Source organism: Lathyrus oleraceus, chromosome 6 (genome assembly GCF_024323335.1).
Source record: "Lathyrus oleraceus cultivar Zhongwan6 chromosome 6, CAAS_Psat_ZW6_1.0, whole genome shotgun sequence".
Taxonomy (NCBI): Eukaryota; Viridiplantae; Streptophyta; class Magnoliopsida; order Fabales; family Fabaceae; genus Lathyrus; species Lathyrus oleraceus.
In genome coordinates, this window is record NC_066584.1 from 46,313,747 (window position 1) to 46,385,835 (window position 72,089).

General features: G+C 34.6%; 3 protein-coding genes across 5 annotated transcripts; 1 reads left to right on the top strand and 2 right to left on the bottom strand.

Moving 5' to 3' along the window:
* The first annotated feature begins 18,577 nt into the window (after positions 1 to 18,577).
* Positions 18,578 to 25,163, top strand: LOC127091882 (UDP-galactose transporter 1). Of its 2 annotated transcripts, XR_007792025.1 has the most exons (6): positions 18,578 to 18,931; positions 21,125 to 21,374; positions 21,465 to 21,672; positions 24,171 to 24,402; positions 24,605 to 24,878; positions 24,989 to 25,163. XR_007792025.1 is itself a non-coding variant. In XM_051030606.1 (5 exons), the coding sequence occupies exons 1-5, from the start codon at positions 18,821 to 18,823 to the stop codon at positions 24,821 to 24,823; spliced, it is 1,020 nt and encodes a 339-aa protein (XP_050886563.1). In that variant the 5' UTR covers positions 18,578 to 18,820; the 3' UTR covers positions 24,824 to 24,962. The 2 variants fall into 2 exon arrangements, 1 of the variants encoding a protein (XP_050886563.1); XM_051030606.1 differs by lacking the exon at positions 24,989 to 25,163 and having other exon boundaries at positions 24,605 to 24,962.
* A 14,032-nt stretch (positions 25,164 to 39,195) lies between these two features.
* LOC127093924 (uncharacterized) lies at positions 39,196 to 39,921 on the bottom strand. Its single transcript, XM_051032815.1, has 2 exons — positions 39,551 to 39,921; positions 39,196 to 39,471 (listed from the first exon to the last, which is right to left on the bottom strand). The coding sequence occupies exons 1-2, from the start codon at positions 39,689 to 39,691 to the stop codon at positions 39,196 to 39,198; spliced, it is 417 nt and encodes a 138-aa protein (XP_050888772.1). The 5' UTR covers positions 39,692 to 39,921.
* Positions 39,922 to 51,934: 12,013 nt separating this feature from the next.
* Positions 51,935 to 59,902, bottom strand: LOC127092501 (uncharacterized). 2 transcript variants are annotated; one of them, XM_051031390.1, is made up of 16 exons: positions 59,542 to 59,902; positions 59,261 to 59,359; positions 58,906 to 59,073; positions 58,264 to 58,563; positions 58,017 to 58,111; positions 57,301 to 57,385; positions 56,969 to 57,178; positions 56,382 to 56,441; positions 55,957 to 56,036; positions 54,719 to 55,038; positions 54,537 to 54,628; positions 54,318 to 54,447; positions 52,855 to 54,029; positions 52,485 to 52,780; positions 52,228 to 52,410; positions 51,935 to 52,125 (listed from the first exon to the last, which is right to left on the bottom strand). In XM_051031390.1, exons 1-16 carry the CDS (start codon positions 59,686 to 59,688, stop codon positions 51,990 to 51,992), a joined length of 3,576 nt encoding a protein of 1,191 aa, XP_050887347.1. In that variant the 5' UTR covers positions 59,689 to 59,902; the 3' UTR covers positions 51,935 to 51,989. The 2 variants fall into 2 exon arrangements, with proteins under 2 accessions (XP_050887347.1, XP_050887348.1); XM_051031391.1 differs by having other exon boundaries at positions 52,228 to 52,407; positions 59,542 to 59,899.
* Positions 59,903 to 72,089: the final 12,187 nt, after the last annotated feature.

A 72,089-nucleotide genomic window follows, 5' to 3' on the forward strand; every position in this document is an offset into this window, starting at 1 on the left:
GTCTAGTGTACGACCCAGTCTGGCTCTTCTCATCAGATACTACCTAGCATACGGTACATTCTGAAATGTAGTCTAGCGTACGACTACTTTTTATCGCCAGATACAGCCTAACGGACGACTCATTCTACTACTCATATACGATCTAGCGTACGATCCATTCTGATCTTTATTTCTTCAGATACAGCCTAACGGACGGCTCACTCTGCTACTCAGATACGGTCTAGCGTATGACCCATTCTGATCCTTATCTCATCAGGTTCAACTCACCCTAATATCACCTAATGGATTACTCATTATACGGTCTAGCGTATGACCCAGTGTGACAGCCATGTCTTCAGATATGGTCTAATGTACGACGCACTCTGAAGCTCTCATCACCAAACTTTCTGGATGGCATCTTTAAGCCCATTTCCATCAAGAGTATCTTTTAATTAACAAGTGCAAATTTTTGGGGCATTCTAAGTGTTCAATAATCTTCCACCTCCAGATAACGAATGGCGTACATACCATTCTAATTCTCTCGGTTTAAGAATATTGAACAGGGACAGCTGTCATACCCCAAAATTTGCCTGTTAATTTTTATGATAAATTGATTCATGCATGGCATTCATTTCACATTTGTATTCATTCATTAGCATACATTCTCATATAAATTATAAATTTTAATTTATTTATTATGTGATACAGATATAAAAAATAATAATGATTTTGGTTATCTGTATGATATAAATAAATTATATATATAAAAATAAAATAGTTTTCATTTAATGATAAATAAAAATAGATTTGAATTTTAATTGTATAATTAAAATTTTAAATTAATTTTATTTGTTAAAGCTCATTAAGTTATAATAACTATTTTTTATAATTTAGTGACTCATGTTACATTTATTCATTATTTATAAATAATATTTATTTAGTAATTCATGTTTTTTACTTAATAAAATTTATTTATAAGAGTAACATTTTTTTTAAAAACCCATAAATTATAAAATAATTTTGGTTGATATAAGTAGGAATAATCTTGTTTTGTTTTGATGAAAGTAAAAATAGAAATAGGTTTAAATTTTAATTCAATTATGTAACTAAAATTTAAATTAATTTTTATTTAAATTATTCATTATTTATAATAATATTTGTATTTAATCAATATTTAGCAAGGTTAAACCCTAACTCTCCTAAAGTGTAGGAAGGGATCCAAATATTTAGCAAGGTTAAACCCTAACTCTCCTAAAGTATATAAAGGGATCCAAATATTTAGCAAGGTTAAAGCCTAAAGTATAGGAAGGGATCCAAATATTTAGCAAGGTTAAACCCTAATCCACACCATTATAAATACTTCATATGGCTGCAGCGATGAAAGAAAGAAAAAGACGAAAAAGAGGAGAGATACAACCAAAGAAGATACACAAGGCAAGACAGAAGCAAGAAGATTCACGGGCAGGGAAAAGAGAAGCAACTATAAAGCACTCACAACCTGAATAAGAATAACACACATACAGTGAGCAAGCTAGAAGAATCAAATCCCCAGTAAGTGTTCATTATGGAATTTGCATCCAACATGATTACCTTGCAATACTCCTTAATTCATGCATGAATAATATTGGTTTAATATATATTTTGAGATGCTGTATTCATGGTTTGGTGGATGTTGATATTGCTTTATTCAAGTATGCATCTGTTTGCATGATTAAAGAATTATATCTGCCATTTAATTATTATTATATGAGTGTTGTTTCTAGCATGATTATGTTTATTTCACATGCTGTTATTACATAATAATGATGATGATGATATAATGGTGATAATATAAATCCTTGGTTGTCTTTAACATGTATAAGGTTTGTTTTATCATTATCACTTGCAGTAAAGAGAACTAATACATGAGTAAAATAATATAAACTTCTTGATTTGTGCATGGCTATTTTTATTATTGCATGATGATTACATATGATCTTATTTTATGTGTGTGGTTTGATATAAGATGAAGTTACAGGTTTGTTGTATTCACATGAAAGAAACAGCATGAGAAAAAAATAAAGTAGCTTGCCGTAAGAGAGAAAGATGTAACATGCATGGTGGTGTTGTGTCAAAATGGAAAAATCCATGTAGAATTAATATATATTTTAATGAAGGCGAATAAATAACGAATGGACCAACATGGCTCGTTGGTAGCTCCCTCCTTACTGCAACGTAGAGGTCCTGGGTTGGGGCCCCCAGGACCTATTTTTTATTTCTTTCTTTTTAGTTTAATTAGGTTTTATTATTTTGCATGCCCTTTTAATTTGGTACTCGTTAATTAAGATTTAGATATTTTATATCCCCTTTTAAATTATGTACCCCCATCCCGAAGCCATGTAATAGCGTAGTCTTATTTTTCGCACTTTAATTTTTCCATACTGTGAATATAACTATCTACATGTATGCTAATAGGATTGCATGAAAAGATAAATAATCGAACTTAGATAAATTAATTCAAGATAATATATCTGAACCCAATCATTTCCGCATTTGCACCTCTAGGGTAACCCTCTCTTTGTTGCCTTACGATATTACGGTTATGTCCCGCGAATGTGGGGATACCCTTAGCAAAGACCCTTTCGATTAAATCATCATCATCCCTAAACAGATAAGTCATAGTCCCTTCGATCAAAAGGTCAATGTCCCTACAAGATAAATCATAGTCCCTCGAACGTTGCCTTCGAATATATTACCTTGTCCCTCGAACGTTGTCTTCGAATATATGACTTTGTCCCTCGATGACCCTTCGTTGTAGCCTACGATTAAATGATGATCGTCCCTTCGAATGCTAAGGTATCCTTACAAATGTTGCCTTCAATGACCAATCGACGACCCCACGATGTCCCTTTACATCCAAAGGATAAAACTACTTACTTCTCAATAGTAAGGACAGTTTTACCCTCCTAAGGATAGGAAATACCTATAAATATCTTGGTTAGGTATAACTCTTAAATGCTTGCTCACAACTTAAAATACTTTTCACACCTCACACTTTTCAAAACATCTTTTAGAAAATCACCACTTGGTATACATTCACACCAGAATCATCGCCGAGTTATATTTTTCTAAACATCTTTCAAAATCAAACGAGATGAACACTTTGTATACATTCGTACAAGAATCATTACAAAGTTAAACTTTCCTTTCAAAATATTTTCTAAACACACCATATTTCTCAAACACTTTCTCAAACAAGGAAAACATAAGTGAGTTAAGCAATTAAGAGCCCATGGATAACCATGGATACAAAGGGTGCTAACACCTTCCCTTTGTATAATGTACCTCCCGAACTCAAAATCTAATCAAGGTCTTTCCTGTTCTTTTCCGCCTTTCCTTATTGGATAAAATAAAAGTCGGTGGCGACTCTTGCTATCCGCAACATTGCTTTTCAAAGCAAAAACACAAAGTCAGTTCACCGTATCACAGAACTGGCGACTCTGCTGGGGACTCTTAAAAAGAGAGGTTACCTTAAAGATAAGATCACTTATGTTTTCGAATTGTTTCTTTGTCTGATTTACTTTTAAGGGATTGTTTGGGTATTTTATGCTTGAGTGAAAGATCCTACACCCGGATCTAGTGTACCTTAGGTAAGTAGCAAGAGATCATCGCGACTGTCCGGCGTATACTGGAATGGTTAAAATGATGGCTACGGTTAATGTGACACTTTGGATGTCCTTATGTTCCTCATGTTTACTTGAGGAAAATTTTGGCATCTGCGTGGTGTCATCAAAGCATTAACCAGACCTTTAGAACCCTAATTGACTCATCCTAGCCATTAGAAAGTAGTGAGATAACTGACTTCGGTTCCGACTGGGGTTGGTTGATACTCGATACTACACTCTTTGAGATTGGACTTTAGGGAAATTTTGGTCAACCGCTTGGTGTTGCACTGAAGTGGACTTAAGGAAAGGTCAATGATTTGAGATCCTTCTAGAACCCGATTACTATTCTAGGACAGGTTGAACCAACCAAACTTCAGTGGGGAGGGTACTTACCTATGGAATTCATGCAAGCCTTAAAACCTAGGAATGATTATGGTGTGACTTGTTTGTGCTTGTTACTTACTTGACATCATAACATCATAACATCATGACATCATGGCATTGTACTAACCATTTCGAGGACTTAGGGATTTAACTTTGCTCTGTTTTGTAGGGCCATGGCTTCCAGGAAGACCATCCGGATCAATTTTGTAGCGACCTCTCCTCAACTCAAGGATTTAGTGTTGGAACTTCTCGATCATGCTTAGTTCATCAAGAAACATGGTTATCTCCTCAATTTAGTTACCACCGGTTTCAAGGAAGATATGATGAGAGTTCTATTCCAGTTCTTCGATCCTAAACATCAATGCTTCACTTTCCCAGATTATCAGTTGGTACCCACATTAGAAGAATTTTCCAGGTTGCTTGGAATACCTATCCTTAATCAAACACCTTTCAGTGGTTTAGAAAAGATTTCGAGGTCTGAAGAGGTTGTCGCGGCTTTACACATGACAAAGTCTGACATTGAAACTAATTGGGTAACAAGAAGTGAAGTTAAGGGTTTACTTGCCAAATTTCTGATAAATAAGGCCCGAGAATTCCTAAAATCTATGAGTGTCCACGCTTTAGAAGATGTTCTAGCATTACTAATCTATGGTTTGGTGCTATTTCCTAATCCGGATCAATTCATAGACATGAATGTTGTTAAGATATTTCTCACTCATAACCCTGTGCCCACCTTGCTTGGAGACATTTTGCATTCCCTTCACACTCGTACTATGAAAAGGCAAGGGACTCTCATGTGCTGCGTACCTTTATTATCTAGGTGGTTTATTTCGCACCTTCCTCAATCAGTCTTGAAGAATGAGCAAAATTTGAAATGGTCTCTGTAGATGTTTAATTGGCTGCATTGTATGGTAAAACACTAGCTGGATTCTAATGTCTTGACTGATGTCATGACATACTGTGGAGATGTTTGTTTGACTGCACTGTATGTTAGAATATCTAGTTGTACTCTGATGTCTTGGCTGATGTCATGACATACTTGAGTAGTATACTGCAGGTTTAGCTAATACAGGATTTATTGAATGTCAAACTGGATGTTATGACATTCATCCCTGTCAGCAGATACTGAGGAATATAACAGTTGGTGTTTTGCTGTAACTCAGTATTTAGTTTCAGTCTGTTTATCAAGGAAATAACAGACCTGGCATAAGGCCTAATGTCTGAATGTCAAACTGGATGTTATGACATTCATCATTGACAGCATACACTGAAATAGGCAGATTGGATTTCTGCTACATTTCAGTATGCAACTCAGTCTGCTTATCAAGAGGATAACAAACCTGATGTAAGGCTCTATGTGTAAATGTCAAATTGGATGTTCTGACATTTATTAATGTAAGCTGATACTGAAGTATGGACTGAGTGGTTCTGTACAGTACAACAAATTTGTACAGTCTGTTTTCAGGAAAAACAGACTTAGCATATGGTCTATGGTTTGGACGTCAAACTGAATGTTGTGACATTCATTCCTGACAGCGTATGCTAGATTGTAGGTTGTTTAGTTTTTCTGTTTCAGCATTTTTCTCAGGTTATTCTTCAGGAAGTCAACAGCTGAGCTAAAATCCAGGAAACCAACAACTAAGCTACAATTAATGAACCTAACAAATAGCCTATTTGTTAGCAACCTAGTTGTGGAATTTAGGTTAACTCGCTTGACCTTAAATTCAGGAAATACAAGTACAAGGCCCAAGTGCTGCAATATAAAAGGATGGCAATCCTTCTTTCAGTTTTTAGGGGTTTTAGGTGTGAATATTTTATTTGTCCAATACACTTCACTGCTGTATTTTTGTGTGTCTTGTATTAGATGTATCTTGTAAGCCAAGCTATTATCACTGAGATGATTGCATTGGTATAGGGTGTTCATTGAGTTGTAAGTGTTGTGTCACTCTAAGCTTTTAAGCGTGAGTGTTGTGTATCTTGATTAAAGCTGTTAAGCACAATCAAGAATTGTTTGAAGTGTGACTTCAAAATTGTCTTTAATCTTAATTAAAGGTTGTAATCACTGAGGTGATTGAGGGGGAGTGAGTAGGAACTCTGATCTTAGTGTAGGATTGAAATTGCATTGGGTAGGTATTAAGTGATAGGGTTAAACAGTTGGTTTAAGGTCTGAATTAATACTACTGATAATGGATTTCCTCCCTGGCTTGGTAGCCCTCAGACGTAGGTCATGTTGGACCGAACTGGGTAAACAATTCCTTGTGTTATTTACTGCACTTACTTTTTAAGTTCTGCATAATTCTTGTCTGCGCAGAATTGGATGTCATAACAACCCGTGTGACATCGAAAGTCTGTTAACTAGAATTTCAGTCTCAAAGGATAATGTCGCTCTCCCATTCAGACATCCATTGGTGTCCCCAACCCAAAGAAAATGTTATCATCATTGACCGTTGTGGAGAATTCTCTAACATACCACTCCTGGGGATAAGAGGAGGTATTACTTATAATCCTGCTTTAGCCCTACGTCAGTTTGGTTATGCTCGAAGAGATGGTCCACATGAAATAATTATCCAAGGCACTGTGTTTGACTATGACAACGATTCTCAAGGTCTTCGTCAAAGGTTTGTACGAGCTTGGGGCATGGTGAAAAGAAGTACTTTAGGACAGAAAAACTCTATCCCTATGGAACCTTATCTCATATGGGTACGCGCCAGAGCTCGTGAGCTTATCATGCCATATCTTGCAATCGGACCTCTGATTGTTGAACCAAAAGTTGAAGGAGGTACCCTTCAGATCATTCCTTATCCAGATATGCCTACCAATGTTGAAGAATTGAAGAAATCTTGGATCCAGTTGAGAGAGGAAAGGGATACTTTTGAAGCTCGGTTCTATGCTGAAAGGAAGAAAGTATTAGAGCTCACAAGCCAGCTTAATGAGGAACGAAGTCTCAATGCATATCTCCTCCCAAAAAGAAGTCGTCCCTGGGAGACTTGAGCTTTCATTTTTTCTTGTAATGAACATTGATTAAAGAAATTATTAATAAAAGTTCCCCTTTTTGGTGGTTTACGCAAAGTTAAATTCCAAAAGTCCTTGAAAACATTTCATACATTGCATAGCATAACATAACATTGCATAACAGGTACTCTAAAGGATCAATGTTCTCACGGTCTTTCTCTCAAACAGAAAAATGGCCCTCGAACAAACTTTCAAGGATCTCCATTGCATAACATTGCATATAACATTAGCATACATTCTCATATAAATTATAAATTTTAATTTATTTATTATGTGATACAAATATAAAAAATAATAATGATTTTGGTTATCTGTATGATATAAATAAAATTTATATATATAAATAAAATTTATATATATAAATAAAATAGTTTTAATTTAATGATAAATAAAAATAGATTTGAATTTTAATTGTATAATTAAAATTTTAAATTAATTTTATTTGTTAAAGCTCATTAAGTTATAATAACTATTTTTTATAATTTAGTGACTCATGTTACATTTATTCATTATTTATAAATAATATTTATTTAGTAATTCATGTTTTTTACTTAATAAAATTTATTTATAAGAGTAACATTTTTTTTAAAAACCCATAAATTATAAAATAATTTTGGTTGATATAAGTAGGAATAATCTTGTTTTGTTTTGATGAAAGTAAAAATAGAAATAGGTTTAAATTTTAATTCAATTATGTAACTAAAATTTAAATTAATTTTTATTTAAATTATTCATTATTTATAATAATATTTGTATTTAATCAATATTTAGCAAGGTTAAACCCTAACTCTCCTAAAGTGTAGGAAGGGATCCAAATATTTAGCAAGGTTAAACCCTAACTCTCCTAAAGTATAGAAAGGGATCCAAATATTTAGCAAGGTTAAACCCTAAAGTATAGGAAGGGATCCAAATATTTAGCAAGGTTAAACCATAATCCACACCATTATAAATACTTCATATGGCTGCAGCGAGGAAAGAAAAAAAAGACGAAAAAGAGGAGAGATACAGCCAAAGAAGATACACAAGGCAAGGCAGAAGCAAGAAGATTCACGGGCAGGGAAAAGAGAAGCAACTATAAAGCACTCACAACCTGAATAAGAATAACACATATACAGTGAGCAAGCTAGAAGAATCAAATCCCCAGTAAGTGTTCATTATGGAATTTGCATCCAACATGATTACCTTGCAATACTCCTTAATTCATGCATGAATAATATTGGTTTAATATATATTTTGAGATGCTGTATTCATGGTTTGGTGGATGTTGATATTGCTTTATTCAAGTATGCATCTGTTTGCATGATTAAAGAATTATATCTGCCATTTAATTATTATTATATGAGTGTTGTTTCTAGCATGATTATGTTTATTTCACATGCTGTTATTACATAATAATGATGATGATGATATAATGGTGATAATATAAATCCTTGGTTGTCTTTAACATGTATAAGGTTTGTTTTATCATTATCACTTGCAGTAAAGAGAACTAATACATGAGTAAAATAATATAAATTTCTTGATTTGTGCATGGCTATTTTTATTATTGCATGATGATTACATATGATCTTATTTTATGTGTGTGGTTTGATATAAGATGAAGTTACAGGTCTGTTGTATTCACATGAAAGAAACAGCATGAGAAAAAAATAAAGTAGCTTGTCGTAAGAGAGAAAGCTGTAACATGCATGGTGGTGTTGTGTCAAAATGGAAAAATCCATGTAGAATTAATATATATTTTAATGAAGGCGAATAAATAACGAATGGACCAACATGGCTCGTTGGTAGCTCCCTCCTTACTACAATGTAGAGGTCCTAGGTTCGGTCCCCCAGGACCTATTTTTTAGCTTTTCAGTTGTTTTTACTATGTTTACTCCCTTTTCACGATATTACGGTCATGTCCAGCGAATGTGGGGATACCCTTAGCAAATACCCTTTCGATTAAATCATCATCATCCCTAAACAGATAAGTCATAGTCCCTTCGATCAAAAGGTCAATGTCCCTACAAGATAAATCATAGTCTCTCGAACGTTGCCTTCGAATATATTACCTTGTCCCTCGAACGTTGCCTTCGAATATATGACTTTGTCCCTCGATGACCCTTCGTTGTAGCCTACGATTAAATGATGATCGTCCTTTCGAATGCTAAGGTATCCTTACAAATGTTGCCTTCAATGACCAATCGACGACCCCACGATGTCCCTTTACATCCAAAGGATAAGACTACTTACTTCTCAATAGTAAGGACAGTTTTACCCTCCTAAGGATAGGAAATACCTATAAATACCTTGGTTAGGTATAACTCTTAAATGCTTGCTCACAGCTTAAAATACTTTTCACACCTCACACTTTTCAAAACATCTTTTAGAAAATCACCACTTGGTATACATTCACACCAGAATCATCGCCGAGTTATATTTTTCTAAACATCTTTCAAAATCAAACGAGATGAACACTTTGTATACATTCGTACAAGAATCATTACAAAGTTAAACTCTCATTTCAAAATATTTTCTAAACACACCATATTTCTCAAACACTTTCTCAAACAAGGAAAACATAAGTGAGTTAAGCAATTAAGAGCCCATGGATAATCATGGATACAAAGGGTGCTAACACCTTCCCTTTGTATAATGTACCTCCCGAACTCAAAATCTAATCAAGGTCTTTCATGTTCTTTTCCGCCTTTCCTTATTGGATAAAAGAAAAGTCGGTGGCGACTCTTGCTATCCGCAACATTGCTTTTCAAAGCAAAAACACAAAGTCAGTTCACCGTATCACAATGGCACTTGGTTATACGGCAAATACAAGGGTACTTTGCTTATGGCGGTTGCACAAGATGGCAACAACAATGTCTTTCCCATTGTCTTTGCTCTGGTTGAAGGTGAAACGGCTGGTGGATGAGGTTTCTTTCTTCGACATCTCAGAACGCATGTGACTCCACAAGTCAATCTCTGTTTGATTTTTGATAGACATGCTACCATTGAGAGCGCCTACAACAACCATGACAACGGATGACATGATCCTCCTTCTACCCATGTCTATTGCATTAGACATATTGCACAAAACTTCACGTGTGCAATAAAAGATAAGAATCTTCGCACGAAGGTGGTGAATGTTAGGTATGCTCTAACTCGACCGTCATTTCAATATTATCGTGATGAAATTAGACTGTCTAATGAAGACGCATGGAGATGGCTAAATAACATACCAGTAGAGCAGTGGACAAGGGCATTTGACAGAGATTGTCGATGGGGCCATATGACAACAAACCTTGTGGAATGCATGAACGGGGTATTCAAAGGAATTCGAAATCTATCAATAAACGCCTTGGTAAGATCGACCTATTATAGGTTGGCTTCTACGTTCACAACCAGAGGTGAAAGATGGAGTGCGGTGTTAATGTTTGGGCAGATATTCAGTGAGTGTTGCATGAACGTCATGAAAGAGGAAAGCATCAAAGCTAGCACACACGCTGTAACAGTCTTTGATCGTCATAGGAAAATTTTCAGCATCCAGGAAACAATGGACCACAACGAGGGGAGACCAAATTTAGCCTATGTTGTTAGACTAAACAGAAGTTGACTATGGAAAAGTCCAGGTCTTCCGCATTCCTTGCTCCCATGTCATTGCAGCATGCACATATACTCATCAAGACGCTTACAGCCATTTATCTGATGTGTACAAGGCCGTCACCTTCATGAATGTATATAATCAAAGCTTCTCGGTACTACCAATGGAGGAATACTAGCCTCCATATGAAGGTGATATAGTTTGGCACAACGACGAGATGCGTAGAAAGAAAAAAGGAAGGTCAAACAGCACACTTATCAGGACAAAAATGGATTCCACAGATAAAATGATAAGATTATGTAGTATCTGTCGTCAACCAGGACACAACAAGAACATTTGTCCCAATCGAGGAGCATCATTTGGGTCTTAAGCTTTTTGTAACATTGTATTTCTGTAACCTTCAATCATTATATATCATTAGGTTTTTGTTACAACGAGGTTCACAACAAACATCAATACAAAATAAGCTAACTGAAAACATAAATATTTCTAACTGATTACAACAATCAAATTGATGTCATCTCGACCGAACATCATTTCCCTAGCATACTTATGAGTTTTCATTCACATCCAACCAAAGATACTATCGAGTCTCTCAATACTTCTAATTTTTCTCCTTCTGGTATTTTCCCATTTAACCAACGAATCAGTTCGCTCTTCAATTGCTCGAGCGTAGTGATGTTCCAGAAGAGCATCAACATTTGAGGTTTGTCTCTCGCATAAATTACCTTCCCGTATTGGCGACGAACACCAAACATGATTGCCAAATGATTAAATAAGATGTGAAACAATGACTCACACAACACATCTATTTATAACAAAAAAATTGCACTTTACACTAAGGTGTCAATCCAATTGGCATCTCCTTTGTAAAATTATACATGGGCGCCAATTGGATTGGTCAGGGCATGTGCCCTAACCAATCCAATTGGCGCCTCCATTCAATTTTTAAGAGGAGTCGCCAATTGAATTGACGCTTCCTCCTAAAAGTGGGATAGTTTGAGATTTTTTTTGAAACCAGAGGTATTTTTGGAATTTCCTTGAAAAATGGGTTATTTTTGTAAAAAATTCTAAAATTGTACAACACCATATTTGTATGGGATTTGCATGTGAATTAAAAAGATTTACACTCTTGATTCATCACTATCACCCGTTTGTATTATTTTATGAATTTAATTGAAATACAAGTCAAACTTATTTTAAAATATTCAACTTATTTTAAAATCAATGTATTTCAATTAAATCTTATTTGTATTAGTTATTTTAATTTTATTTATGTGTTTCAAATAGTGTACACATTAATAGTTAAATAGCACAATTTAAAAAATTATTATTATTAGGTTAAAGTTGGATAATAATATTTATTTGTCAAAATGATATTCATTTTAAAATAATTTAGAAATTAATTTTTAATAATAACTTAATTTATAGTTGATGAATTCTTATTGAATAATCGATAAAATCAAGTTAGTTAACGTATGGTTTATTAAAAGAAAATGATAACATGATTTAAGGCATTGTATAAACCAAATAACATATTCATTAAATACCATATGGGTCAATTATTAATCTATATGTTATATGATTTAGTTTAGTTTGGTTTTTAAAAAAATATTCAAATGTCTGTGGTGGATTCTAGACAATCTAAAATAAATTATATAAAGATGATAGAGGATCAAATTCATCTTATTTGCAATCCTTTATAAATAAATTTATAAATAACAATGCATAAAAAATAGGTCAAAAATATTTGTCGGTTTAAGTTTTGTAATTGGAATAAGTGATAAGTTTGAAATTTATTTAATTTTTTATGATTTTTATTCATATAAAAATTAAAAATATAATTTTAAATTAATATTTTCAAAGTTAGCCTATAGATTGAATTGATGAAATATTTGATTTAAGATTCAATTGATTCAATCGGTTAAATCTACGGTCGAACCATTTATTAAATAATTTTATAGCATGAAACTAAATTTATAGATATGTTACACACAATTATACGTTCATAATTTACAACTTAATAAAATAAATATTTTAAAAATCTATTACAAATTTAATACAACAATATCAATAATAATATAATAAACAACTATTTGTACACTTAATTTCAACTTTCTATTAAGAATAATTTAAACAAATTAAAAAATTACAATAAAATATATTAAATCAATTCAAATCAAAATTACAACTCTGATTCTCAGTCCAACCGGTTAGACCCTGTTTTTAAAATATTACTTTAAATTAATCCCTATGAGTCGATAATTCATCAATTCATATATCTTAAACTCATACCAAAATTTAATCAGAGAATGAAATTGAAAATTTGCTTGTGTTTATCATTGGGATTCCCTCAGATTCGTGGGTATGTGATCTTCTGATTTGTAGAGTTCTTTAGGGTTACTTGAATCTCTTCTTATAGGGATGAAAAGAGAATCCTTACTAGTACAATACGCACCTAACATAACATGTTACTACCTCGACTATTAAGGCAATCAAAGTAAGAGCTCTTATTTAGGATTTGCGGTTTTTTCTTATATTAAAAGACATTTTACTACGATGCATATTAATAATTGTAGTGATAGATAAAGTCATATTGGCTTCAAATAAAGCAGCATAATTTTTTCTTCTTTTGATTAAAAAATGAGTGTCACTTATAATCTTAATTTTTATATTACATTTAATCATGATTGTTTTTAACAACTTTGGTGAAAAGTATAACTTATATTTAAGCGAAATTTCATTCTTTTAGGACAAAACAATCATATATCTCTTAATAAAACCATAATGCTCTTTCACGCCTTATCCTTACCACTTCAACACAAAACTCTAACGTATATTCTTCAACTCTTATGGATTAAGGAAATATGTTGCGCAAAACTCATTTCTTTCATTTCCTCTTCATATTTCAGTTATGTTGACATTTTCACCTTCTATGTTATGAGATGTGATATTTTCGATGTTTTTTTTGGATATGTTAATGTTTCTCGAACTATGTTATTGATGATAAAATTGTATGTTCTTGATGATTTTGTTTTTGTTAAGTTATGTTCTATGTTGTTTAAGTTATGTTGTGAATGATAAAAGCTCAATGTTGTTTACTGATTTTTCTTCTTCTCTATCTTCTTTCTTTTCTTTCTCTTTTCCTCTTTATCTCTTTATTGATTTTCTTCTTCTCTCTCTTCTTATTCTTATCTCTTCTTCTTCTTATCCACTCAATTATATATAAATATATAATATTAAATAGTGATAGAAAATATCTCAATTGATATTTTGTCTTATAGTATCAATTGACAAATTATCAATATTATCAAAATATTTACTCTTGTACTTATTAATAAATGTCAGTCTCTTTTAACAATGATTAATCTCTTCAGATTCCACTAATTACTCTATTATACTTATTATATAACTGTAGTGGTATGTTACATGCTATTATGTTTTTACCACAGCCAGTAGACAGTGGTTTTAAGTAGCCCACTTACAATCACACACTACTTTACCATGAGCCATCAACCATAGTTATATCTCTTTCTCAACTATTGTGAAATGTGTTATCTTGCAGTAGTGTATGATGAATAGTGTTTTTCTATCTTCTCTATAAATGAAGATCATAACTCATATAAATAACCATATTGTTATTTCTTAATTTTCAATATTCTAATTTGGACTCTCATCAAATTAGATATTAACTTATGGTATATATATAATAACCTTACCTTTCATGATATTTATGCTTTTAGCCACGAACTTACTTAATTTAATTAGACTCATTTAAGTCTTGACTAATTAAACAATGAGCCTAACATCTTAATTATTACAGCTGTGACCTAAAATTCTAACAATCTCCCACTGACCACTTATGTAACTTTACACACATGTTAGACTTTATAAGCTCAAAAAAACTTGTCATTGTATATACTTAAAGCATATCCAAATAATTTTGTTCATTACTCATGCCAATATATATAACCAAATTGATTTTTGTTATAGCAATCATAACTAAACTCATCAATGATCATTAATACTAGCATAATTAAATGACATAGATTCGTCATGAAATGTGTAGAATGAAAATCACATGAATTTGATTTGTTCATGTCAATTTTTAACTGGTCTTACTTTACTTTAGTGAGATCATTTAATAACCTTATTGTACAAAGTGCAACTAGTTAAACTTTATTAAATAGATAGAATATCCAAAACTATAGTATGTATACATAATACCAAACATAGAGCACGAAATTTATATATCGCTAAGTCTCACTAAAACAACAACACATCATCGGATAAACATAACGATTCACTAACCAATCATACAAGTCATCACAAACATTTGTATAGTAGATAATTGACTACTGTGAGTGCAACTTAGCATTAAGAAGTATAAAAACATTTTGAAATGAGTTAGAAAAGATTTCATGCATGAAAAACAAGTTTTTATGGGAAAAACAGTATATGCGCCGACATATACGTTATATAGGTCGACATATAGAAGAAAAATTTTCCTATGTATCGACACATACGAGTTACAGGTCGGCCCATGTACCTCATTTTTAAAGCCTGTACCTTCCGTTTGATGTGCCGACTGCATGTGTCGACTCATGACCTATACAGGTCGACACATGCATCGAAATGTCAACACATGACTTACATAGATCGATGCATACTTTAATTTTTATCTAAAAATCAGTTTTTAATCATCTAAACACTATCTTATATAACAACAACTTATTTTACGAAAATTTATCATATTAATCCCAATTCGTACTCCTATCACACCCTAAACTTATCAATTATTTCATGGGTTTGTGGATCAACAACACACTACAACAATATCATCATATTCATCATCTATAAATCATCAAATTCAACATGATTCATTAGCACATCAAAACAACAACATATCAATATCCATGGTTATAATTCATATCATTGCATATAGAAACAATATTATCATCACCAATCAAAAGAATAACAAACCTTATGGAAGACTTGGAGTCCCTCCACTATACCCTTCCATCATACCCCTTATTATTGAAATAATTTCTCACCCTTACTTTAATCCTTAGCAGAAAATTTTGGTTTTGATGTGTTCTTCCTTCCTAAAGCTTTAAGTCTCAACCTCTTGCCCTTGCCTCTTTTCTCTCTTTTCCCAAGTTTGTACGATCTGACAAAAAAACTCTAACTTAGATTGTTTTTAATTTAAATAGTCAGGTTCCTATCTTTCTAAAATTATAACTTAACCCCACCACTAGCTCCCTTTTACTCTTTGCTCACTCTTATTCCTTTAAAATTTCACTTTTGACCTGAAATCCCTATTTTTCTCATTTAATTAAATAATCAATTAAATAATTATTATTTTAATTATCTAAAATAACTCTAAATTATTCTAGATTAATCATATGGTCACAACCCCTTAATTATTCTCCCATCTCAAGGACACATACCCTATATTCCTATTTCTATAATTCAATAAAATAATCAACAATTGCACCAACACACAAAGAATTATAATAATTTAATTAATTCAAACAAAAATAAAAACTGGGGTGTTACAACATTGATTCATGAATAGTGAAATAAAAAAAGATGGAATGATTATTTGGGCTTGATAGACGGGTGGATAATAGAAATGAATCAAACATGGCCTAACTTTCCAAACAAAAAAAAAACATCTATAAAAAAAGAAACATTAAAACTTGGTTCATAAAGGACCGAACCTTTATACCTCCACCAAAGTGGACACAAATAACAATTCAACAAACCTTTAATGATGCATGATGTGCAAAAGATGGTCAAAGTGATCAAAGACTGTTCAAACTATCTTTAATCCTTAATTATTGGACTTTGACCTATGCATAACAATGGGGCTCTATGACTAGATGAAGTTGTCATAAGAAAGATTGTAGATGAAAAGTATGCAAATGAAGATATTTTGGGAAGAGCGAAATTTAGGGTATGACATCAGTCTCCATTTAAACCCACTAAAGCAACTACTTTAACATCTTGTAGTTTTGCAAGAATATTAACATTCATTTTGGAAATAATGCAATCAAGTTCTATCTAAGTTGTATTTCATGTATCCACACTTTTACCATCGCCCAATGACCATTAGCAGAGCTTGTTCATTCTATTCTAGTCCTTAACTATTGCTTTCTAAAGGCTAGAATCTACCAGTCTAACATAACTTGATTACGCCCATCTCAGCGATAATATTTGCCACATATCACTTCACAAAAAAATATGCAACACCCATCTAAAGTTTCCATCACAACTTGAGAATGCAAACTATATTCACCGCCTCTAATCTTCTGAGACCAAGCCCTTCCATCCTCTTGGACTGACACATTTTGTTCCAACTTACTACATGATATTTCTTATCGTTATCGGTGTCGTCTCAAATAAATTTCATCTGCATTCGTTGAATCTCACCAATAAAAGTTTTTGGAAGAACCGAAGCCATCATATGATATATATGAATAGCTTCCTAGGCACTTTTAGCCAACACCACTCTCCTTGCAAAATATAGTTACTTTGCCTTCCATGCCATAAGCTTCCCATAAACTCGCCCAATAGTATAATCATAATCTGCTTTCTATGGTACCTTACATGTCTAATGAACACCAGGTATCTCCCAAGTATATTAGTTTCCCAAAAATCTAATAGCCTGATCAGACTATCTCTTTTAGTTCTCTCCATATTTTTTTAGAAGAAAAATACTGTCTTTTCCTAGCTGACTTGATGTCCCGACGTACCGCAAAACACCTCAAGGATTCTAATGACACAATTAACTTGCCTTTACGTGGCTTCCCCAAATAAAAGTAAATCATCAACAAACATCAAATAAGACATTACCATACCTTTTTACCAGCACACATCATATTTCACTCTCCCTCCAATTATGCATGTGATATTAGATGCGATAGTTTGTCCATGCACAACATCAACAAATAAGGCGATATCGGGTCACCTTATCTTAAACCTCTATGAGGTCTGAAAACCGTGTTATATATTTTTAATGGTTTTAATTTAGAAAAAAAAGCGTGTTATATATCTGGAAGCCTAGTTAAAAATTGATATTTTTTTGAAGAAAAATTTTAAAGAAAAATGAACTAACATTTTAGGTTTTGTTGACTTTATAAGTTTCTCTCTATCTTACTATAAATGAATCACTCTTTTAATAAACAATATATTTTAAGTATTTTTTCAACTCTAAAATACATTAAAAATCACTCCATCCTCTTAAAAAAAGAAAATAAAAAAGTATCTATTAAAAGAGAAAAGATCTAAAATCGTTAAAAACTATATAATTACAAATAAAAAAGTGACATTTAAAACCGTATAATAAAAATATTCAAAATCAAAAATAAAATAAAATAAAATAAAATAAAATTAAATTTAAAATAAGTTAAAATTTGCCGCTCTAAAATATTATGCACCTCACGCAATACGTATTTTAATGAAAAATGCTATAATAGAAAGTTGTAAAAGAAAAATTGTCATCTTTATTTTTTTTTGGATAGACACCATGTCATCCATTGTTCTATTTACTTGTCAAAAAGAAAAGACAATAGTATCATATCAAAATTAAAATTTTCTTTTGAATTTTGTTGATAATATTTTTTAAAAAGTTATTAATTTATAATTCCCAACAACTTACTTACCACATTACATTATTTTTACAATATTATATTAATAACAAATATAAAGAATTGTTATCTTCAAAATTAAACTTTAAACTAATTATTTACACCCATTTAACACATATTTTTATAATTTTGATAAGTTTTATTTAAAAGAAAATTTAATAATTTGAAAAATAAGTAATAATAATAATTTAAAACAATCTCACTTTCTATAATATATTTTCCTTTTGTTTTTCAATAACAATATATAAATATAATAAAATTTGGAATATCTAGGTAATAAAATACAAACATCTACATTTATATTGGAATATTTAGATTATAAAATACAAGCATATAATTTTTATAAATAACATAAAGATCATTGGTAAGAAAAAAGGTGAGTGAAAGGTAAATGAAAGACATTGAGATTGAGAAGTGTAAGAAGAAAGAAAAGACCTGATATCTTCAAAATTGATTGAAATTCCTTCACCGTTACGATTTAGAAATAACAACAAAATAGAAAGAAAACTCTCGCATCTCTCGATTGCAATTCTGAATCGCGTTTTAGAGTGAGAAACAAGTAATAAGAAGGTGATATGGAAGAAGGCCTAGTTTGCCAGTGGACCGTTATTAGATCTCTTTTGGCAATTCTTCAATGGTGGGCTTTCAATGTCACTGTCATTATTATCAACAAGTGGATCTTTCAGGTTTCTCTACAATTTCTGTTTTCATCTCATATATATCTAACCGATTTTTTTTTTTTGAAATTCATATCTGAATTATGTTTATGATAAGGTTCGTCGCTTAATTTTAGCTTCTGAATTTGTGAAGCGTGGAGATGTTGTTAATTTAGCCGATTTTTAGCGTTATGTAGTTTTTTGATCTATCATTCTATATATGTAATGTTTGTTTCTCAAAATTAATTTGGATGTTTTGTAATTTTGTGATTTTTTTTGTTGATAAGAGTGTGAATTTTTTGAATTTGATTTACTTATCCGGTGAGCGTTTATTTATGAAGCATAAACACCAGAAACACGACACCGCCACTGCGAAGTATTCATTTGAAAAATGAATAAGTTAAATTTAATCACAAGTTCGGTATCGGTTTTGGACACCGACACTCACACATACACACCTTTTTTTCCGAGGTGTAGGGCTTGTTATATATCTTCATTAATAAACACTATTGTTCCTTTTGAGCTACAATGATGATAGAAAATAGATTTAGGTGGTTTGAGCATGTAGAGAGAAGATCAGTAGATTATGTGTTAATGAGAGGAGATCAGATAGAGAGAAGCTCTGAAGTATTAGTATTTCTAAAATGGTGAAGTACCGCTACTGGGTACTCGTGGTAATTCATTTTTTCTCATTATTCGGTTTTGAATGAAATTTGTGGTTTTCTCAAATATCAATATAGTATATTTATGTGTTTTAATTTTTTTTTATTGTATTTTAACATTATTTTTGGTTTTTTCAATTTTTAATAGTGGTGTTTTGTTATGAACCTAACAATTTAGTTCTCTACTCATACATTTTATAAAAAAATCTTATTTTTTATTGATGTACCCGTACCTTGATTTTTTTTTAAATGTCGTATCCCGTACAGGTACCAGTACCCGCACCGGGTACCCTACCTGTACCTATGCATCATAGGAGAGAAGTCAAACAACTAGAGAAGAGAAAGACCTAGAAACACTATAAGAGAAGTTATTAAGATCTCGTGATTAACGATTTGGATAAAAGCATGGTCCTAGATATAACATTATGTCAAAAGTTGATTCATGTAGCCGACCCCACTTAGTAGGATAAGGCTTAGATGTTGATGTTGTATTGTGTAATAATAATTTTAAGAGTTAATCAGAATATTCAAATTTGCATAATGTAGATGTTGTGGACCAGGATATATTTAGTGTGTCCTTAAAATGTAATGAAGATATGAAACAAATTAAAATGTTAAAACTATTAGCTTGTAGTTTAGGTAAGTGTCTGTCTTTCATCCCATGGAGTTTGGTCATTTGGCAGTCAGGAAAGATCCAAGATCCTTTGATATTATAGTTTTGTGATATTCCAGGCTAGCTCTCATATAGGATTTGTTTCATAATGACTTTGATTTGTGGAATAAAGCTTTTAATCATGGCCTCAAATGATTTTGAACACGGAGATTATTTAGATTTTTATGTTCTTGTTCCATTTGTAAGAAAATATGTTTATCAATCTTCATCACTTTTTCCACATGTGTATTTGGTTTCTTTCTTCCTCACCATGTCCCCTCAATTGTCATGTTAAGAATTTTAGTAGTACATCATGTACATCTCCATTGATGTTCCACAAACTTGTCTTGTTTTTAGATTCCCTTCATCTTTCCTAGGATACATATCTGCGTGTACCCGTGAAGTATTTCATTTGTTTCCAGTAAACTAAAAAAAAAAGGAAACTCTACGATACGCATCCCCACGTATCTATGGGGTATCGATATCCAAAACGGATACTTCCCCAATTTTGGAGTATTGGGGTCTTCATAGGTTATAATGAATGACACCCACAAAAGTTTTTTTTTCCCCGAGTTGGATTCAGATTCAGCTACATGGATCAAAAGATGCCGTAATACTCTATAGTAAACAGTAAATCTTGTCTATAACAAACCATTTGAATTTAAACAACTCTTAATGATTTGACTTGTAACTTTTCTTAGTTATTATTGTCCTCCATTTGATTTACCCTCCTTAGTGCGGCTTCTACAGGCTTTTTTTACACCTGCCTCAACTACTTAATCCTACCTTGTCGTATATATCAATCTATCCATTGTAACATTCTCATCATTGCAATACTTTACGTTGGTTACCATCCAATATGTATGGATGATAACAAAGGCTATAATTTAAAATTTTCTTCTTTCACAGAAACTAGATTTCAAGTTTCCCCTATCAGTATCCTGTATCCACTTTATCTGCTCAGCCATTGGAGCATATGTGGTAATTAAAGTGCTGAAGCTTAAACCACTCATATCTGTTGACCCTCAAGATCGCTGGAAAAGAATCTTTCCTATGTCATTTGTGTTCTGCATTAACATAGTTTTGGGAAATGTGAGCCTACGCTACATTCCCGTTTCTTTCATGCAGACAATAAAGTCATTTACTCCTGCAACAACAGGTAATATCCATTAGTTAGTTACATAGCAGCCACCTGCTTTATGTTGTAATCTTAAGAACAATTTCATCTGATCTTGGTGAACTTGCACAGTTGTCTTGCAGTGGCTAGTATGGAGGAAATATTTTGATTGGCGTATTTGGGCTTCTCTCATACCCATTGTTGGAGGGATTCTTCTGACATCTATTACAGAGCTTAGCTTTAATATGTTAGGATTTTGTGCTGCCTTATTTGGCTGTTTGGCTACTTCTACAAAGACTATCCTTGCAGAAGCGCTGTTGCATGGTTACAAATTTGACAGGTACATAATTTATGCTTTTCCTTTTCTTTGTTGTTTGTAATTTTTATTTGTTATTTTTTTTCTCTCTCTTTTGATAGGTTTCAACACGATTTAAGATCAATTCAATAGAAACTCAATGAAAAAGATGTTTAATTATGAACACCCCCCCTGGATCATGATGATCAGAGGACAATTACTGTGATACACTCTTGGGCTAGTTCGAGAGTGACCCAAAACTCTCCCCAATTCTTACTCACATTTGCGACAACCCCTTTATTCCCTCCCCTCCTATTTATTATACCCTGTTAGTTAGTTAGTTTGAGTTTTTAGCTTACAAATATGTTAGCTAACAGATGTGTCAGTAACATTTCCTTCCTACTCTTTCTCAGATAGACCTTAATGCATGGCCTCCAATTAATCCTCCCAAAGCTTATTTTGTCCTCAAGTTGAAAATGTCAGTTATCACATTAAAAGCTGATTCCTGGGTTTTCTCAAAGTCGGGCAACTTCTTCTGTCACTGAATGAGGACTTCCAAGTTCCCTGCATTGTCATAACAACAGGCCAAGAACTCCAGTGGTTGCTACAGTAAGTCCTCATTCAGAAAGTGCCACAGGAAGTGTCTGAGCTTCATTATCAGTAGGAACAGCTTCTACCTGCTAACATGGAGTGCCTAGTGAACTGGATGGAAGCTAAAACTTATAAGCTATCCCACCTTGTCTAGGATTTGGAAGTGGCCATAGAATCTAGGGTCTAACTACTCATTCCTTCTTCTCGCAAATGATCTCTGCTTGTATGGTTGGGCCTCAAGTAGACCCAGTATCCCACTTGAAATTGCAGCTCTCTATGCCCCTCTTATCCGACCGCCTGTTTGTTTAAACGGTTGACCAAAATGACTTAGAAATAATCAGTCCCTATTAGTTACAATTGATTCCGAAAATCGATGTAATATGACCACTTCAGAGATGAAAACCTTAGTCTCATTCTTAGCAGAAATAGGATCTGAAAATGGAAGAGAACACGCCTACTTTGTAACGCCCTGCCCCAGCTTTTTTTTACTGGTCATGGGCATGTTACAACTTATGTGACAAATCCTTTGTTCGCTTCCCTCTTCTATTTCTTACATTCTGTTTGTTAGTAACGGCTATTAAGAGCTGTGTCAGTTACATTTTCCTCATTACTTAGCTCCTATTCTTTCTCACATACCTTCTTATTGAATGGTCTCCTATCACTTTCTTTCCTTTCTCCGTTTATCCTTTTTCTCAAATTTTCCTTGTAGATTTCCCAGTTGTTGAGTCTGTAATGCCGTTTCCTTCTGGTGGATAATGGATTTTTGGATCCCTTTCTAGTCATTTTTAAAAATATTATTTTTATGCGGGTGGAAATGAGGTTGCAGAACTAGGGCTAGAAAGCATTCTGTATTGAAAATAAGAAAATTTGTCTGCTGTTAAATTTGATTGCAGCACCTGCTACTGGCATGCAGCAACAATGAAACGTGATTTCCTTCTGGATTTTACACAAAAAAATGGGCGTGGCTGATTTTGTATTATGGCTCTATAACGTTGAACTAAAAGTTCCTTACTGTCACTCCTGACCTGTACCTGCGTGCATACGTTAATTTAAGATTGCAGTTATTCATAACAACCACTTACTCTAGTGCTTAGTGTTTTTGTCATATGATAAGGTTAGAGTTTGAGGAATATTTATGCAGTCTGGATAATGACACAGTTCAATTAGCACATTCTATTAATCGGAGCAAGAAGCACTAAATTAGCCGATATTTTTTGTACATTAAGTCATAAATCAGGTAGGTTGAAGCTTAGCAATGTTGGTATAATCGATTCCAGTCTATCTTGATGTTACCATTGGATGTAACTAAAAAACTTTAAACTAATCAAATTATATTTTCATGTATTACTTTTTATTAACGTTCCCAACCATGTTTATGCTGAGGTAGCTTTTTGTGTCACACTCTTTTTATTGGGTTACATTTTGAAGGAGGGGGGAAGTCGCGGAGGAAGAAATGTCCTATATCAACTTCACACTCAAGTCTCTAAAGCTTAGGCTGGTACTAATTGAGCTCAAGCTCATTGGCAGTGCTTGTGTTTATTTTCTCTTTCTCCAAATACTGTATATGGACCGATGTCTGGATTAGTCTCTTAATTCCTCAATTAAACGGTCCTTTTTATGTCAATTATCTTCCAAAAGTTTCAATGATTGCCAGAACTCAAGACTAGAGTATGAATGTCTTAACTACTGTAGGCTGTCTGTACTGTAACATGCATAAAAATATTGTGATCAAAATCCACTTAGGTGCTGTGTTTTTCACATTTATTGTCATTTCTACTTGTATGCATTAATTTTAAAAGAAAAGAAATGTTGCACTGTGCAAGTGGTGATATTTATTACCCACTTTGTCTTAGATATGCTATACCTTGTTCTGTTCTGTGCTTGTATAGGTTTTGCTTTGGCATGATTTTTCTGCAGTACATAAACTAATTGTTCTTGTTTGGTATCTGTAGCATAAACACAGTTTATTACATGGCACCTTTTGCAACCCTGATCATGGTGTTACCTGCTATGTTACTTGAAGGCAGCGGAATTCTTGAGTGGCTAAGTATTCACCCATATCCTTGGGCAGCCCTGATAATTATTTTCAGCTCCGGTGTTTTGGCATTCTGCCTTAACTTCTCTATTTTTTATGTGATTCACTCCACTACGGCTGTAACATTTAATGTTGCTGGAAACCTTAAGGTGACATCAATCAGGCAGATTCAAATCTACTATACTATTTGCTATTTGGTCTTACATTATGATTCTTTCATCATATTTGTCGTCAATTTGTTCATTTCATGTATATCACACACTGATGGTGTGTGTGAGCGGTGCAACCAAACTGTGATGTCTTAACTCATTCTGCACATACCAATTAACAGGTATCATGCTTTTTGTGCAGGTTGCAGTTGCTGTCCTTGTTTCTTGGCTGATATTTAGAAATCCAATTTCTTATATGAATGCGGTTGGATGTGCCATAACTCTTGTTGGATGTACATTCTATGGTTATGTCAGGCACATGCTTTCCCAACAATCATCCGTTCCAGGAACTCCTCGGACGCCTAGGAGTAAGATGGAGTTGCTTCCTCTTGTAAATGATAAATTAGATGACAAGGTCTAATTGGTTTAGTTACTAGTGAGGTTTCTGTTGTTCGAAATTACAGTAATAGCTAAAGGTAAAAAAAATAAGAGACTTCGATTCGATTATTTATCTGTTAGATTTTCTACACTTTCTAATACATATAGTTCTTTTTTGAGCCCTTCATATCTCCCGACCTTCGTGCAGGTTGGCTTGATTTCACCATGATTGTTACCCCATATTTATATTTTGTTTCGAGATATGCCTGCAACCTACAGCATACATGTGATGATAGTTAATGGTTATTATGTATTTATGTAAGTGATAATGAATGAAAAACTTGCATTTAATGCACAAAGCTAACAGTGAACTTGACAACTTACTACAATTCTTTTTTCTTTTGCGCATAATTACAAGTTAACTTGATTGCAGTTCCACATGAAAATTGTGTAGATCAGTGCATTGCATGTTGTTCACCAGAATGTTATAATAAATTTTAGAAGTAGCATTTTTTTAATTGAGGAAACTATAAATTTCCGTAAATAAATAAAAACCATTAGTTTGTGGTCCTCATATTGAAATTGGTGTGTTCCTCTTTCCCATTTCTATACGATTAGGTAGTACAATAGTAGGAAGAACTATAAATGATTTCTTCTAGCCTGTGCCATGTGGTCCTGAATCTATAGCATTTGGATGCTGGTATATGTGATTTCATTGAAATAAATTTAGTTGTCTACCATTTCCTATATGTAGGGTATATTCATTCAAAAGTTTTAAAGTTGAAGTAACCTTTACACTGAAAAAGGGAGAGTGGGTTGCAAAAAGGAATGGAGGGTGTTCTTATCAAATGTCTCTAAAGAAAGATTGGTTTCTTGGGTACAAAGAAATTGAAAGAGAGAGTTTCTTAATGGAAAACAACATGAGAGCATTTAACCTGCCACCTTCAGCTGAATTTGACAGTTATACCCTCATTGAATATTAGAAATTTTAAAATATGACGGGTAGTGTCGGAAATTTTCAATATTCATTGGAAATTTGTGAAAATTATATATTTTTTTTACCGAAAAAAAGGTAAAAATACCGATAATTTGGAATTTTTAGTATATACATACCAAAACTTTTGGAATTTTTGATGAAGACATGTGTTCTCTTATCGAAAATTGTGTAATTTCTGGTATTTATCACAAAATTCTAGAAAATTGTGAAATTTTTGGTATTTACCACAAAATTCTGAAAATTGTGAAATTTTTGATATATAGTGAATGAAAATTGTTCATTTTTTTCTACATTGATTTTTTTAGAATAATTGATTCGATGAAAAAATTATCTGATAAAATATATACATAAAACAAAAGTTGTGATACATATAAGAATACAAAATAATTTGATGACTTTCTAACTTCATCTTTATAGTGTCTAATGCATCCCGTATATGTTGATTCCCACGCTTTTCAATACAGTACTGTCTCCAACGGTCAGTGACGAGAGACAATGGTCAATCAAGTTTCAACTTTATCTAATGCATTCCGCATATGCTGATTCTCACATTTTTCAGTACAATACCGTCTCCAACGATCAGTGACGAGAGACAATGGTCAATCAGGTTTCAACTTTACCTATACCCAATGATTGTTGTCAACAAAAAATCAACAACAATGATTTTATGTTTGCCCGAGACTCTGATTGAACCTAGCTGCAACTTTAACATGGTGTTCACAGCATCTCAACTTTGGTATAAATCTCTTTGGCTTGTAGTCAACATGTTTTTTAGTCTCCAATGAGCAGACTCCACCTTAAAAATCATAAATAAATATCTGTTAAATAATGTTTAGTCATGTAATAACATCAAAATGACATTCGTGTACCCGTTCGTTGTTGTGTTCCCTAAATGAGTGACTTTGTTAGTCCAAGCAACAACAAACCTTTCTTTATAAGGTGTCAATCATGTTTCACTCATATATTTAACAAATAAAGGAATATCAACACAAACTGTCTCAAAGTGCTTCAAGTGTTTGACATACTCAGTTTCTCCATTAGCATACATGATGGTGTCTCATAGATCCATGACATATTCTTGTCTTTCTGATTTAACATACTATTTATATTTCATACTAACATTTTTTGAAATATGGAACAAACACAACAAATGAGTTGAATTTGGGAACACAACTTCCATGACATTCATCAACCCAAGTTCCTAGTCCGTCATCATAATATTCGGTAGCAAATTCTCGGAAGAGAACAACTCTTTGAGCTTCTCTAGTGCCCATTTGAAGTTCTCCTCCATTTCATGTTCCAAATAGGCAAAATCAACCGAAAACGTCAACTTTGTTGACGTAACACCAACAATCTCAAGCAGTGGTAGCCGACACCTGTATGATCATGATGCACATAATCAAAAATCTGATAAATCAATGTCCAAAAGATATAAAAAATTAACATCTGACTGTTAATTATTTGTCTTGTATGTACAATAAAAAATCAACACCAAATGAAACATATTCAACAACTTCACTGAATCAGGGTGCGTCCAAAATATACCAGCAATAATATTTGAGTCTTCCATATTTCAAGTCCAACACATGTATTTCTCTCTATGAATAAGACTCAATAACGTTTGCATTTCCGCCACTGAATTTTATTTATTCCAAAAAGAAAGGGACGATAAAACCCAAGGGAAGAGAAACAGATAAGGAAATCGGTTATGCAAGGGAAAGATATTAACAACCTTCACATCTATTGTATTCAACGGGAACCATTTTGATTGTTCTTTGCGTATATGGGTGTTATTATCTAAAGATTATTTGCGGTTGATTAAAGGGGAAAAATAAGTTTATTAACTAATGTGCTCGCCAAGGATTCAAACTCTCGTGTCTACGTATTCTCATTGTGCAATGAGAAAATTAGAGCTCCGTAGTTCATGGTAGAAAATACGGATTTGTTGGTTGATTTTAGGAAACTGTTATAATCGTATCCTAGAAGTGCTTTGACATTAGCTGATTCTGACCCTTGTTCGGGTGCTCTAAGATTTTAGTCTGACTGCTAAAGAACGAATTATAACCGTTCTTTTATGAAAAAAGAATTGTTTGCTTTGAAAAGAGTTTTAAAGAAAAAGAAAGGTTGGTTGAATTGAAAAAGAGAAACAAATTGCTTGAATTGAAAGAGTTTGTGAAATGAGAAAATTATTGTTTGGATGTTGTGAAAGTATTGTTTGCACAAAGATTATGTTGTTTGAACCCGTAGGTAGGTGTGTCTGAACAAAAGAGTGTGATGTTAACCAATAGATGTTGATTAGCCAATGTAGAGTCGTAAGGTTTTGCCTAGATTCGGGGATTAAAACCTATAATAAAAAGGGTTTCTTGAGCATGAAGCTCACAAGGCATGAATGATTTGCGAGAGCACGGAGCTCAATAAGGCAATGCATGAGTGTTTTCAAAGTACGGAGCTCAACAGGGCAATGCATGAGGGTTGCCATAGCACGAAGCTCAACGGGGCAATGCATGAGGTTTTTCAGAGCACAGAGCTCAACAGGGAAATGTACGAGGTTTACCAGAGAACGGATCTCAACAGGGAAATACATGAGGGTTGCTAGAGCATAGAGCTTAACAGGGCAGTGCATGAGGGTTACCAGAGCACGAAGCTCAACAGGGAAATGCATTAGTATTGCTAGAGCATGGAGCTCAACAGGGCAATGCATGAGGGTTGCCAAAACATTGAGCTCAACAGGGCAAAGCATGAGGGTTACTAGAGCATGGAACTCGACAGGGAAATGCATGATGGTTTCCAGAGCACGAAGCTCAACAAGGCAATGCATGAAGGTTTGTAGAGCACGGAGCTCAACAGGGCAATGCATGAGGGTTTCCAGAGCACAAAGCTCAACAAGGGATGAATGGGTTGCCTAAGCACGAAGCTCACATGGAAATGCATGAAAAAGGTTTTAACCATGAGAAGGTGATCAACCCAAAAGTAAGGGTATGTTTTAGAGATGAATGCTTAACCTAGTGAAGGTGATTAACCCAAAGAGTGTATGGATGTCCAAAAAGAATTGAGTTTGGTCCAAAGAGAAAAAAATATTGTTGATGTTTGATTGTTGAAGTGTTGTTTGTGGCTAAGAAAGCTTGAAAGTTATTTGATTTGAGTTGCACTAAAGTCTATGAATGAAGGTGAATACTTTGAACAATTGGGCCAGACGTCCCGTATCCAAAGATATTTAGAATAAGGATAGGAATACTCCCTCTCATTCCTTCTGCATTACTTAAGGCTCGTGGCGTGCAATTCACATTATAAATAACAAGTGTTTGCAAGAGAATAGTCTTTTTGTTTGCAAAGGCAAGGTGCTTGAATGATGAAGCTTAACAGTGATCAAGGTCTTGATGTCCACAGTCTTGCATATAGAGTCTTGAACATGAGTATGACATGAAGGCAGATGCAAGAACAAAATCTAATCCAATCAAGTGATCAAGAGACTTATGATCACTTGACTGGATAGAGGGAGCATGCCAATTGTTTAGGACAAGTCTAAGACAAGTAATTAATTGACCAAAGATGACTTTGATAACTAATTAAGGGTAATGGTAATGTTAAAAACATACTAAGCACATGGAATTTAATTAAGAAAACTAAGGTCATCATAAATTGGCATAAACCCTAATCTCTAATGAATTTTACATGAAAACCAAAGAACTAATCCTAATAACTAATTCTAATCAAAGCCTAATTAAAATTTAATGGCCAACCAAAGAGGAAATATTTGTATTTTTATGTATGTGTTTTAATAGGAATTTTTATGTATTTATTTAGTGCATTTCATATGCGGTAAAAGAGAGAAAGGATAACAATAATTAAAGGAAATAAAATAACTTACTTAGTGTGTCCATAAGGGGTGTCTAAGCAGAAACGAGGTGTGGATAGCAAGGCCTTGGGCCTAAGGCGCCTGAGGCCCTACGCGAGATGACAATGGAGAGTGGAGATCTAACAGAGTTAGTGAACTTTTAAAAGTTTATTTGAAATTGAAGTTAGTAGATGAATTTAAAGTTAGTGAATTAGTTAGAAGATGAATGTTAGTAAACTGATGAAGTTAGTTAAGTTGTTGTAGAATTATTGTTAGAGTTAGGTTTGTTGATGAAATAATAGGTTATAGTTGGTTTGATTGACTCGGTGTTAATTATGTTAATGAAATGAGCTGACATTGAATTGAGGTCAGTGGAAGAGGAAAGTGGTTAGTTAAGTTTTGTTATTGCATTGTTAGTGAACTGACTTAGGAAATTTCAATGAGTAGGCCAAACTGTTCTGGACTAATGTTAGAGCTATTAGTGAAATTAAAGATGATTAGTAAGTTAAATTGTTATGTTAGTGCATTATTGTGAAAGTTAGTTTGATGTTGAATTGTGACTGAGTTTTTGAATGAGTTAGCTAAAATCAGAATTAGTAGTCATGTTAATTGTTAAAGAACTATTAAGTTTTAATGAAATGCTTTTAGAAAAAACTTGTTGTAGAATCAAACAAATGTGTGTATGAATGGTTAGTTCGGAGGTTAGTGTGTGTGAACTACTTTGTTGTTAGCACTGTCAGTAGGATAGTTTGTTGATATTGTGTTGAATTGCTAGAATAGTTAGATTAGTTATTGATTAACTGATCTAAGATTAACTATTGGATGATCACTGATCTGTTTGTAATTGGCATTGGTCTATTAATGATATTGATCTGTTAGTGACCATTTTATGGTTAATGAACTGATTTTGAATTAGCTATGTTTGAATTGGTTAACAACTACTAAAACAATTAGAGGTAATGTTATGGGAATTAAGCAGTTGGTCATGTGGTAGTTAGATAATTAGAATTTGGAGTTTATGGACATTGTGATTGTGTTACTGCAATTCTATGCTAACTGCACTGAATGAAGCTATGTGTGTCAACTTGTTTGGATGGCATAAGTTGCAATGAGTATGACTTGTAATGGTTAGCCTTACATGATGTGTAAATGCATGAATGCTAATTATGTGTATGTCTGTTGGTGTGATTTTGCAGGATTGGTGTGCATATGGTAGGAGTGTACTTGGCTTGATATGAGACAATGTTCATGAAGGTTTTGGCAAGGGTCATCAAATGGCAAGGCATGGAATCAAGATATGGATCATGGAGAAGTTTAACAAGTCATGATATATGAAGAAGTCTTGAATACCTTGGAGACACAAAGGATCACAAAATGTGATGTCTTGTGAATGAAGAAAAAGCAGGATTAGGTAGTTTGACTTTGGTCAACTGTTTGACCAAAAGTTAATTTTAGGTCAAAAGATGTAATTTTTTGTGTAATTTTGATTTCTTGGATTTTGTAATGAAATGGGTCCTTGAATGGTGTATGTAACTTGTGTTTTAAGAAATATGTTTTTTCCTCCAAAGTTGAATTTGAAAATGAACTTGAATATGAATCTTGATCTTGAATGAATGAGTTCCTATTTTCCATGCTATGCCTTGAATTATCCAAACAAACCATGTAAGAACTCAACAAAGAATAATCAACAAAAGGTCAACCTTCCATGGTTGAATTTTGTTGATCAAAGTCAAACTTGAAGCATGCCTTCCAAATCAATTATTCATGACGTAATTATCATAATCAAGATGTCTAGATGAAGGATTAAGGTTTCACAAAGATTCAACTCAAGAACAAAGATCAACCCACAATTTGTTATGCCCACAATCCATAATGTCAAGGTGAAGCACAATGACCATAAGCTTGTAAATCATAATTTAGTGCCTTGTATCTTAAATAACAAGAAACATTAGAATCAATGATGCCATTTTGAAAAATGAAATTATAAATGAATGTCTTATGATGGATGGTTATGACATGTGAATATGCAGATGAAATGAGCGATGAGCCAGATGAAATGAAAAAAGGTAGGGACAATTTTAGGGTATGACACTCTCTTGCTCACATTGTATGTAGCTTTAGCTTTATACACCTACGTAAGACTAGTGGCATTTTTCGGATCTTTGTCTTTCAAAGCAACAACTATGTACCTTGGAGACATATTGCACTCCGCCATGTCATTCACAAACTATCATTCATGATATTTTAGACAATCCAATATGTCATGACCTTCTAAATCCTTAGATAGTTTATCATTGTGCAACCCGCACTTAACCATCACCTTCCAACTACTACCACTTAGCACAAATCTCAACCTAAAAGGACATTTAACTTTCATACTATAAATGCCTTCTGAGGAGTTATTGCTTTCAGATGCATTCTTCCTTTTTGTAGTTTCCCCCTCTCTCACAACCCATGATCAATTTATCTTTCCCCCTCACTTCCTATTTGCAGTATCAGAACGAACAATCACAACAATAATACCATGTTGTTTACCAATAGTCTGTGCACATGCTAATACTTCAGATTCAGACTCAAATATATGTCATTTACAACATATAAAAAGTAAACTATCATTATCATAGAGACGAGAAAACCTTTAAATTAAACTTGTTACATGGAAAACATACAACGTTGTTGGTAAAGAACTATGTAAAATCTATACGGGAATCTGTAGAAGACTCTGTCGGTTCTGGACCACACAAGTAAAACTTTATTCTATACTATTCAAAATTATGTGTATTGGCAAAATTTCCGGTACCGAAAATTTGAAATTTTCAGGAAGTTTTAGTAGCTATTAGGAAATTTCAATAATTGTCGGTATGTTTTTGGTTTTTTCCAGAAAAATATCGGAATTTTTAAAATTTCAAGTATTTCTTCACCGAAAATGTACAAAATACCTGTAAAAATGCGAGAAAAAGGAACTAAATATCTTTTGGAATGTTGGAAGAATGAGATTGCTTGTGCTAAGGAAAAATATGGTGTTTTGAAGGTTTGAAAGGTGTTCTGGTGTGATGAAATGCCAAAGATTAAGGACAAAATAGTAAAGAGGTGATGATACTTATGATGATGTCAATTCTGAGAAACAAGAAAATAGATGTCCACTTTGATAATAGTAAAAAAGAAAGGGATTGTAGAATGGATAATGACTTTGATGATGTACTTCATTAGGAAATGAGTAGGCTTGCCCCGCTTAAGCCTGTCGAAAAGCGAGACAAGAGGAATCAAGTCAATTTAGGTAGCTGAGTCTAAAATCTCACTCCATCTCGTTTAATGATAGACTATCGAGTTGGTGGGTTGACTCGTGATACAAAATTCTTTTCTAACATGTTTTCTAAATAAAAATAAAATATAAATATTTAAAATTTTGGTTAAAAAATTGAACACATTATCAAAAAATTATAAGATTTTTTCTCGGCAAATTCAACTCATATTTTAGACATCTTTCTTTCATATTAGAAATGATGAAGAGCATGTATAGACAAATAATCATGGTTGAAAATCAAAAGTGAATAAATCAAATAATTATATATAAAATCTTATGAAACTAAACATATTTAACAAGTTCAACATTATAATTAATGCCAACAATTTTATCATTATAAACACAAAAAGATTAAACAAATCTTAAAATTAAATAACTCGTCCATCATAAATAAACCCTAAAATAAACTCAATAACACTAAATATATCTCAAAAAAAAATTCAAAATAAATCCAACACAAAGTCTATATAAAACCAATTTTTTTTTTTTATTTTAACTCACAGATTGGCCTGCCCCTGCCTCGACCTAACTCAATGTTTTCAGCGAATCGAACGAAACAAGTTAACTAGTGGAATTGAGTTGAAAACTTGAGCTCAATCAGTCTAAAATAATGAGTTAAATGAGTCGTCCCAAATGACACGACATGCTTTGTCACTCCTACCAAAAACAAATCACGATTGAAAGAAATTGAGGATAAGACAATTCCTCTAAAAATTACCATTTACAAGGAAGAAAGAGACTATGATGACTCTTGAAAAATCTTTTCGATGAGAAATATAATGTTAATTTTTATTCTAATAGGTTTGTCACATAAAAATTGGATAAACGTGTCATAATGTTATAGATGATGAATAATTGACGAATGAGTTGGATAATGCATATGAAGTTGATATCGATGGTGAAGATATGCCACAAATTGTGAGGTTTAACTCTTAAAAAGAAATTACAAATAATTTTAAATTCAAAAGAGGTATGTAGTTATTATCCTTGAAATTATTCAAGAGTTTTGTACTTGAATATATAGTATTAAAAGAGAGGGAAGTGAAATTTGCACAAAAAAAACAGGTGTTAGATATATTGTGGTGTGCAACTTGAAGAAAAATTGTAGTTACACTACATTGTGTAGTAAGGTTGTTAGGTAACACATTGAGAGCTTGCGTTCCACGTGTTCTAGAGAGAAGTCAAACATTCTCTCTTTCTTTCTCTCTCTCTCTCTCTCTCTCTCTCTCTCTAACTTATCGTGACTCCTCCGCCTCATTTGATTATGGTTCTTTCTTGGGTTTTCTATACCCAGTTTTCTACCCCTCTTTTGGCGGTCCTTTCAAATCTAACTCTTTCAAGTCTTAGTTTTATTTCTCTGTTTTGGTTTTTTTTACGAAGAAATCTAATTCTCAAGTGACGTTGATAGGTGGAATTGTGAGCTATGGAGAGGTGGAAGAATGTTCCACTATCAGAGGAAGAAAAAGAAGGAATAATGGTAAATGGAGAGGTTGAACTAGGTGATGAAATCTTTCACAAAATGCTTATTGGAAATCTATGGACCGATAACCCTTTCAACATTAGGGCTTTAAAATCAATAATGATCCAGGCGTGGTGGCTCAAGAACAACGTCGAAGCATAATATCTGGGGAACAATCTCTTCTTATTTAATTTCTCGTCAAAACAGGATGCGGAAACGGTGATAAATGACGGACCATGGAGTTTTCATAGAAACCTCTTGATCCCAGAGAGGATTTTAGGCGAAGAATAATCCTCAGGAATGGAAATGCAATTTGGTACGTTCTAAGTTAGTATTTACGACCTACCTCTAATGCATGATTTTCAACAATATGCAATATCACCAAAATTATCACCATGCGTTTACCACAATTATGCACAACATCGTTCTCAATACACAATAATTGATTAATTCCATAATAAATAATAAACAACACTTAAATACCTACAAATATTGACCAAATAGTAGCACCATGTCAAATATATATTCACATACAATACTCGATCATGTTAAAACATTTCAACATTGATTCATCGTCAAGAATGTACAATAAATCATGCAATTATACACACACTTCACAACATGTACTCATACATTATTCAAACATGGAAATTCATCTCACAAGACACTAACATAATGTAGCTATGTGCGTTAGCTTTCCAACACATTGGACCGCGTCTCAATCCGAGTTCCGAAACTCAAGTTACGATAACTTGAGTCACGAACATAAACTTTGTGATGTCATCCTCTCCAGGCGAGCACGAGAGCTCGCTGAGCGAAGTTCACAGGGCCAAGCTCTCCAGGAGAGCTCGTTGGGCGAGGTTTTCCAGACCTGCAGCACCATAAGCACAATTTTTCCATTGGAGAATCTTCAAAACTCCCCCAATTCAATCCCAAACATCCCTAAGTATCCATAAAATCATATCATATGTTATAACATCATTATGACATGTTAATTCACAAAATCACACCATTCATCCATTCAATTTCATCAATTCATGTTTATGTTCATACTTTCAACAACTCCAACAATGGCACACAAACATACACATATAAACAGAACCATATATACACAAATTCGCTACGAAAATTAGATGAATGCATATTTAACCATCAAATTTCAGAATTACATACAACAACAATTCATAATCAATTCAGACAATTCCTAAAAAGAGTAAGAACCCATCTTCTCTATCCTTTCATACTATACGTCCATAGAGAAATCACTTTCTCCCACCTTATCTTAAATTACTTGCAAACATTTAGATTGCATAAGGTTGCTTTTCTCTCTTCAAACCCTAATTTAAATTGCTTTAGGTTTTCTTATTAACCACCGTGCATTTTACTATAGCGGTACAAGCTCCAACTTATTACAATTCTTTCCGTATATGTTCAAAATTAAAAAAAGACAAGTAAAATAGTGAATGCAAATTTTATGGATTTCTTCCCATGAAAATATATGTTGTTTAGTGTCTTATCTCAATGAAATTTGGATTCTGCATGATCTAAATAATGTAACTGTTAGTTTATTGGTTATATTTTTCTTTGTCAATAGAATAGAAAACATATTATTTGTTCTGGAGGGGAAATCCCCAAAGAAATCCAATTATAACTATCCTTTATGCTTGCCAAAGCTGATGTTATCCCCGTTTAGATTATGTTGCATATTGTCGTGATTAATGGATAATTTTTGTTTTATGGATATGTTTTTCATGTTAGTTTGAAGTTTCGCCGTGGATAATGAGTACTTTAATTTTGCTTTAGAATCCCCAAATGGTTTGATTGAAGGATGCAATGCACGCGTTGCACATTAGCAGTATGTCCCTGCCGGCATGATGTTCATGGAGTTGCTAACAAGTTTTGCTTATTCAGTAATTAAGAGAGACAAAAATGCTCTTATATGTGGGAAGAGGTAACTCTATCAGTGAGATGCGATGAACCCATTTTTGTAAATGCTGTTTGGTCTGTTTGTATTAATATGTCAGGATAAGAGACATCATCCAAGATATGAGGCAAACATATTCTGTGGGTATTACTGTTGCAAAAGCATGGAGGGCTAAGCTAATTGCCAAGAAGATAATTGAAGGTGATGCTGACAATCAGTATGCTTCCATATGGAGGTATGCAGAAGAACTAAGAAGGGTAAACCATGGCAACACTGTGAAGATAAATGTAGAAAGACCTAGTCCATCCATACAACCAAGGTTTGGGTCATTTTATTTCTGTTTTGATGGCTGTAAGAAAGGCTTTATTCATGGATGCAGACCATTTGTGGGGGTTGATGGATGTCACTTAAAGACCAAGTATGGTGGACAGTTACTTATTGCTGTAGGCAGGGATGCTAATGATCAATACTTCCCTTTGGCATTTGGTGTGGTTGAAAATGAAACAAAGGAGAGTTGGAGATGGTTTACACAACTACTAATGGAGGACATTGGTCAGGATAGAAGATATGTATTTATCTCTGATCAACAGAAGGTATGTATTTAACTCTATCTTTCTGTTGCAAATTATTCTATTCTCTAAATGTTGAAAAAATTTCTATTTTGTATCAGGGACTTGTGGCTGTATTTGAAGAATTGTCTGATACTATTGAGCATAGATTATGTCTTAGGCACTTGTATGCTAATTTCAAGAAAAGGTTTGGTGGAGGAGCCCTTATTAGAGATTTAATGATGGGAGCTGCTAAAGCCACATACTATCAGGCATGGGTCCAAAAGATGAATGAATTGAAGAATGCAGATCCCAATGCTTGGACTTGGTTGATGGCTGTTCCTACCAAAAGCTGGTGTAAGCATGCCTTTTCTTTTTACCCTAAATGTGATACATTGATGAATAATATCTCAGAGTCTTTTAATGCTACCATTCTAGCTGCTAGGGACAAACCTATACTCACAATGTGTGAGTGGATAAGAAAATATCTGATGAATAGGTTATCCACCTCTGCAAGTAAACTAGAAAATTGGCCACATAAGGTGATGCCAATACCTAGGAGAAGGTTAGATAATGAGGTGTTCAATAGTGGTCATTGGTTGCCAACATGGGCAATTGCTGAGACTTTTCAGGTTACACATAGTTACAACACACATGAATTTATTGTTGACATTGCTAAAAGGTCATGTAGTTGTAATTTTTGGGAATTAGTAAGAATTCCATGTAGGCATGCTGTAGCTGCTCTGAGTTATAGAAAGCAAAACCCTGATGAATTTGTTGATGCTTGTTACACAAGAGAAAAGTTTGCACTATGTTATGGATTTTCAGTAAGTCCAATCAATGGTCAAGATATGTGGCCAGAAGTTGAGATGGAACCACCTCTACCACCTGCATATAAAAATGGTCCTGGTAGACCTAAGAAGATTAGGATAAGAGAAAGTGGAGAGGATGGTGCAAGGAAGAGAAGATCTGGTGTTGCATATAAGTGCACCAAATGTGATAATTTTGGTCACAATGCTATGACTTGTAAGGCTACCACTCAGGATCCCAATGCACTTAAAAGAAAGGTAATTCATTGTGATATACATTTTGTCTTACATTCTACATTCTGTCTTACATTCTTCATTGTGATATGCATTGTGATGACAACCATACATTGTGTCTTACATTGTAGAGAAAACCTAAAAAAGGACATGTGCCAACTGCAACTGATATGCCAACTGCAAATGATATGCCAACTGTATCTGATATGCCTGCCCCAACTACAACTGCAACTGATATGCCAACTGCAACTGATATGCCAACTGCAAATGATATGCCAACTGCAAATGATATGCCAACTGCAACTGATATGCCAACTGCAAATGATATGCCAACTGCATCTGATATGCCTGCCCCAACTGCAACTGATATGACTGTTCCAACAAATGTGCCTGTTCCAACTGATCCACAGCCTCCAACTGATATGCCTGTTCCAACTATTATGAGTCAAACAGGATCTAGTGTGGCTGCCTCAATCACAAAACAATCCAGAAAAAGGGTTGAAAAAAAACCTATCATCAAAAGAAGGCAAAGTGAGAGGATCAAGTTGAGTTGGTTTAAAAGACCCATAACAGGTGAAGGAATATCTAGTGACAAACCAATTACCCTACCAGAAAATGAAGACATACCCACTTCAAAATGAGGGACTGATTATTATGTTTCTGCTATGTATTTTGTAATCCTTTTGGAAAACTCTTTTGTAATGCCAACTGATCTTTGAAGACATGTATTTTGTAATCCTTTTGTAACAAACATATGCACTTACTGTGATGATCAATTCTAATGTATCAGTTTAACATTATTGGTGTGTATTGTCTATAAAACACAATGGCTAGTCTGTCACATTTTTTTCTTGTTTTTCATAAACCATGAATTCTGCAGAGAGCCATGGCTAGTCTGTGCACTAATCTTACAACAAAACCATGAATTCTGCAGGACCTAAAGAAAAAGCCAAAGTATTTAATTACATTCACCTTGAATTCTGCACTGAAAAAGTTTAAGAGATAGACTACATTAATATATTTCAATTTATTTATATGTTTACTATGTCATATTTTCTTTAGAATTACTGACTATAAAATTATTCTGTAGTTTTCTGATGATTTTGCAATTTTGCTCTTTCATTATGATATAACTTTTTTCTGTCATTATTGGTAGATTGAATGCTGAAAGTTTAATCAAATAATGATGCTGCACTGACAGTTTAAGATTGATGAACAGATTACATTTCATTGATGAACACATTACAAGTTCAACATTACATTGCTGAAAAACACTAATGACATAACAATTACATGACAGACTCATTAGACTAACTTAACCATAGCTGCTATCAACATCCATGACAGACCAATTACAAACATTAACCATAAATTTTTCCTCTTTTCCATTGCAATCTTTTTCTTCAGTTTTTCTAACTTGTTAAGCTTTCCGACTCTGCAATCTATCTCCTCAACAATCTCTTTAGCAAATTCAATCAAATAAGCCTTGTTGACTTCACATTGGCGGCATCCGGACGGATTGGTTTCTTTCACTGCAAACTCACTGACCAAATCATCCCACAAAAATAAACCGCACCCATTCTGCAATTTGAGACAAACACCACCAACAATTAATTTCGAAATCAAACTCAAAATAATAAAATGCTTCAAAATTGCTCACCATATAATTCCTGCATTTCCAAAATTTGCGACCGGGGTTTTCAATTGACTTGGAGACCAACAACTTCATGGTTTCATTGCATCCACATCTTGGTAAGCCGTTTCCAACTTCACTCGTGGAAGATGCCTTGCTGCCACCCATAACCCAGATGAAGGGGACACGGACGAAGATGAAGAGAGGGATGGATTTGGGGTAGGGATGGATTTCACGAAGAGAGAGAGGGATGGATTTGGGATAGGGATGGATTTCACGAAGAGAGAGAGGGATGGATTTGGAACCCTAATTTCTAGTTTATGCCATGCTGGAGACCTAATGAAGATTCACATGTGAAAATAAAAAAATTAAAAAGCCACGTCTGAAATAAAAAACCAAGATTCCATGCCACCTGGATATTAGGGGGTTCTATGAAGGAATCTACATAACATAAGGGGGGTATTGAAAAAATAACTTTACCAGGGGGGTAACCCTAAACTCGCTAACATTACAGGGGGGTAAAGTGTATTTAACCCTTTATTATATTTTAATTATTTGAATTATGGATTTTGATAATTTATTTTATTACTGGATGTTGGCGGAGTATGTATCCTTGAGTTAGGGGTATAGAGAAATGATAGAAGTAAGTAGAATAATTTAGAATTGTTTTGATAATTAAAAATAATGTTTTATTTATTTTTATTATATTAATTAGTGAAGAAAGAATAATTAGGCCAAATATGATAAATTGAGAAAGTTAGTGGGAGGAAGGAATATGAGATAATTAAGTTTGAGGCAAGTTGATGATTTAGAAAAGTTTACCCTAAAAATAAAAAGTTAAGAGGAACCTAGGTTTAGGGGATTTTCGCAATGCGTGATATTTGAGAAAAATGAGTAAAGAGACAATATGAAAGATGATTAAGGGAAGAGAGTGAAGGTTTCAATTTAGAATTTTCGCAAGGAATTCAGGTAAGGGTGAGAACTTGTTCTAATAGTAAGGGTACGGTAGAATGGTAGAATTGAGGAACATTTAACCTCCTTAGGGTAAGGTGTTTTGATTCATAATTTTGAATTTGGATGCTATGATGATTGCTATATGATGATGATATGATGAATTTCGTCTCCCTTATGTGCGTGTATTCTTCTATTTTTAGGATTGAATGATTTAATTGTGTTAAGACTGTAAATTAACTTTAGATAATTAAAGTATTGTATGAGTTATAATTTTCTGAACGTTTGATTTTTTACGGAATTGAAATCGGAGGTCCGGAAGGCCTCCAACGATGAAAAATGCAGAAAATTCTGCATTCTGTCTGTCGCGACCGCACTTAGTGTGAGAGCCTTTTTTTATGTTTTTCAACCAAGAAAATTAATCATTATTTTTACTTTTTATGTTGGAAATTGTGCATTGATTTTAGTAAAGGTATAAAATTAATTTTATAATTGGTTTTTTCAATACAAAATTTCTATAAATGGATGTCTTATCTTGTGCCCTTAGGGCACAAGTTAGCATTATCCTTACCTATAGTGTAATGCTAACTTGTGTCGTAGGAGCACAAGATAAGAACTAAAGAAAGTAATTTTATGTTGGAAATTGTGTATTGATTTTAATAAAGGTATAAAATTAATATTATAATTGGTTTTTTCAATACAAAATTTCTATAAGTGGGTGTCTTATCTTGTGTCCTTAGGGCACAAGTTAGCATTACCCTTACCTATATGGTAATGCTAACTTGTGTCGTAGGGGAATAAGATAAGAACTAAAGAAAGTTATTTTATGTTAGAAATTGTGCATTGATTTTAATAAAGGTATAAAATTAATTTTATAATTGATTTTTTCAATACAAAATTTCTACAAGTGGGTGTCTTATCTTGTGTCCTTAGGGCACAAGTTAACATTAACCTATATGGTAATGATAACTTGTGCCATAGGGGCACAAGATAAGAACTAAAGAAAGTAATTTTATGTTGGAAATTGTGCATTGATTTTAATAAAGGTATAAAATTAATTTTATAATTGGTTTTTTCAATACAAAATTTCTATAAGTGGGTGTCTTATCTTGTGCCCTTAGGGCACAAGTTAGCATTACCCTTACCTATAATACCTTTAACTATTTATTACATTCATTTTATTTTCTCTCTCTTTATAATGATTACCTAGGGATAATTTTGACAAAATACAACTAATACTACATTGAACTTTGTAAGTGACAATTAAAAAGAAACAATTTTTTTTCAAAAAAGAAACACTTAAAAAGGAACTGAGGGAGTATTTTACAAAATGAAATTAGTTGGATTACACTAAAAAAATACTTTAAAATGTGTAATTATCAAAACAAATATTAAATCAAGTTAATTGCTCAAATAAACTCAACTGTTTAACCAAAAGTTAACTTTAAGTCAAAAGATGTAATTTTTTGTGTAATTTTGATTTCTTGGATTTTGTAATGAAATGGGTCCTTGAATGGTGTATGTAACTTGTGTTTTAAGAAATATGTTTTTTCCTCCAAAGTTGAATTTGAAAATGAACTTGAATATGAATCTTGATCTTGAATGAATGAGTTCCTATTTTCCATGTTATGCCTTGAATTATCCAAACAAACCATGTAAGAACTCAACAAAGAATAATCAACAAAAGGTCAACCTTCTATGGTTGAATTTTGTTGATCAAAGTCAAACTTGAAGCATACCTTCAAAATCAATTATTCATGACGTAATTATCATAATCAAGATGTCTAGATCAAGGATTAAGGTTTCACAAAGATTCAACTCAAGAACAAAGATCAACCCCCAATTTGTTATGCCCACAATCCATAATGTCAAGGTGAAGCACAATGACCATAAGCTTGCAAATCATAATTTAGTGCCTTGTATCTTAAATAACAAGAAACATTTGAATCAATGATGCCATTTTGAAAAGTGAAATTATAAATGAATGTCTTATGATAGATGGTTATGATATGTGAATATGCAGATGAAATGAGCGATGAGCCAGATGAAATGAAAAAAGGTAGGGACAATTTTAGGGTATGACACTCTCTTGCTCATATTGTATGTAGCTTTAGCTTTATACACCTACGTAAGACTAGTGGCATTTTTCGGATCTTTGTCTTTCAAAGCAACAACTATGTACCTTGGAGTCATATTGCACTTCGCCATGTCATTCACAAACTATCATTCATGATATTTTAGACAATCCAATATGTCATGACCTTCTAAATTCTTAGATAGTTTATCATTGTGCAACCCGCACTTAACCATCACCTTCCAACTGTTACCACTTAGCACAAATCTCAGCCTAAAAGGACATTTAACTTTCTTTCTATAAATGCCTTTTGAGGAGTTATTGCTTTCAAATGCATTCTTCCTTTTTGTAGTTTCCCCCTCTCTCACAACCCATGATTAATTTATCTTTGCCCCTCACTTCCCATTTGCAGTAAAAAGGAACTAAATATCTTTTGGAATGTTGGAAGAATGAGATTGCTTGTGCTAAGGAAAAATATGGTGTTTTGAAGGTTTGAAAGGTGTTCTGGTGTGATGAAATGCCACAGATTAAGGACAAAATAGTAAAGAGGTGATGATACTTATGATGATGTCAATTCTGAAAAACAAGAAAATAGATGTCCACTTTGATAATAGTAAAAAAGAAAGGGATTGGAGAATGGATAATGACTTTGATGATGTACTTCATTAGGAAACGAGTAGGCTTGCCCCGCTTAAGCCTGTCGAAAAGCGAGACAAGAGGAATCAAGTCAATTTAGGTAGCTGAGTCTAAAATATCACTCCATCTCGTTTAATGATAGACTATCGAGTTGGTGGGTTGACTCGTGATACAAAATTCTTTTTTAACATGTTTTCTAAGTAAAAATAAAATATAAATATTTAAAATTTTGATTAAAAAATTGAACACATTAGCAAGATAATTATAAGGTTTTTTCTTGGCAAATTCAACTCATATTTTAGACATCTTTCTTTCATATTAGAAATGATGAAGAGCATGTATAGACAATCATGGTTGAAAATCAAAGTTGAATAAATCAAATAATTATATATAAAATCTTATGAAACTAAACATATTTAACAAGTTCAACATTATAATTAATACCAACAATTTCATCATTATAAACACAAAAAGATTAAACAAATCTTAAAATTAAACAACTCGTCCATCATAAATAAACCCTAAAATAAAGTCAATAACACTAAATATATCTCAACAAAAAATTCAAAATAAATCCAACACAAAGTCTATATAAAACCAATATTTTTTTTCTTTTAACTCACAGATTGGCCTGCCCCTGCCTCGACCTAACTCAATGTTTTCAGCGAATCGAAAGAAACAAGTTAACTAGTGGAATTGAGTTGAAAACTTGAGCTCAATCAGTCTAAAATAATGAGTTAAATGAGTCGTCCCAACGGACACGACATGCTTTGCCACTCCTACCAAAAATAAATCACGATTGAAAGAAATTGAGGATAAGACAATTCCTCTAAAAATTACCATTTACAAGGAAGAAAGAGACTATGATGACTCTTGAAAAATATTTTCGATAAGAAATATAATGTTAATTTTTATTCTAATAGGTTTGTCACACAAAAATTGGATAAACAACGTGTCATAATGTTATAGATGATGAATAATTGACAAATGAGTTGGATAATGCATATGAAGTTGATATCGATGGTGAAGATATGCCACAAATTGTGAGGTTTAACTCTTAAAAAGAAATTACAAATAATTTTAAATTCAAAAGAGGTATGTAGTTATTATCCTTGAAATTATTCAAGAGTTTTGTACTTGAACATATTGTATTAAAAGAGAGGGAAGTGAAATTTGCACAAAAAAAAAGTAGGTGTTAGATATATTGTGGTGTGCAACTTGAAGAAAAATTGTAGTTACACTATATTGTGTAGTAAGGTTGTTAGGTAACACATTGAGAGCTTGCGTTCCACGTGTTCTAGAGAGAAGTCAAACATTCTCTCTCTCTCTCTCTCTAACTTATCGTGACTCCTCCGCCTCATTTGATTGTGGTTCTTTCTAGGGTTTTCTATACCCAGTTTTCTACCCCTCTTTTGGCGGTCCTTCAAATCTAACTCCTTCGAGTCTTAGTTTTATTTCTTTGTTTTGGTTTTTTTTACGACGAAATCTAATTCTCAAGTGGCGTTGATAGGTGGCATGGTGAGCTATGGAGAGGTGGAAGAATGTTCCACTATCAGAGGAAGAAAAAGAAGGAATAATGGTAAATGGAGAGGTTGAACTAGGTGATGAAATCTTTCACAGAATGCTTATTGGAAATCTATGGACCGATAACCCTTTCAACATTAGGGCTTTAAAATCAATAATGATCCAGGCGTGGTGGCTCAAGAACAACTTCGAAGCACAATATCTGGGGAATAAACCCTTCTTATTTAATTTCTCGTCAAAACGGGAGGCGGAGACGTTGATAAATGACGGACCATGGAGTTTTCATAGAAACCTCCTGATCCCAGAGAGGGTTTTAGGCGAAGAATAATCCTCAGGAATGGAAATTCAATTTGGTATGTTCTAAGTTAGTATTTACGACCTACCCCTGAAGCTTAGATCAACTACAATGGCGAAAAATTGGAAGACATTATCGGTCAGTTTGAAGAAATGGATCCAAATGACGCAAACACGATCGAAAATTCCTTTAAATCAAAGTTAATGTAAGTCTTAGGAAACCCTTGAAGAGATGAATTGTTATAAAGTATCAAGAACGGATACTAAAGGTTTTTTCAAATATGAAAGGCTCAAAACATTTTGCTTTGCTTGTGGGAGGATTGGTCACTAACTCAAAGACTGTGAAGAGCTTGGCGAGAGTGGAACGGAAGGCTATAATGAGATTGAAGAACATGATTTCTCCTTTGGGACATGGCTAATGACGTCTCCTCTTCCTAGAACCTCGTAGGAACCTAAGAAAGAGCCAAGCGTGGGGAGATGCAGTAGGAACTTATATGAGTCTCCCATCCACAATAAAAGTTGTGTCTTTGGAAAAAAAAAACTAGTACAAGGAAGGAAAACAATCAAAATAAAGTAAGAAAGGAAGAGGTCCAAAAGGCTTTAAGTAAGGGGAACATGACAGATAATGGAATAATTAAAGAAGTGGAAAGTGTTGTGGAATCCCTAGAAGCAGTGATGATCTCTAATGAGAAGAAATTGGAAGCAGTTGAGTCAAAGGGTAAAGGCAACCCCCCCCCCCCCCTAAGCAGTGGTGATCCCTAGAAGTGGTAAAGGATTTAAAATCAATAATGATCCAAGCGTGGTGGCTCAAGAACAACTTCGAAGCACAATATCTGGGAATAATCTCTTCTTATTTAATTTCTCATTAAAACGGGATGCGGAGACGGTGATAAATGACGGACCATGGAGTTTTCATAGAAACCTCCTGATCCCATAGAGGGTTTTAGGCGAAGAATAATCCTCAGTAATGGAAATGCAATTTGGTACGTTCTAAGTTAGTATTTACGACCTACCCCTGAAGCTTAGATCAACTACAATGGCGAAAAATTAGGAGACATTATCGGTCAGTTTGAAGAAATGGATCCAAATGAGGCAAACACGATGGAAAATTCCTTTAAATCAAAGTTAATGTAAGTCTTAGGAAACCCTTGAAGAGATGAATTGTCATAAAGTATCAAGAACGGATACTAAAGGTTTTTTCAAATACGAAAGGCTCAAAACATTTTGCTTTGCTTGTGGGAGGATTGGTCACTAACTCAAAGACTGTGAAGAGCTTGGCGAGAGTGGAGCGAAAGGCTATAATGAGATTGAAGAACATGATTTCTCCTTTGGTCCATGGCTAATGACGTCTCCTCTTCCTAGAACCTCGTAGGAACCTAAGAAAGAGCCAAGCCTGGGGAGATGCAGTAGGAACTTATATGAGTCCCCCATCCACAATAAAAGTTGTGTCTTTGGAAAAAAAACTGGTACAAGGAAGGAAAACAATCAAAATAAAGTAAGAAAGGAAGGGGTCCAAAAGGCTTTAAGTAAGGGGAACATGACAGATAATGGAATAATTAAAGAAGTGGAAAGTGTTATGGAATCCCTAGAAGCAGTGATGATCTCTAATGAGAAGAAATTGGAAGCAGTTGAGTCAAAGGGTAAAGGCAAAAAAGCCCCCCCTGTTACCACGAAATATTTCTTAGGCAAGCTGAAAGCACAATTAATGAAAGAGTCCCGTGAGTGTGGGGGTCATACCCTACCAAAAGATAAAGAGATGTTGGAAGCAAGCAAGAAAGAAAAACGTACCAAAGGACGAAGCCGACGGGGAAAGTTGGCCTCGTCGACATGCCATTCTGTCGACCGACGCAAGGTTTGGGACTTAAAGAATTATAGTCAAATGTGCAGAAGTCAGCTCCGTCCTAACGTCTGGGCGGGAGAAATTTGAAATTCAAAATAAATAGCAGTTCCAAAAGGAATAAGAGCGCCATAATGTGGAGCAGTTAGCAAGACATGAGTGCGGCGGTTATGCAGATCGTGTGACATAACATCTGCTAGTTTCTAAGAGTTTAGCTTATGAGTAGTTTCCTCTAGTTTAATATAAATAGGAGTATCCCACAAGGGGCTCGAGGTGTTCACTCTGTACTACGAAATCACTTGTAAGAAAATTTCCCATTCCTAGCGCGAGGAAGCAAGAGTTTTTTCTGAGAGTGCTATATACGTGAATCACCACATTTATTTCAATGCAACTTCCCTACTTTTCAATTGTTCCCGTTGAACATTTTATCTTAATTTCTTTTACTTTTGAGTTATCATTTTACGTTGTCGTTTACGCTGTCGACACTGATTCTATTACGATAATAGAGTTCACCAAAAGCGTGTTCGTCGTATACCTCTTTTGAATGTTGTAGCACTGTCAGTCACGAGTCACCTACAGGCGATAACATTGTCTAAAACCGTTCGTGTGGAAAAACCTTACGCTTGTTCGACACTTTGTTAGGAGTCGTTCCTCACAAAGTCATTCCGTCGAAGTTTAGACAAGTCTCACTTGCACTAGCACATGTCCTAGGATCAACTGGTCGATCCTGCAAGTAACCCTTCGTTTTAAAGCCTAGGGAGGACCAGCGGTTGTTTACCAATTTCCACAGTAACCCCCCCCCCCCCCCCCCCCCCTAAGCCATCACCAATGATAACCTAAAACACAATTCAACAATAATCAACATGCAGCGAAAATCATATCATAAAAACCTCAATAAAACATCATAAATAGTTAATAAACTTCTCAAGCATCAAATTCAACGTTAAGAAAAAACACAACAAACTCATGTCCCTGATGTTACACGATCAGAGCATTAAAATGCGATAAAGCGATAAATAAATAAAAACAAAGAGTATCTCCAACAAGCTACCTCCCACACACAACAACAATGCTCGCTCCTGATTATCTGCAAGATTTCCATCGTGGACAACATGAAGCAAATAGGTGAGAAATAACATTCAATATGAGCCACGTAAAGAATGTGAAGGTAGAGAAACATACAACATAACACACATTGAATACACAATAAACATCATCATAATCTCACATCCATTCAATATATATATATATATATATATATATATATATATATATATATATATATATATATATATATATATATATATATATATATAACGCGACTACCGATACAACGTGACACTTATGCATGTAGTACCATTACGGACAATACACGTCCATCTCGCTCCCGAATCCATACCATCGGATAAAAGCACACCAATTCGCTACTAACACCTTTAGTAATGCTTCACCGATTCCCATATGGAAAAGCTACTCACTCTTGAATCTACACCATCGAACCAAAGCACACCATTCGCTAATAACATATTTACTAACACTTCACCCATTCCCATCTAGAACCAACTACTCGTTCCTGAATCCATACCATCAGATCATAGCACATCAAAACTGAACTGAAGTTCGTATCCATGATGCATGATTTTCAACAATATGCAATATCACCAAAATTATCACCATGTGTTTACCACAATTATGCACAACGCCGTTCTCAACACACAATAATTGATTAATTCCATAATAAATAATAAACAACACTGAAATACCTACAAATATTGACCAAATAGTAGCACCATGTCAAATATATATTCACATACAACACTCGATCATGTTAAAACATCTCAACATTGATTCATCGTCAAGAATGTACAATAAGTCATGCAATTATACACACACTTCACAACATGTACTCATACATTATTCAAACATGGAAATTCATCTCACAAGACACTAACATAATGTAGCTATATGTGTTAGCTTTCCAACACTTTGAACCGCGCCTCAATCCGAGTTCCGAAACTCAAGTTACAACAATTTGAGTCGCGAACATAAATTTTGTGATGTCATCCTCTCCAGGCGAGCACGACAGCTCACTGAGCGAAGTTCATAGGGCCAAGCTCTCCAGGAGAGCTCGTTGGGCGAGGTTTTCCAGACCTGCAGCACCATAAACACGATTTTTCCATTGGAGAACCTCCAAAACTCCCCCAATTCAATCCCAAACATCCCTAAGTGTCCATAAAATCATATCATACGTTATAACATCATTATGACATGTTAATTCACAAAATCACACCTTTTATCCATTCAATTTCATCAATTCATGTTTATGTTCATACTTTCAACAACTCCAACAATGGCACACAAACATACATATAAACAGAACCATATATACACAAATCCAGCTACGAAAATTAGATGAATGCATATTTAACCATCAAATTTCAGAATTACATACAACAACAATTCATAATCAATTCAGACAATTCCTAAAGAGAGTAAGAACCCATCTTCTCTATCCTTTCATACTATACATCCATAGAGAAATCACTTTCTCCCACCTTACCTTAGATTACTTGCAAAAATTTAGATTGCTTAAGGGTGTTTTTCTCTCTTCAAGCCCTAAGATTTTCTTATTTTAGATTGCTTAAGGTTGCTTTTCTCTCTTCAAGCCCTAATTTAAATTGCTTTAGGTTTTCTTATTAACCACCGTGCATTTTACTGTAGCGGTACAAGCTCCAACTTATTACAATTCGTTCTGTATATGTTCAAAATTAAAAAAGACAAGTAAAATAGTGAATGCAAATTTTATGGATTTCTTCCCATGAAAATATATGTTGTTTAATGTCTTATCTCAATGAAATTTGGATTCTGCATGATCTAAATAATGTAACTGTTAGTTTATTGGTTATATTTTTCTTTGTCAATAGAATAGAAAACATATTATTTCTTCTGGAGGGGAAATCCCCAAAGAAATCCAATTATAACTATCCTCTATGCTTGCCAAAGCTGATGTTATCCCCGTTTAGATTATGTTGCATATTGTCGTGATTAATGGATAATTTTTGTTTTATGGATATGTTTTTCATGTTAGTTTGAAGTTTCGCCGTGGATAATGAGTACTTTAATTTTGCTTTAGAATCCCCAAATGGTTTGATTGAAGGATCCAATGCACGCGTTGCACATTAGTAGTATGTCCCTGTCGGCATGATGTTCATGGAGTTGCTAACAAGTTTTGCTTATTCAGTAATTAAGAGAGACAAAAATGCTCTTATATGTGGAAAGAGGTAACTCTATCAGTGAGATGCGATGAACCCATTTTTGTAAATGCTGTTTGGTCTGTTTGTATTAATATGTATTGAATTGTTGTTGTTTTTCTCAATTTCTAACATCTTTTCCTTCACACATATATCGTCGATATCTTAAAGTGAGACTAAATTGGTGCCTTTTTGTATAGCTTGAAATACATTTTTTTTATATTTACCATTTGATGCTTTTCAAAAGGCTTCCTCCAATTTATCCATAAAGAAAGTTGCATTTGATGCTTTTCAAAAGGCTTCCTCCAATTTATCCATAAAGAAAGTTGGCTATCAAAACATCCAACACAAAATATTTTTCAGAGAGTCCAACATCGGATAATATATGGTCTGAATATGACTTTATAAGTGGGGGATGTAACACCATATTTTTTATTAGATATTTTATTATATTTTAATTATTTGAATTATGGATTTTGATAATTTATTTTATTACTGGATGTTGGCGGAGTATGTATCCTTGAATTAGGGGTATAGAGAAATGATAGAAGTAAGTAGAATAATTTAGAATTGTTTTGATAATTAAAAATAATGTTTTATTTATTTTTATTATATTAATTAGTGAAGAAAGAATAATTAGGCCAAATATGATAAATTGAGAAAGTTAGTGGGAGGAAGGAATATGAGATAATTAAGTTTGAGGCAAGTTGATGATTTAGAAAAGTTTACCCTAAAAATAAAAAGTTAAGAGGAACCTAGGTTTAGGGGATTTTCGCAGTGCGTGATATTTGAGAAAAATGAGTAAAGAGGCAATATGAAAGGTAATCAAGGGAAGAGAGTGAATGTTTCAATTTAGAATTTTTGCAAGGAATTCAGGTAAGGGTGAGAATTTGTTCTAATAGTAAGGGTATGGTAGAATGGTAGAATGCAGGAACATTTAACCTTTTTAGGATAAGTGTTTTGATTCATAATTTTGAATTTGGATGCTATGATGGTTGCTATATGATGAATTTCGTGTCCCTTATGTGCGTGTATTCTTCTATTTTTATGATTGAATGATTTAATTGTATTAAGACGGTAAATTAACTTTAGATAATTAAAGTCCTTTTTTTATGTTTTTCAACCAAGAAAATTAATCATTATTTTTACTTTTTCAACTACAATTCTCCTTTTACCTATAATACCCTTAACTATTTATTACATTCATTTTTTTTTCTCTCTCTTTGTAATGATTAACTAGGGATGGTTTTGACAAAATACAACTAATAGTACATTGAATTTTGTAAGTGACAATTAAAAAGAAACAATTTTTTTTTAAAAAGACACTTAAAAAGGAACGGAAGGAGTATTTTATAAAATGATATTAGTTGGATCACTAAAAAAAATACTTTAAAATGTGTAATTATCAAAATAAATATTAGATCAAGTTAATTGCTCAAGTAAACTCAACTAGTAATTACCTTCCTTTGAAGATTATTTAAAAAATGATAGTGTACACAATTAAACGTTTTTGCATTTTCTACTTCTTATTCGAATCCAATTGTTCTATTTAATTTACAATCCCGGCCCATGACCATAATAATCATAGGGGAAAATAAACTAGGATAATGCTAATTTGTGTCCTTGGAATACAAGTTAAGAGAAAAATATACTAAAAATTTATTGGAAATTGTGTGTTAAATTTAATAGAAATTTATAATTAATGATTTTATTATTTTTTTCAATACAATTTTTCTATTAATAAATTTTTTAACATGTACCCAAGAACATAAATTAGCATTACCGGTATACTATCTATTCCTATGCCAACAACCAAAGTCAAAAAAGCTTATTGTAGATGTATGTCAAGGAATGAATGCCCATATTATTAAATTAAATATAAGCTACAACAATGTTCAATCATGTAGTGTTATTTTCCATGTTAGCAGCATACTGTGAAGATATCTTGCTGTACAAATCACCTTCACACATCAATGATATATCCTCGGGAGACAACATCATTTTACCTCTGCTCAAATAATGTTGAGCGCTTCGCCTGCATAAAAACATTAAACAAATGATTTAAGAATTTTCTGATTAACTTTTTCAATCATTGGAAAGGCTGAAAACAATTGAACTTGATTCCACAAACATGTACCTTCCTTTTCTCATATTTTTAACACCTTGTGACATTTGGAAACCCTCTGAAATTGAAATGTGGCGTAGTGAAGAAAGGAATTCATTGAATGCAATGCCTTTAATTGCAGATGATGATCTTTTAGGAACAATGGATCGGATTACGTTGAACAGAGGTGTTCTGCTTTCGTTGTATTGCATACTGCTAAATTGATATCATTATTAACAAATACTGAAAAATTATAGACAACTACCAAAGTGAAAGACAAGACTATATACCTCTTTTTTCCGTTTCTTGTGTTGTTCATCTCTAATAGCTCTTTAGTATAGCTATGTATTGTTTTGGTGTGGTCCTGTCTAGATAACTTCCCCAAAGCCATAATATTTGTAGTAGAAGCCAACATCTCTGAAGCTACGTCTACCCTGTTCTCAAAACCGAATATGGATCCAGCATCAACTATTTGCTTGGCATAAAAGCAGAAACCATGTACAGCAACCGTTGACATCATCATTTGCTCATCATACCAACTAAATGTGACATCATCAGCCAGGAAAACTGGAGGTTCCATAATACCCTGCATGTTTAGAGTATTATATCGGGAGTAAGGATACAACACAATTGAAGAAAAATATTTTTCAAGGTACTTACACACTGTTTTTGCTGGTGATTACGAAACAACAAGTCAGCTTCTGAAATTAGATCGCTCAGCCCACTAGCAAGTTTAACAACTTCGATAGCACCTATCTGTTCTGAGGTGGCATGCTGTCTTAAATCTGTTCGACAATCACGAAGTTTCCTCCACGAATTTTGCACCATATCGATCTCAATAGATGGACAGTCAACACACTTTGACTCCAACTTTGAATCAGTTTGGCTGCACTCATCCATCGTGTTATAAACAGATGCAGATGCAATTTCCATGTTCACATCAGTAAAATCTTGTGAAGTTGCTCTTGGAGAAGATTTGGGAATTTCAGTATTCACCAAAAAATCGGGATCTTGAGGCACTTCGGCCAAGCGCTGACAAACCCTGGGAGAGAATGGTTTCAGTTCATCATCCAGAGAAACATCTACTGGACAGGCGAGCTGCCCAGAAGACTCTACTCCAAATTTTGTTTCTATTCTATTTTGAATTGCAGTCTCAGAAACAAAGCATGGTTCTGGAAACTGGGCCAGATCAGGTGATTTATCTGTTTTGTTTAAGCATGCATCATAAGTTGTGTCTAAATATTTACAATGTTCCTCCTCTGAATCTTCCAAACTAGAACGCAGCAGCTCGCAAAAAGACATGTTGGCATAGCTTTGATTCAATAAAAACTTAAAGAAAGATTCAGTGTTGCCTTCATGGGCCTGTCTCGTGTAAGCGTCGTCATGAACATCTACAGTATGTCTATTATTTGGATCCTCATCCATATCATCAGAGGACATCACAAAAAGTTGACCTTGGTCCTTTTGCAAAGACGATGTTACTGGGGATCCAGAACAATTACTAAGCTCAGTGATAGCACTATATTGACTATCAAACTCACTGCAGTCTGTAATAGGTCCAATTCTCTTCATGACCTCTACCTTGGGCTCTAAATAACCAGTTCCTGTACACTGCACATCTAAGCTATTTTTCTCGTCATTTATGCAAAGCTCTTCGTTAACTAATCCTTCCCACCTTGAGTTATTTTCTGCTATGGTTATTGACTTGGAAACTTCATTCTCAATTAGTTTAGATAACTCTGAGGGAAAACTCCACGGTATCATCTTTGGTAGTATCTTATGACCAGCCTCAAGATCAAAAGGAAGTGAGCCATATACTGTCTGCACTTTCTTATCTGGACAGTGAAGAAAGAAATCACAAGTTTCAACAAGCTGTTAATAAGATAAATGGGTAAACTAGAATTGTAAGAGAACGATCACATTATACATTAGTGATCCAAATTTGAGCAGTTATGGTTTTCTTATAAGGCATTTACATGCATATCTGCAATCTAGTTCCAAACATAAAGCACATAACAATTTAAAGATAAGGAATATACTTCTATCTATTAATCAGAATATGCATTTAATATATGATTATCAATTAAACAATATCTTCATCTTAAAATGGTAAGTTCTGTCACCTGTGCTATATTTTTTATTCTGCAGCCAGAACTGAAGATGCATAATGGTTTTACGAATATCTCTGTCACAAAAATGGATAAACTTCTCTAGTAAAAGAGGATTGAAGTTGACTTCTTCTGTGCCACAAACCTGCAGATCATCCGCACAAGATATAAATTTCACTTTCAGTCTTTTCATTTTCCCTTCTTTTAAGGGGTTCGAAATTCTAAACCACATACCATGAACAAATGGCAAAGCAACTCATCCGGCAATGGCAAAGAGAAAGAAGCGCGTTGTCGACAGAGATTAATTGGCAGGCCAGCATTATAATCTAATTGACAAAAATGAACACATTTATATTAACACATAGATAAAAGCTATATGCAGAGCAATAATGCACTATTGAAGCAAGCCATCTCACTGTTGCTGGTCAGTATAATTGGCCCTTTTGCTGTCTCGGCAATATGTTGTATGGCAGCAATACATCCACGGTCTTCAGGAAAAAGGATGTCAACATCTTCAACTAGAATTAAAGTTTGGACAGTATCAAATGTAAGTGCATCATTAATGTCGTGCAACTTCTGAAATGTTCCACCAGGACTATGAGTTCCATCATCGGATATAGCTGTCATTTCAATCATATCATCAGCCATCTCTTCATCTGCTTTCACATTAGGCGAAGCTGAAGCTGGCAGCAATGTCACAGTTTTCTTCTCTAAACTCACAGAGTGTTTCACTAACCTGAGATATACAGCATGTTAAATATGTTACCACAGTATCTTGATAGTAGTGCTTTTTTAAACAAGTAACTTGATTTTATTAAAATAAAATTGAATCAAGGAAGAAGGCCTCATCTTCAGTGAAGAATGAATATTGCAACCAGCCCAGTCATTATTAAAAGCTTATTGCTGAAGAGTTAAGACATCTATGGACCCCAAAAAGACTTATGAATGCTTAGCTCATGTTTGTTTTGGTAATTACTATTTTCTTACAATTCTGAACATCTAAAATCTGTTTTTCTCTTTTCAATTGGATAGAGGCTAAAAATATCAAATTACTAACATAAGGACAACATAAAAATCTGAATGTGATTTTACAACAGCTACTACTAGCACAAAGTTTTTTGTTATCCAGCATACAGAAGTGTTCATTCTATAGAGTTTCTAAATGGGTATGTTGGGATGAAAAAGGGTAATGGACCTAGTGGGTACCGGCAAAAGTTGTTCATGATGAGTAGGATAAAATTATTTGCTTAATGGATAGGAGATGGGTGTAGGCAATTGTCTGCAAAGTTTGAAGGGAGCTCATGTGATGCAGCCGTACTGGGTAGGGGTACCTTAGTACTCTACCTGCCTCATATTCAGACATGCTTATTTATATAAATATAGTTATAATATTAACTATAATAATAAATAAAGAAACAAATAAAAAAAAATTAGCCTGAACCTAACTTTAACTAGGAATTGGAATTAATGATTTTGTTGTTCAAGAATTTTATCATAACATTTATTCAGCATTTAAAATAAGCTATAAAATGTTGAAGGAAAGCGGAAGCACGGGTATCAAACTATCAAGTACTGTCAGAAAAAAAAAACTAAGCTACAGATGATTTTATTCGCAATAGTTATTAGTAAGCATTGACAGGACAAACTAACAAACCCTTTGACACCATGCGATCCAAGAGCGTCTCCAAAATACTGCTTGACAGCAGCCCCATTTCGACAGTCTGATGCATTGAGCTGTTGACATGAGAGAAAACCTTTCATAATTTTGGCCAAAATAATAACAGAAATTACAGATACATAAAAACAAAGAAAGGAATCATTTTTAGCAACTTAAAGATATTTTTTAGATAGGATGCTCATTAGGACTGCCAAGACATGTGCCAAGACAGAGTAGCTTAACACTGTCAATATGTATCTCAGTTTGGCTAATTAATTGCTATGCATACTTGACCTTATATCTTCTTTTAAAAAATTGACTATTTAAGATTTACACGAGCATGAAATCAATGAATATTATCAATACAAAGATGGATCAGTTGAAAGCATAAATAACCAAAACAAATTTATAAATAGGGATACCTCTAAAACTTCAAACCCTTGCTCTCGGGCACAAGCATATACAGCTGCAGATTTGCCACTCTGCAATATCACAAACTCGTGCTTCAGCAACCAATATGAAGTTATGGACAAGAAATGTATATGTAGAAAACATGAATTTGGGAGCACAGATGGTGATAATTCTGAATTATCAACAACTACATTCAGCTTAACCATGACAACTAACTTACAGCACTAATCCATTGCAAGAAAACATGAATTTGGGAGCACAGATAGTGATAACTCAGAATTTTCCTCAACAGATATTATGCATAGCTGAACAGAGGTGCAGCTATGTTACACTAACCCATTGCAAGAAAACTTTATAAAGCACAAACGGAGAAGTTTGGACTTCATCACTTATTTCATTAAAATAAAAAATGCCAAGAAAAACAAAGATAACTGTTCTGTGTATTATCATTAGAAACCCAGTTAAATTAATAAACCTTCCTGAATATTTTCTGATCATATATTAGTTGAATGGATGTAACCAAATACTCAAAAGTACAACAGAAGGTATTATAATCAGTTCATTCATAGCACAACAGCAAGGTTATGTATCCGCATACCCCAACTGGTCCTGTAATTAAAAGAACATTCTTCAGGGAACCCTCATCTTTTGAAGCATAGCCACCATCAGGACAGTTATAATCACTATCCACATTTGGTATGTCACTATGATCCTTGTTAGAGGAACCCTTTTTGTTTTGGTAACGTCTTTCATGCCAAAGATGTAACCAGTCACTCAAGAATTTCAGGGATTCACTATTACCGCAAACCTAAATAAATACCATAAAACAAGAAAAGTATGGTTCAGGAAGTATGGACATTTAGAATCAAAACATGCAACTCAGATATTTACTTTTAAAAAAGAATACGCTGTGAACTAGAAATGTCAAACCTCTGAGGCTTTTGCTGGTTTGTACTTGTGTATCCATAAGCTGCTCTCAGCCTTATCTTCACAACTATGGCAGAAAGTGCTCATTCTGCAATATGATAGAAGGGAAAACTTCACTATCGGGAAATAAATTTGCTTGCAAGGCTTTGCAGAGGGATTCAATAGTAACAATGGTCTTTTAGAAAACAAGCAACGATAATACAGCCATTTTCTTTTAAATGATCAATCAATCCCATTGCTAAACTACCGAGGGGATCAGAGTAACCAGACCATACCAACTACCAAGTAGTTTAGGAGAAAGAATGTGGGATAAGGGTTGCAAAAATAAATTGCCGAAACTGGTATACCACATATATCAAGATGTACACATTCGACACCACAAATGATCTCACAAACTCATTACTTTAAGCAAAAATAACTACAAATCAACCAATTAATTAGGGCATATATCTTTTCAAGACATAAGGGTCAACTAATTGAGCCCCAGACAAAAGTTTGGTGACTGTTGTGTCAGTGGAAAAGAAAAATGAGGAGAAGGAAATTATGCACAACATATTCGCCAAAAGGTTTGCAGAAGCATCTACGATATAAGAGGAATGTGCATAACATAAATATGAAATCACCAAAAACAAAATGTGAAACTAGTCAGGTTGGTGACAACGACATAGTTGGATGTTGTAAAGTTTTCCATAAGACATCAGGTATGGTTCACATTTAACCTTTCTCGAAGAAACATACTCGGTGGCTCGGTATCTGATTTTCCAAAAATGCACGCTTGCCCAGATACAGTACTGTCATCATCCATCTCCAAGTCCTGGAAATAATTTTTGGAAACAGTAAAAAGTTATTAGCATAGAGCTGAGATATACTTCGCCCCTCTAAACTAGTTTCCACTGATATCCTATAGTAAAGGGGGGAGGTTACTGCAAACAGAAGACGTTATTAGATTATACAAAAACTACATACCACTATGGCATTTTCCGGCTTTAAAGTGCATGTTGCTGGCTCATTAGCTAGCACAGCTGAGTTTTCTGGTGACATTTCCTTCATATTTTCTGACAGTGTAGATAGCTTATCTGAATAAGACAATGCATTCTGAGAAATTGAAGTGCTCGGGGGCTTTACACCACTAAGAAAGTTATCAAAATTTAAGGATTCAACAGAACCCTCCATAACAGATAAATTTGAACTTTCTGGACCACAATCCACAACAGTGGTATTTCCCAAAAATTTCCAGTCACTCCAGTCAAGAGATGAAGTATAATCCTGCATTAGCAAATTTTATGGCTAACTCAAACAAAAATGAAATAACAGAATTTAAAACCCAGAAGAGAGCAAGGATACACACACTTAAAGTAAGTGAGCTTTCACTTTTTAGGGTAAAATAAGGATCTCAACTTTGTTTGTTATGCATATACATGTAGATAGACTATCATCAATTGATTTCCTCATCAAAGGATGAGATTCCTAACTTTACCCTCAAAAGCAAACTGTTCCCTTTACACACCACAAAACTTCATAAAAAAGTATGTACCTAAATAAACGATAAACACCTAACTTCATCTCAAATCAAGCTACCATATTAAATCATAGACAGAACTACCATACCCGAATATCTTCAAATACATGAATAGGGCCGCAGATAGTTCTTCCACTCCTCCCCTTAGCATCAGACAAACAGCCTTCTGAACCAGCTGAATCCCTAGATTTCTTCTCCACCTTCCACGATGAAAAGAACGGATGTATTTGCCGACCCGCAAACATCTTTGAATTTTCCTGATCCAGATGGAGGTAGAAAACTCATTAAAAGAACATATTACATCATACAAAAGCAACAAATAAACTCCAATGTGGTAAGAATTAAGTTCTCACAAATCTTCCTTCAAAAAGATACCTGAAAGTCTAATTGTCTAAAGATGAACACTTATTAAGCAAAACTCCAATGAACTGAATGAACACTAACCTCAGCAGACAACTTCTCCTCCAACCGCAAATCAATCTTCCTATACACATTAGGCAAAGTACTCCCCTTACCGCCACTATCCAAAGCTTTTTTCCTCGGCTGTATAAAACAATAAACATGCATTACAAACACTTAACCATCTCATCTCAAAACTCAATGCATAATTGAAAATAACAGCAGAAATTCAAACCAACTATATCAATTACTCCAACTCACCACATTGCATTATTAATCAAAAAGCATAACATGATAAAATCGATCCTAATGATAGTGATTATTACCCTGGAGGATTTCTTCAGAGGAGTGGTTAATCCTGGGGATTTCCTTTTCTTGTTGGTGATTTTGGACGCACATGATGCTTGAAGCTCTTTGGTTTGTTCAACTACTGATTGAGAATTAGGTGTGCCGAGATCGCAGGGGTTGTTCATGCTGCGAGAATCTGGATTCAATATTGGTGAATTGAGGAATTAGGGTTTTATATATCGAGAGTGTAACGGAAAACAGAAAACTGATTGAGATAAAAAAATTCTTTTTTTTTTAATTTTAATTTTAAAAAAATAAAGCAAAAAGTAATTAAATAATGAATTGGAGGGAATGAACTCTGATTATGATGGAGTTACTCGTGATTACTTAGGAGTAATCAGATCCTTAATTAAGTGGAATATGCGATAGGCCCAACACAATGATCAAACATCTTTTTCGTTTTGAAAAAACAAACATCCTTGGTAAAATAAACAACAAATAACGTAAATGTGATTTGTGATTCTTTTAATTACGTGTCACATTATTTTTTTATGAGTCACTTTTCAAATTCATGACATGTCATTTTTAAATAATTATAAATAAAGGTAAATAAAAAAAAGTTATTATAAAAAACTAAAAAAAAAAAATATAATTAAAATTGAATTAAAAAATAATTTTTTTCTTAACATATACTAAAAAAAATCTTCCTCTTCTATTATTCAAAAACACCTCTTATAATATTATTTTTCTTCTTCAATCAATTTATTTATCTTCTATTCTTCTCTGTTTTTTTTTCTCCTTAGATTCTAAATAAAAAATTCAAATTTCAACTGTCAATAAAAAGGAATAAAAAAGGAAAAGTAAAGATTTATACATCAATAAAATATATGCAGATGATTTATGGGTCAATAAAAATTCAAAATCTATATTTTTACGGTTAATATAAAATAGAATATAAAAAATCTAGATTTTTTCCCTCAATAAAAAAAATTCAATTTTCAAATCTTTGTTCTTAATCAAATATTTACCAATGTGTTGGTCGAAACCAACCTTCAATTTAACTTGGATATCTCTAAATATTCTCCTACAAATGAGTATTCATTTAGCGTGTGATATTAGTGTCAAGGACATTTTAGAACAGATTCACTCTATCTACTATTCCATACAAATTACATTCCTATAGTTTTACTTTTTAATGATATTTTAGTTCTACTTTATTGCCATTAGAATAGTGATATTTGCTTCTCTACGAAAGAGACAAATAAGTATGCTAAGCACAATATGATAAGATGTTCCTTTTACTATTTTTGTTATTGATTAAACTTATTCTTATTTATATTCTCTTGAAATGATTAATCTTGGATTCGCAACTCCTAGCTTTTGAGTTGATATAATTTTTAACTTCCTTTATTAAAAAAGAGCATTTCAAAAGTAAAATAGCAAATGTTTTTTTTATTTGTTTTGAGGTCGAATTCAGTTTTGGGTAGGGGTGGCAAACGGGCATGCCCGCCCCGCAAAAGTCCACAAAAAAACGGGGCGGGGCGGGGCGGTCATAGTTGAGGATGCGGGCCTAAAACTTAGACCCGCCCCGCAAAAAAGTGAGGGCGAGGCGGGGAAAGTCCGCGGACACTGCACTCTTTAAGCCTAAAAATGCAAAAATATATGTAAATACACATGCCCGCAAAAGCCCGCGAAAAAAATAGGGCGGGGCGGGGCGGACACATTTGAGGGTGAGGGCCTAAATCCTTGGCCCGCCCCGCACAAATGTGCGGGAAAAACGGGCATTCCCCGCGGGCCGAGCCCGTTTTGCCACCCCTAGTTTTGGGCATTGTTGACCGTTGAAATTGGTAAACAAACGTTAGTCTTGCAAATTTAAAAATACTTTGGGTATTCATAGGATCGATTAGATTGATTATAGAACACGCGTTTTTGTTAATTTAGATTTTGTAAATGATGAACATTTCGATAATATTCTTGGTTTGAAAATAACATTCAAAATTTAAGAGTAAATGCAGAAATATAAAGAGACAATGTAAAGAAGACTTCAAAGTAAAATTGCAATAAAGATAAATGGTGAAAATGTAAATGATTTTATAAAAATGTAAAAGTATGGTGATCACATGTACATTCTCTCAACAACTTGTTTCTCAATACACAGATACTTAGAGTAAATTTGTGAGTTTTATACAAGATGAAACACCCTGAATCCTAAACATTAAGACTCATATTTATACTAATCCGAAATAATTGTAACAAACAGTATCTTCTCCAAAAGATGACACATTTTCGTCTGCATGCACTTCGATATCCAAAGCTTTCCACATGTTCTTCCAAAGAAACAGATAAGGCCAAAAATTGTTGGGGGAGTTTTTACTAGGGAGCATTGAACATTGTGAGAGACTTCTTTTTGGAGCAACACTTTTGTGAGAGACACACCACATATTCACCCAAAATCTTAAGGTGATAGGTGAGTGGGTTCTCTCACTTATAAATGCTCAAGTCTCCACATTACCAACCAATGTGGGACTATTATCCACACTACTCACACCTGATACATTCTCAACACTCCCACTCAAGTGTGAGTCCACAATGCTCCCCCTCAAGTGAAAGCTCTTCTTGCTTCCACAAATTCTTGTACTGCACTAAATGTTTCTTATTCACCACACTGACGTCGTTGACACTCTTCAACGGAACATTTCTTATTCACCACATTGGCGCCGTTGACTTTCCATACAAGTAAGTCAGTCTCTTTCTGAAACCAAAGGCTCATGATATCATTTGTTGGGGGAGTTTTTACTAGGGAGCATTGAACATTGTGAGGGACTTCTTTTTGGAGCAGCACTTTTATGAGAGACACACCACATATTCACCCAAAACCTTAAGGTGATAGCTGAGTGAGTTCTCTCACTTATAAATGCTCAAGTCTCCACATTACCAACCAATATGGGACTATTATCCACACTACTCACACTTGATACATTCTCAACAAAAATTAGTTATGAGTCTTATTTGAATTTACATTTCGTCGAACACAACTCCAACGAAATGCCTTTGTCGAATTGTAGTTTGAACCTAAAAATATTTTTAAGTCCCAAACCAACATTTATCTCTACGCAAGGGGGTTTCTTCGACTAAAAACTCTTTCTATCGAAAGAATGATATTCATGTATTCTTTTCAGAATATTTCCTTTAACTTTTCTAGTTCATCTCAAACATTTCCTTAGTGTCGAAATTCCTACTAACAAATTGTCCCCCAAAAATATCGTTTTCGACTGAATCAAGAAAAAGACATTTTTTTTAGAATGTTTCGACACAACAGCATCTTTTACTGCTATGACATCATGGTCATCATGACCACCTTTCCTCAAACGTCTCATCAAGACGTGCGCAAAAGCCACTTTAATCATCACACCCATATTTCCTAATAGATCATGAGCCACGCCAACTGTCATCGTCCACTCAATCATCCTCTAATCGAACACGTGTTCCACGATTATCATCAACCATTAATGCTTGAAGTGAAACGTTCCCTCTTTACTCCACTACAAATAACTTTTTTCAACTTTTTTCCACTTTTTCACTCTTCTGAATTTCTCACACTCTCAAACAAGAAAAATTCTTCGTTTCTCTCATTTCAAACCCAGATTTTCTTCAACAAATCTCCATCAATGGCGTCAATAATAACAAAAAGCTCAAAAGACTCCAAGAAACAATCAACCCTTTCTCCAGTTCATAGGATTCTTCGTCCAACGATAGTGGGAAATCAACAATACATCCCAGAACCTCCTCTTGAAGAGGAGAAACGTCGTATTTACCAATCCCATGTATTAGTCCTTATCTTTATCTCTGGTATGAAACGTGGAATTCTAGGTCCTTTACCAAATGTAAATGTTAATCCCGCAAAACTTAAGGAATTTTTCCCAACATATCACTGTAACAAACCCGTAGCAAGTAAGAAGAAACCTAGGGTTAATACTGAGGTTACTAATGTTAAGGCAAATGCCCCAGTAGATAACCAGGCCAAGTCTTCGGCTAAGCCTATAGATAATCCCATAAACTTAGACTATATGAATAATTTTAGGGTATTTCTCTCTTGTCCTTTGTTCAAAGATCCCAAAGATTACCTAGCCTGGCTAGCCAAAGTAGAGAAAAGGAAAACCCAAGTCTGGAAGGATATGGAAATCTTCGACATGATTCAACTATTGAAGGTTGGGCCTGGATATAAATTTCCTTGTCTTTTTGGGATAGTACTCACAACACCTTTCACCTCCCTTTTGGGATGATGACCCCAACCCTCTTCGACATAACCGCGATTACCGGTCTTCGACCAATAGGAGAAACCTTCGACCCCAATTTCATGGATGAAGACACTATTGGCTTTGATGGCAATCAAACTACTTTCACCAACTACATTGCAGACGGCCATAAGAAGGACACTGAAGAAGTCTCTGACATTGAGCATATTGCATTCCTTGCACTCTGGTTATCTCGATGTGTTTTCTGCTCAAAGTCTCTTCAAGTAGCAAAGAAATATCTGCCCATGGTGAACCAGTTGCATGTTGGGCACAAACCTTTCCTTAGCTAGATGATCTTGGGTTATCTTTATGAATCCTTAGTAGAAGGTGCTGACACCCTCAAGAGATTTCAACCTGGGTTGAATATGCTACTCTTTGGCTCATACTGGTTACTTCAATTGTGGCTCAATGCCACTTTCGAAGCTTCGTTGCCAATACGCAACCCCATTAATGAAGAAGATGATGAAGTTAAGAACATGAGGGTCGAGGAACACGCCTCACTGTCGCAACCTGAAAAATACAGTGCGCGAAAAAACAACCGGCGAGAGAAAATGACAGAAGAGTCGCCACTGTGCGTTATTCATCCCAAAGGAGGGAAAGGAAACGCTCGAAGTAAACCTGAAAAAGGAAAGGACAAGACGGGGTATCGCAACCAAATCTTGGGTTCGGGAGTCGATTATGCGAAGGGAAGGTATTAGCACCCCTACGCATCCATAGTACTCTACGGGATCCACTTCTGTGGTTCTGTCTAAAGGGTGTGAGTTAACCTAATGTGTTTATTTACTAAAAAAAAGGTAAGAGAAATGACTCGCGCGGATGTCGCATCCACTGCATACGTATCTCATCTGTATATGAGAATCAGAGTTTTCGTAGCTCGGCCGACCTATGGGTTGGGGGGATGTGTGCTCGCTAAGACATCGCGTCTTATGCCTACGTATCTCATCTGGAATGAGAATCAGAGCAAGCCGTAGTTCGGCTAACTACGGGGTTATGGATTGGGTTTTGGACGAACAACGTTACTACGCAATCTACCGGATGCTCGACCTTTGGAGACTTACTCGCCTGTAGTAGAAGGAGATAACGTGTTGCTTTGGGTTTTAGGGTTTGTTTGCGTTGTAGGAACGCGCATGCAAAAAGGAAGTCCTAGGCGAAGGAACAGTGCTACCTTAATTGGCATGCAAACGGGAGACTATCCGAAGCCTCGCGTCCTATGGGGAAGCGATCACACCACACAAGACATGTATCTTAAAGTAAAATGCCACCAAGGGGCTCAAACATTGCCTCCTATCGAGGTCTTCCAGCTAAGAAAGCGATAAAGTACGAGAAAGGGAAAAAATTACCACACGGATAAAGATCCGAAGTTACGGCAATTAAAGGATTAGCAACCCTGAGATCTCTCCAGCTAGACCATCAAAGAAAATCAGTCAATACGAGTAATCAGAATAAACCTCCGCCTGGTATCCCTGCAAGAGTATGTGAGTCCTCACAAAAACTCAACAGAAAGGTTAGACAAACAAGATGAAATCCAAGGAAAACAATGCCATGGCAACACAAAGATAGGTTAGAACAAAACAGAACAAAAAGAGAGGATGATGTCATATTCGCGCCTGCATCGCCTAGCGAAAGCTTAGCGAAGCTTCGCTGCTTGCTCGCCTAGCGAACGCCTGCGGGTTTCGGGTTTCCTATTGATAACAGTCTGATGTTAAGGATTCCAAACCCTATGGCATTCATCTCAGAAACGAAATTATTAAACATTCAAGGCATTATTCATATATTCATACACAAATATAAACCCGTGGGCAAAACCTGATGTTACCTCATACCTTCATAGTATTCAAATTCGAGGCATAGAGTAAGAGGAACAGAGGCATACCTGATGAGAGACCGATTGGAATTGAACGACACGGCTGGATCGGCAAGGTATCGTTCGGGTTTACGTGAGGTGGAGTGAACTTCTCAGGGCTGCCTGAAGGTCATTGCAGAGTAGTTCCTAGGTTTCCTTCTCTCAAGGTCTTTCTCCAAATGAAACTCCCAGTGTAACTCCAAGTGTATTTCCTCCTCTGAAACTTCAGTATTTATAGCTGATTTCGTGGGTAGTGGGCTCAAATGAGGGAAACTCAAGCCCAAAATCTTTCTGATATTTTCTGAAATGCGCGCCCTTCGCCTAGCGAAGGATCTGCTCGCCTAGCGAGCATGGCAGTAGTCTTCGCTAGGCGAAGCATCTGCTCGCCTAGCGAGCATGACAGCTCAGCAGCAGATTCTTGCTTCTTCCAGCCTGGCGATTTGCACGGTGAATAGGCCCCATCTGGCCCTGTTGGTAGTACCTAAAGTCTTTTCCTTGTGTTGACTAATCATTTAAGTAGAACCCACAAAGTGTCCTGGATGATGTCCGAGCTTCTTGGAGCTAATTCCGATTGACATGATGCAATGTGGTATGAAATGCTAAATGACCTAAAAAGTGAATGCATGAATGAGGAGGGCAAATTTTGGGGTGTTACACTCACCCAACTGACTCCCAATGACGAATGACTCAGCTTGCATAAAACCTTCACTAGATACATGATGATATATGCCAAGCGCTACAACTTCACCTCTTCTGTGGCCCCTTTCTCCAATATGATTCATGGTCCATAATGGTTCACTAGAAAATTTCCCCCTCCTTCAAAGGATCAAACGGAAGAATCTATGGCCATATGGGATGTGTTCCTCATACCCAAGTTGTTGACCACAAGACTCAGACCGTCGAAGAACCAGTTTGTTCTTCTCAGTTATCAACCAAATTTTGTCTCTCGACAGTTTGGTCTTTATCAAATCCTACCCAAACCACTTTTCACCAAGAAAAATGTTGTCATCCTCTACAACATGGTTCATACTAAAGCTGAATGCATTGAGGAAAAGGAAATATATTATGGCATCAACAATTCACCCTTGTCCCCATTAATCCATCATTCTTTTGTACTCAATAATATTATACCCGGTGGAAGAATTATTACTCCACAAAGATGTTTGATGTGAAAGCTTTTACTCAACATCTAACAAATGTGTTTGCTTTTGTACAGGAAAAGACCAAGAAAGGTACTTCGACTCATATCAAGGAAATCCAAGCATTCCAAAACTACTTTGAAACTGCCTACAGACCTGATGATCTTAGTCGAACCATCCGCGAAATAGTAGTTAGTTTGAGAGAAAATTTTATGAAGAAGCTCCCTGATTTAAAATTTCCTTCGTATGTTAAACCGGAACACAAGTATGAGTTGGCTTTCAATCTTCACAAACCAAAATTCCCTCGACTACCATCTGCTGATTTCGGTGTGGCCTTCATCCCTCCGTTTCCAGACTAGTTCGTCTGTGGGGATTTTGTGAAAAATCTTCGACAAAACTCTCAAAAGCTTGTGAAAAGAGTGGATCCGACTAAGCATACTCTGGACAGTTTCAAAGGACATCATCATATTGGCATATAGGATGTTCGTATGTAGTCCCCAATATATGAAGGCGTGGAATGGGAGGTTTTTTGATTTACTTGTTCTCCCACCAATTTATCGACTCCCCTTTTCACTTATGATAATTGTTTTGGCTTATTTTTTCCTCTCAGCTGTCGAAAGGAAACCACCACCAAAAGATCCTGCAAAGAAAGCCACTGCGACCAAAGATGCAGTCGAAAGAGAGGAAGAAGCACCCACAAAAACAACAACAACAAAGGTATACTTTGTATATTGTTATTATTTCTCTTGATGTATTATCTTCTTATTTTAATATTTGAGATATTTCTTTTCAGGCAAGTCGAAAACCACCACCAACACCAAAGAAACAAAAACACAAGGAACCCTAAGTTCAAGCAGTTGAATCAGATTATGGTAATCTCTCACCAGGTACTTCCAAACAAACCAAGAAGAAAAAGAAGCAGACGAAGACCCCTGATGCCACTTCTCAACCAAAAGCTATTGTCACCAAGGTTCAACCCAAAAAATGTGTTATTCCAAAGGTGCTCGAGGTTGATCATGATCCTGCAGCTAAGACTACTCCTAAATGGCTCGAGGGTGATAACTCCATCCCCGAAGCTAAAGGTCCTAAGGTAAAATAATCTCACCTCATTTTTCTAAGTTATTTTATTCCTTTTCCTTTCGACTACTCATCTTAGCTTAATTTCCTTTGTAGGATGGCGCGGAAGGTATTGAGCAATCAAGTGTCAAACAAATTATTCATGTAATCAACAATGACTCCTTCGTATCATCCTACCAACACTCATTCATGTCATCCTACTAGCACTCATTCGTATCATCCTACATCCATTAAAGATTCGACAAAAGGATCTACGAGGGAAGTTAGTAAACCTGCTGAAGAATAACGAGAAGTTTCACCACCCAAAACTACCATCTAAAATTCTCAAACAAGTGACTCTAATCGAGATGAAGAAGAAGAACATCCCACCATTGAAGTCCAGGAAGACGTGAATATGGAAGAGGTGGAGGAAGATGTCCAAGATAAATCAAATGATGCTTCGCTAGACATTCTTGGCCAAGTTTAAGATGAGGAAGAACACGATAAATATCACTATATGTTCAACACTCCTCTAGTTGATGATCAAAAAGAATAGGAAGAAGATGATGAAGAGAACGATGCAAATGATGAGGAAAACTCAGGTGAAATGCCTAAGGCTATCCAAAATTCTGACGCTACCAAAGAATTGAAGGCACCTTCGACTGGTAATACTTATATTCTATCTCTAGAAGAATTAGAAGCATTGAAATGGAAAAAGCCAGCAGAATACCTGAAGGAAATCATAAGTGCCAGAGGTAATTCGAACGACAAATGCTTCATCTCCTCAACTGTGTCTAATGGCCATTCTGTGAATGAGTCTGCTGATGATTTGCTCTAAAAGATTAAAGAGAAGGCTTTTCGAATTTGATCTGCTTCAAGTCTTAGAGAATGATCCTTTTGTCTGTTTCGGGTTCAAGGACCTTCTGAAGCGAGTCAACATCCTAACCACCTCTCCAGAAGTCACAGACGTCATCATGGAAATTAGGTTATTGATTGATCAAATCACTGCAAACTTTCATCACATCAAGGATGCTTCGACTAAAATTCAGAACAAAATAGAAACACAAGCAACTTAATGGGAGGCTGCCACTGAATCCACCACCAGAGTTGTTGAAGTGGAAAAAAGTTCTGAACAAGATAAGAAGGAATTCGAAACCTATGATAGCAACATCTCCGCCTGGGAACAACAAATCAAGGACATGCAAACCAACATCAAAAAGGCCAAAGAGCGCAAAGAGGAGATTCTAAAGGTTGGCCGCGAGGAGCTTAACAAGGAAATCCAGGTGGGGATACATCACATCGAACGGGCCCAAACTCTAGAGAAATATATTAGCACTCTGACCTCCAACAAGTTTGTATTCAAACGTCACTTAGGGCTTTCGAATTCGAAGTATGAGCGTATGAAGGTTGATCTTCCCTTCTAGTTATCTTATTGTAGTTGTTTGAACTTTTTACTTTGACAGTTGAATTTGTGATGTAGTGACTCTAGCCATTTTTGGCATTATGTAGTGACTGTAGCCATTTTGGCATTTTATCTCAGTTACCATTTTGGCTTCAATTTTGCATATGAATTATTCTGTTAATATTTTAGCCTCCTGAAGCGCATGACTATATTTTTTCAAATATTTCCTGTTTACTCTCAGGATTCTTCGATCCTTAGCTAACTCATCGATTTCATATGCACCATTAGAAAAAAATTGGATATTTGGAAAGGGCTTTCCCACTATAAGGACCATTTACCCAATGCCTTATATTGATCCATAGGTAGAATTACTTTCCACACAAAGTCTTCAGTCGAAAATGATTTGACCTTAAACTTTTTATTGTATGATTTTTCTACCCTCTTTTTATGTCTTTTCAACAATTCTAAGGCATTCAACCTTTCATCGTCTAAATCAACTAGTTTGTCCAACATCATGTTCCAATAGGATTCAGATGGGATTTCATTTTGCCTTTGAATTCTAGTTTATTGGAGATATATTTCGACTAGTAGCACTGCATCATGCCCATAAGTCAGTCGAAAAGGCATAGCATTTGTGGCCTCTTTAGAGGAGGTTCGACAAACCCACAAAATCTGGTCCAATGTCTTGTGTCAATTCCTTGGCCTTTTCCCCACTGTAACACCTCAAAATTTGCCCTCCTCTCTTGGGACTAGCATTAACATATATTGCATTTCATTTTAGGTCATTAGGCATTGCATATTGCATATCATGTGGTTACATTGTGCAAGCTATCTTCCCAAGTCTTGATCAGGAGATGAGGAAGTCAAAAGTGCAAGCCTAGGGTTTACTGACTGATCATTGGCCATCTGAGGATTGGGCTGTGAAATTAGGGTTTCATGATTCTCAATGGATGTTGGTCTTCATCTTGACTACAATGATACATCATCATCATCATGGTTGATTATCATCAGAAGATGCAAGGGATTGAAGCTGACCCCTAATCAGTTGCATTGGGCCAGTCAAGGCATAATCAGGAGATGGGGTCTATGATGGATATGGGGTTCATTATATGATTATATTGTGCTTATTGAGGCTAGGGTTTCACCCTTGAGTCATTTCAGTTGGAGATGGGAGCTCAATTTGATCAATGCATTGCCAGATTCATCTATCAGATGGAAAAGTCAACTGTGGTCAACTGTACATGATCTGATGGATTTGGAGGTGGAAATGAGTTGGATACATTTCATTCATGTTGGAACAAGTGTTATTTGACATCTCAAAGCTTAAGAATGGAGAAAATCAAGTCAGGACAAAAACTGCCAAAAATAGAAAGTGACTTGTAATTGAAGTTTCCAAAAATGGAAAGTTTTTGACCTCAAAGCCACGTGTCCAAGGAAACTTCAAATGAAAATTTGTTCAACATGAAAGTTGTAGATCTTGTTCTCACCTTTCCAAAAAGTCTAAGAACTTGAAAATCCCATGTATGGTTTGAAAATTAGGGCTCAGTGAATTTCAGAAATGACCCATAATCAGGAGGCCACAATTTCCACATGGTTTGTCCAAATTGCAAGTTCTTTATATGCACAAACTCCATTTGACATGTACTTTCATGGTGCATAACTGGATTTTTCCAAAGGTGGTCAATGCAAAAAGTCAAATTTTCAACCGGACAGTTAAATTGGATCAGGGGCAAAATTGTCCAACTTTCAAAATAATTGGAATTTTGAGATGGGACTTTTTGCTACACCTCATGAATGGCATTTTAAATATGTTGGAATCATCATTTCATGGCTAGGCTTCATAATTTGAGAATTGGCTTGAAAAATGGAAGTTGAAAAATTGGACAAATGCAAATACAAGGTGAAATTGAGCATTACACAACCAATGAGGGTGAGACAAATTGCAACAGCTCACACATGGCATTTGGAAGGTGTGTGAGCTGTCATTGAGGTGGCATGAGCTGTCCTATGGAAATTCCCATTTTGCCCTCACTTTGAAAGTTAACCATTTCACTTAACAATTGCATTTTTGTTAATGGCTTGATTAATCATGGATTAAGGTCACATATATAAGCCTAATCATCTAATAATCATAACAGAATTTCATTTCACCAAAATTCAGATCAAAATCATCAACATTCTCTCAATTCATTCAAGAACTCAAAAAACCAAAATCCAAAAAACTCCATCAATCTTTGATCATTTTGGAAGATTCTTTTTGCAGTGATCTTGTACTAGCCTATGCTCGATCTGTTTGTACCTTTTAGCAACCAAAACTGCGCCCTTCTCAACTGCACCTTCAAGCTCCTCCAATGGTGAATTTGATTTTTGCGCATTAGGAGCAGCTTCGGTTGAATTGGAGCATTGCGTTCAACTTCTGGAAGGTCATTCTACATCTGTTTGGAGCTTTCACGTGCCAATTCGTCCTGTTTCACTACTGCCATAGCAGGTATCATCGGAATTCGATCTCAAGCTTTTGTTGAATTGTTGTGTGCGTGATGTAGTCCTTTGCTCGTAGAATACGATGATGCTTTTGGATTTGCAATTGGACAACTGTAGGCTAAGAAATCGTGACCTGAAGTTTAGATCTAAAACCCTAACGCGTTCGATTCTTGAGATTTAGTGACTGTTAGGTTGATTGGAGTTCATATTTGTGATCTACGTGTCCGTACGGTTCTGACGGATATCTATTTGTTCGTTTTGGTGATGGTTTGAGATTAAGGTGTTCTTGAGGGGCCTGGGTTGAAGAAGACGAAGCTTTGCGCAAAACTGAGTTTAATCCACTTTTTCGTTTGAAAATTTGAATTCGGAG

Excerpts from the sequence above, each read along its gene's own strand:
- LOC127092501 (XM_051031390.1), bottom strand. The coding sequence starts at position 59,688 with ATGAACAACCCCTGCGATCTCGGCACACCTAATTCTCAATCAGTAGTT. Across the intron at positions 54,030-54,317 it reads GAATAAAAAATATAGCACAG|ATAAGAAAGTGCAGACAGTA; the intron begins GTGACAGAACTT and ends TTCACTGTCCAG. Across the intron at positions 52,781-52,854 it reads ATCACCAGCAAAAACAGTGT|GGTATTATGGAACCTCCAGT; the intron begins GTAAGTACCTTG and ends CTAAACATGCAG.
- LOC127091882 (XM_051030606.1), top strand. The coding sequence starts at position 18,821 with ATGGAAGAAGGCCTAGTTTGCCAGTGGACCGTTATTAGATCTCTTTTG. Across the intron at positions 21,375-21,464 it reads ATTTACTCCTGCAACAACAG|TTGTCTTGCAGTGGCTAGTA; the intron begins GTAATATCCATT and ends GAACTTGCACAG. Across the intron at positions 21,673-24,170 it reads CATGGTTACAAATTTGACAG|CATAAACACAGTTTATTACA; the intron begins GTACATAATTTA and ends TGGTATCTGTAG.
- LOC127093924 (XM_051032815.1), bottom strand. The coding sequence starts at position 39,691 with ATGGGTGGCAGCAAGGCATCTTCCACGAGTGAAGTTGGAAACGGCTTA. Across the intron at positions 39,472-39,550 it reads GGAAATGCAGGAATTATATG|AATGGGTGCGGTTTATTTTT; the intron begins GTGAGCAATTTT and ends CTCAAATTGCAG.